Source organism: Zea mays, chromosome 7 (genome assembly GCF_902167145.1).
Source record: "Zea mays cultivar B73 chromosome 7, Zm-B73-REFERENCE-NAM-5.0, whole genome shotgun sequence".
NCBI classification, from domain to species: Eukaryota; Viridiplantae; Streptophyta; class Magnoliopsida; order Poales; family Poaceae; genus Zea; species Zea mays.
Genome location: NC_050102.1, coordinates 47,644,174 through 47,716,262, shown reverse-complemented (window position 1 = coordinate 47,716,262; position 72,089 = coordinate 47,644,174). Strand labels below are relative to the sequence as shown.

Sequence of the window (72,089 nt, the reverse complement as noted above, 5' to 3'; positions counted from 1 at the left end):
GTTGCGTGCGCAGGCCCAAAATCTTGAACCTGCGCAGCAACCAAGGTTCAGCAACATATCCAAAATTCCCTAACTACCCACACCCACTAAGCCACCTGCGAAGACCCAGCCGTCGCGGGATCCTCCGCTGCCGGCTCCACCGCCATCTTCACAGGATCCTCAGCCCTCGGCGCGGCAGTTGGCGACGGGCCTCCGCCGGCCGCAGTGGCTGCGGGGGCATCGAGAACGCCTTCGACGGTTTCTGGGGGCAGCTCCGGGGCGGTCTCGGACGCAGCCACCACCAGGTTCGACTCCGAGTCAGGCTGTGCGCTGTTCAACGCCCCGAAGTCATCCACCTTCTCGCCACGCGCCGCCTGAGACACAACACACAGATTTAGCAAACCCACATATAACCCACATTCAACACCAAACAAAAGCCAAACATTACCTGACCCCTTGCCGTCTCGGCCCGCTCCCTGACCACCTCCCGACCGTGGGGGCCCCACATCCGGTCGTAGAGGGCTCCCGCGGATTCCTTCACAACAGGGTCCTCAACCTTGTAAATATCGCGCTTGAAGTCCTCATCAGCTTGGTCGAAGACCTCATAGTGCCGGCACCCTTCGCGAGAGAGCGCGTTCATCGCTCCCTCGCAAGTGACCAAGGAGGCATAGGACATAAACCCCTCCACGATGGCGGGGAGCGCCAGCAACTCCTCCTGTAGCCACTCGAGGCAGCGAAGTCCGGGCTCTCGGTCCGGCACTTCGAAGTCAATGGTCCGCGCGCCCAGCTCATGGTATGAATCCATAAGTTGTTTGCGTGTCCGCTCAGCCTCCGAGCGCGTCGAAGCCTCAGCCCTCTCCACGCGGGTCTGCAGAGCGTTGAGCCGCTCCTTCAATTCCTCGGCGCGCTGCCTGGCAAGACTGCCCTCCGCCCGCGCCAAATTGGCCTCCGCCTGCGCAGACTGTGCCTTGGCGAGGGCCTCATTAGCCTCCTTCCTCTCCTCCGCCAGCTGGCACCGGAGGTCAGCCCTCTCACCCTCCAGCGCGGCCACCTTATCCGCCAGCTTGCGGCACTTGCTGTCGGCGGCCGACTTTTCCCGGACGGCGTCAGCATGTTGCGCCCGAAGTCTCTCGACTTCGGCAGACACAACTGTCGTAAGGGCCCCCGACGCCGCGCGGTCTGCGAAGTCAGCCGCCTACAAGACACACATAAGACCATAGCCCCAACGAAGCCGGTAAAAAACCGAAGTCTAGCTCAACGTACCTGACTTAATGCCTCCTTCAGCTCCTTCAGCCGGCGGGACACATCGCCCGCCTCGTCCCTCACGGCAGTGAGTGCCAGAATCTCGCCACCGGCACTAAGAGCACTGCCCTTCGCCCTGGGCACCACGGCAGCCGCCGCGGTTGCCACGGCATGCGGAACAACAACAAGTTGGCCTTCGTCCATCCCTGCGACGTATCGACCGATTAAAAAAACTCGAGCCAACGACTTACCAACAAGATAATCTTCCACACTAATGCCGGTGGCGAAGTCAGCAACGCGCTTGCCCGGCGGCGGCAACTCTTGGGCCGCCTTCGCAGCCTCCGGCACCCTGCTGGACACAGGGGCGGCCTTCACAGACTTGGAACCACCGGCGACAGCCACCTTCGCAGCCTCCGGCGCCCTGCTAGATGCAGGGGCGGCCGACTTTGCCGCCAGCGGCGGCTGGCTTCCGCCGGAGGTAGCAGCCTTCGCAGTCCCCCGCTGCCTCTTCGGCCTGGCCTCATGAAGCCTGACGACCGCCTGGTGCTTCTGCGCAGCTCCCTGACGATCCTTGTCCATCACTGCCAACACAACAGCAGCAATATTCCGCCCGTAAGGAAACACTCTCCAATCACGAACCATGCGAGATGTAAAAAAGTCTTCGCCGGACGCGTGGGGGATAGGAACATTCTTAGGCCACCAACCCCCGGTAACCCTCAGCATCCGCGCCGAAGACTCCCGGAGCTCGGGCGAAGACATCCTTCCCCGCGGGGCCGCGCATGTCCTCATCAATTCCCTAGCAAAACCATCAGAAACCCCCAGTCCTCCCATAGCAATACCTAGCTTCCTCTTCTTAGAGGATGGGGTGGCCACCGGCGCGGGGTCGTCTCCAGTCTCTACCACCGGCTTCTTCCTGCGACGATCCACATCGTCTTGGCCGGGATAACCGCCATACGGCAGACGGTTCAACTCGAAAACCCTGTTCAAGCGGTTATTAGACCCGCGAATATCCCAGCTACGCTGGCCCTCTGTCTTCGGCACATACCGACCGACAATCCGTACCGCCCCAGTGCGAAGGCGGGGCTTCGCACCACCATCCCACCACGGGAAGGCATCTGGCGAGGGCATACTTCGCCCAATGCCCAGCCATGCGCCAAAGGCCACACCCCATACGCCACAAACTCTTCAACCAAATCGCGCCCGCTGCTCAGGCCGACGGCGCACCGAAGGGCCCCTTCGTCTGCATCCTCCTCCGCCACTTCAAACGGCGGGTATGCTGAGTAATAATGCGAGCACATCTCGGCCACGGGGAGCCCCGGATGGTCTTCGACTGTGCCCTCCGCAACATAGAACCAAAACTCATGCCAGTTGCCCCACTTATTGCGGGCGCAAGGAACCAACTCAACTACCTCCATCGAGGTCTTGCCGGTCTTCGGCGTAAATGTACAGGACCCAAACTGGGCAACCTTATTTCCGATCATCCTTTTCTGCTAGTGCAGGCAATAGTACTTCGCGAAGACTTCGACTGATGGCTGTCCGCCGTAAGAAGTCGTCGCCCAGACATACTTCGACAGAGCCACCACGGCATTCGGAGTCAGTTGATGGATCTGGACGTTAAATCTGCGCAGGACTTCTCCCACAAATCGGTGTGCAGGCAGGCGAAGACCAGCGGCAAAGAACGCCTCGAACACAACCAACTCGCCTTCCGGCTCGGGGACCTCCTCTGTCCCCGGGACACGAGCGACTCCGCCGCCAAAGTAACCAAGCTGCTGCATATCTTGCACGCGGACCGAGGACATCCGCGACACACTGAAATCCACCGTATCGCCGGCGTGCAACTCCTCCGCCGCCACAGTGCTCAGCGTCTCCTCAGACGACGCGTCGACCGGCGGCGTAGCGGCAGCAGAAGAAGAAGAGATCGGCATCGCTACGTACCGTCGGCGGCGGCGGGCGGTCTGCTTCACTCGGGCCAGATCTCCGGCGAACAAGAGCAAGGAGGGCAGACGAGCAGCAAGAAGGTGGAAAAGGCGGCTAGGGTTTTCACGGAGCGCGGAAAGATAAAGTTCAAAACGCGCCGCCCCCGCCCCCTTTTATACACAGGGCGCGGCGCTTCGGGAAACCTGCAGTCCAACAGTACGGTGTCAATCAACGGTCATGTCAAAAACCCCCGCGGAACCACTTCAAGCGAGGGCAGCGTCTCCGCCATCTAGCGACGTCTTCGGCACCAGATGACTTAGTCGAACTGGTCCCTCGGAGGGCAAATGTTGGGCCGAAGGCGAAGACGCCACCCTTCGCTCGATGCTTTCGCCGTAATCGTTGGACTAACGGAGACAAGACAACGGGCAGGCTCACCCTTCGTCCCATTCGTCACCGGACGAAGACCTGTGACGAGGTCGTCCCATCTTGCGACCTCGTCTAGCATGGAGGCCCATGTGTGATTCGGCCCATTGTAACAGGCCCTGCGTGGCCGCTGCGCATTACGGGCCTAATTTGTAAAGGCATCCCTGTAATTACGGTCTGTAACCCCGCTTTATGGGAATATTCCGGGGATAACCTAGGTGTCTGAGGGCACATGCGTCCTTAACACAGGACGCTGGGCACTCAGATACCTATAAATACCCCCGCACAGTGCCCTTGAGAGGCTAGATTAACAGAGCTATTGTCATCTCGTGCGAGAACCCTGTTTACGTCACCACACACCCCGTTGGATCCCCTTGCACCGAAGGGCAAGTTCCAACATACTTCATCACAAACCAAAACTTAGACAAATTCGTAGGAGCAATGGTCTCACACACCCCTTCTCCTTCCAAAGCCATTGTTTTAGCAACCATGGGTGAACCAAACCCTTCTCCATCGTTCTTTTTGGGGCAAAACTTCGCCCCTGCATCAAGTAACCTGGGATGATAACTTGTCGCTAGCTAACTGGCTAGGTACCACGACCGCCTAGCCCCTTCATAGGTCGCCTGGCCAACCTGGTGGCCACTCGAACACGGCCCAGCTGACTGGCCTTCCTCGAGGGCCTGCTGAGCACCACATTCTTATGACAATGTGGGAAGGCTAGCATGCTGCTTGTCACCAATGCGATGCATTAGGAAACAGGCTCGTCAGCCATCTCCCCTGTGTCCTACCATCGAGGTGCTGAGCTCTAAAAAAGTGGTGGTGCAGAGCCTCTTCCCAACCAAGAAAGAGGAGTCTTCTGAGCACTCGACTAGTATGGGGATCAATGATTATACCGTACAAGGAGTAAAAACTCTAACGCCCCGTTTGGATCACTGGAATTGAATTCCATTCTAATAATATTAATTTAGGTATATATCAATTAAGCTAATTCACTTTTATACAAAATATATTTGTATACTGTTATTAGCAAGATGTCTTAGATATTCATGTGCTACATTTTTACTATAAAGGAGTAGAACGAAGAGTATCATGTAAGTTATAGATTAGAAACAAATTCTAATCATGCATAAAATTATTTCCTATCCTCCACCCTATGAATTTGAGATAGGCTTATATCTGAACTTTAGAAAGTGGTGGAATGCCAAATTCCAAACTAAATAAGTTATTTTATTGAGTGAATTCCAATTCTTTTGAAATGAAGGGATCCAAACGCCCCGTAACATGATTCAGAAAGGTGTTGGTTACCTAACACCAGTAGATGGATGCGTCAGTTGATGAATCCATTGACTCGACGTCGCCCCAAAGGATGGTAAAGAGGGTGTTGCAATCACCCTCTATCAAGGGATCTCTGGGAGAATTAGAAGATTCCAGCAAGGAGGAAGATACAATGGAGCCCCTGAAGGCAGAGCTCAAAATACTCAAAGCAAAATTTAATAATGTTTTGGAGCGTTCTGCAGAAGGAGAGCTTTTGTACATGGCAGCATGGAACTTGAAGATAAATTATATACGCTTAGGAAAGCGTTATGCGCCAAAGCCACCGGTTCGCGAAAGCCAGTGGGCAGTGGAATTATATAATCCATAAATGCCTTGAGTGCACAGTACTTCCAATTAGTACAGAGGCACTTAGTCAGGTCTAGTTTAGTTTTGATTTAGTTTGTAATCAAGTGCCTCACATTTTACCATCATTCATTGAAGTAGTTGAGTTTGATCCTTTCAAATGCAAGATCTTTCAATTTCATAAGAGTTTTTCAACACCTATTACTAACCCTATAGAAAGAACATGTATACAAACTAACATGCAGGGTACAAAAAGAATCCCCTTGTCGAAGTTTGAAAATTTTAAATGGTCACCTAGACAAAAGTTGGCCGCCCAACATGAGTCAACACAGAAGAAATAGCAAGTAGGTCGCCTGGCCCTGTATAGGTCGCCCGGGCGCAACCTAGCCATTGCATGGTCACTTGGTTCTTTTTCACCACTACAATTTCTCTAAACTCATGTGAAAGTTTTATTTCACTAGCTTTTTATGAACTCGAGTAATATGTTATGCATAAACTTGGACTTAACTTACTCCACATGATCCTCGTGTCACTTTATTCTGAAGCTTTCACTAGTTTTATTCCCTATGCTAAGTAAGATTACACTGGATACAATAATGAGTAGGGACCCACTTTATTCTAAGTTGTGGACTCATGAGATATAGAAATCAAAAGACAACTTAAAAAACTCCCATATGAACAAGAGAGTTTTAAGTATGGGGTGTTGACGCTCATAAAAACATATTGTAACCACCAACATTTCATGTTTAAGGAGTATACAGGACCAAATTATGTTATTTAACAGGCTCCAAGAGTTATGTATGATATTTTTGAGCAAGACACCATCAAAGCTATCAGAATAGACTTAGGGGAAGAAGTGGTGGCCACCTGGCCATGTAGGGTGACCCCCGTTACCTTTGTTCCCGTCCTGTGCATTTGACATGGCTCAAAACAACATGACTTGTGCACTGCTGACACACATTAAAGCCGAAAGAATACATGTCATCAATCCATGTGTACTTGAATCCAATGGTTGAGAACAAAACAAATCTTTGATCAAATGGTGGATGATTCTAATGGCAAACTGACTTACAACCGACTTAAAGAGGGGAGGCCAGCCAGCCCACTCCTAGGCCAGCCAGCCACTTGGCTGTCACCCGGCCTGCCACATCACCCTTCTCCAACCGTCTTAACTCACTTATCGACCTAATGAAGCTATAAGTATCCCAAGGCCTTGATTAGGCAATAAATAGTCATCGGTTGTACATTTGGGAAGTGTAGAAATTTAGTGAAGCTACCCTTGGAGTGTAGAGTGAGTGTGTTTCGTTGTATCAAGGAAGAGGAGTGGGGAAGAGAGTGAAGGAATTGGAATTCTCTTGGTATTATATCTCTGAAGCTTGTATTCTCTAAGGATTGATATTGAACTCTATGCTTGAGTAAAGATCCTTGTTGTTCTACTACTTGCATAATATACTAGTCTTGCTTTCATTCTTAGTTATTTGGCTTAGTTGATTATGGGAACCTAAGTGCATGCTTATAATTAAGTTGTGTAAGTGCTTGCGTGTTATTCCGACTTGTAGCCAGAATAGTATAGAAACCTATGCTTAGACATGGTGTTTAGGCTTAGAGTCTTACCAAGTGGTTGATTGTTCTACCCCATGTAGATTTGGTTGTTAGTCCCACATGGTGACGGCGGTTGTGTGTCCTATGTATCCTGGCCCAATTGTACATATAGTTTACATTGACAATATATCTAAGTTTCTATATTACTTGCCTTTCTCGTTTGGGTTATTAGTACTCTGGTGCCCGAAAGTGGTTTTATAGCCTCAATGTCTAAGTAATCTTGACTGGCTTAATGCTAGTATGCTTATTGTTGTAGAAAACCTGCTATACCTTATTCTGCATTCTACAGTCTAGCTTCATTTATCGGTCAACTCTAGTTAGTTTGTGTCACTTTACTTGTCGTTTCCCCATGGGTTTCGATACCACAGAATACTATTGGGTGAAAGGCTACAACAGAATCTATGCACATGCAGATTATATGTAATTGACATAAGAAACACCTACAGCACCGGATGACAAATGTGTGGGAAGAAAGAGGGTAGATGATGAGGACATCACTTCTATACATATAATAAATGGACCGATAACACGATCTCGTGCACGACAGCTAAATCTCTAGGTACGTTCTACCCTAGTCAATTGTGTTTCAAAACATACGCTTGGGGCCATGGATGTTTTGATGATTAGGTACCTTGGAGAGGACCAGCAAGGATTAGGAAAGGCCAAGGTGTTGAGGAGGAGCAGCAAGGGCGGCCACAACAGGAAGGAGATCAAGTCCGACTCGGCTGCGACTCCATATCGGGTTCCAGGACCAGTCTGCACTAAAATGGATGCCCAGGATGCATCCAGACTCCGATTGCGACGGACTTGATATGGTTGGAAAGATAAGGAGATTATCTAACCAACCCAACTGGTTTCACCTTAAAATTTATCTGGAGTCAACGGGAATCGTTGAAACAATGCAGCGTTCAGATTCTGTTTTGGTGCTGCGACACCGTCTGTTGGGCCATTGGGCCGTGTATCGCGTCGAAACCCATTAGGGGCGAGTCCAGGGGTCACACACGCCCTAATACTCTATTTATTCAGCAGCCGCCGCCACATTAGGTTTTGGGGTTTTACTTAGATTAATTCTGTCATCGAACAGTGTCACCGTCATCGGTTTGTGAGACCCCATCCCGTAATCAATACAATTTTGGTTGCGTTTCTTTCCTGTTCTTGCTTGTGTTCTTGATTGCGCTTGCAGGGATAAGCCTTCGTGACGAGGTCATTCGTGTGTCACGGGTGATAACCAACGGAGCCGTGGTGTAGTGATTGCAAGGAACCGTTCGCTCGGAGCCTTGGATCATCAATGTCGAGATCTCCACTCAATCAAGTTATCATATCTCACGGAAGATCGGGCCGCGTCTTCTATCAATTGGTATCATATTTTCAGGTTGCCCGTGAGGTATAATCCTACCTTTAGATTAGTTTTGTTTCGTCCCATAGTCCACAAAAAGCCAAAAAAATATAATTACGATCAGTTTATTCCGACCTAAAACCATCGCCTTAGCCTTTGCACAATTCAGTTTTAGAGTCCACAGTTCTGAGTTCGTGTTCTAGGTTGAGTTTGGTTGCTGGTTTAGATTTGTTTTGGTTCAGTTTGATTCTGTCGGGAACCATAATTAGGGGTACCCTCAAGGCTCCTAAATCTCAGCTGGTAACCCCCATCAGCACAAAGCCGCAAAGGCCTGATGGGTGCGACTAAGTCAAGGATCGGTCCATTCGAGGGACGCGATCACGCCTCGCCCGAGCCCAGCCTCAGGCAAGGGCAGCCGACCCCGGAGGATCTACGTCTCGCCCGAGGCCCCCCTCCAGCAACGGACACACCTTCGGCTCGCCCGAGGCCCAGTCTTCACCAAGAAGCAACCTTGGCCAAATCGCCACGCCAACCGACCAAATCCCAGGGGCATTTAATGCAAAGGTGGCCTGACACCTTTATCCTGACGCATGCCCTCCAGTCGACAGAGCCGAAGTGACCGTAGTCACTTCGCCGCTCCACTGACCGGTCTGACAAGAGGACAGCGCCGCCTGCGCCGCTCCGACTGCTGTGCCACTCGACCGAGTGAGGCTGACAGCAGCCAAGTCCGGCCTCAGGCGCCATAGGAAACTCCGCTTCGCCCGACCCCAGGGCTCGGACTCGGGCTCAGCCCCGGAAGACGACGAACTCCACTTCGCCCGACCCAGGGCTCGGACTCGGGCTCAGCCCCGGAAGACGACGAACTCCGCTTCGCCCAACCCCAGGGCTCGGACTCGGGCTCAGCCCCGGAAGACAACGAACTCCGCTTCGCCCGACCCCAGGGCTCGGACTCGGGCTCAGCCCCGGAAGACGACGAACTCCGCTTCGCCCGACCCCAGGGCTCGGACTCGGGCTCAGCCCAGGAAGACGACGAACTCCGCTTCGCCTGACCCCAGGGCTCGGACTCGGGCTCATCCCCGGAAGACGACGAACTCCGCTTCGCCCGACCCCAAGGCTCGGACTTGGGCTCAGCTCCGAAGGACGACGAACTCCGCTTCGCACGACCCCAGGGCTCGGACTCAGCCCTGGCATCAGCCGACGGTCTCCGCCTCGTCCGACCCGGGGGCTCAGACTCGACCTCGACCTTGGAAGACAGACTCGACCTTGACCTCGGAGGAGCCTCCACCTCGCCCAACCCAGGGCACGGACTGACCACGTCAACAGGAGGCGCCATCATTACCCTACCCCAAGCTGACACAGGCTACGGGGAACAAGACCGGCGTCCCATCTGGCTCGCTCCGCCAGACAAGTAATGATGGCGCCCCGCACGCTCTATGACGACGGCGGCTCTCAGCCCCCTTACGGAAGCAGGAGGACGTCAACAAGGACTCGACAGCCCCGACAGCTGTCCTTCCGCCAGGCTCCAGCGCTCCTCCGACGGCCACGACACCACACGAACCGGGTGCCAAAACCTCTCCGGCTGCCACGATGGCATGTACTTAGGGCGCTAGCTCTCCTTCGCTAAACACGTTAGCACACTGCTACACCCCCCATTGTACACCTGGATCCTTTCCTTGCGCATATAAAAGGAAGGACCGGGGCCCTCTTACAGAAGGTTGGCCGCGCGGGGAAGGACGGGACGGCGCTCGCGTGAGGCCGCTCGCTCCCTCCCGCGTGGACACTTGTAACCCCCTACTGCAAGCGCACCCGACCTAGGCGCGGGACAAACACGAAGGCCGCGGGATTCCACCTCTCATGCCCGTCTCCCTCCGGCTTCTTCCCCCCTTCGCGCTCCGTCTCGCGCCGACCCATCTGGGCTGGGGCACGCGGCGATAATTTACTCGTCTGTCCAGGGACCCCCCGGGTTTGAAACGCCGACAGTTGGCGCGCCAGGTAGGGGCCTGCTGCGTGTTGACGAACAACTTCCCGTCAAGCTCCAGATGGGTAGTCTCCAGCAACCTTTCCAGCCCGGGACGGTGCTCCGTTTTGGGAGTCTTGAGTTCATGTCCCTCGACGGCAGCTACGACATGATACTCCTTCCCCCGCCGTGCGACAACGACAATGGCGGCCGACAGCCCGCCCGCCGGTAGCGGAATCGACGACGTCTTCCCCGCGTGGTGGAAGAACAACATTCGAGCTCGCCCCGTCCCCTCCCCCGCCGACGGAGGAGGAGGCGGGGCAACCAAGGCCAAGCAGGAGGCGGCACCTCGTCGGCTGTCGAGCGAGTCGACGGCGCCGACGCCCCAACAGGGGGCACGTCAGGCATCGACCTCGCGTCTGAGACAAAGACGAGCGCCGTCTCCCCGCAACATGCCAATCCCAAGCAAACGGACGACGCCAGCACGCTCGCGAAGGACTTGCTGGGCGTCACCCTCGTACCTGAGACGACGGTGCAGTCAGTCCCTGACGTGACTTCGTCACCGCCCGTCGACCAAGAGGTACCAACCGATTTCCATCCCACGTCTTTTGGATTTAGCCTTGACCCGCCAAGCGACTTCGCTTTGGTGGGCGCTCCCGTAGAGGCGAGTCCAAATCATCTGGGGTATCATATGCGGTCACCCTGGGACCGGCTGACGGCCGTCTCGACCTACGGGCCCACGGGGTCCGAGGAAGATGACGAGCCCGACTTCTGTTGGGATTTCTCCGGACTTGGTAACCCCAGTGCCATGCGGGACTTCATGACCGCATGCGACTACTGCCTTTCCGACTGTTCTGACGGTAGCCGCAGCCTCGGCGACGAGGACTGCGGCCCAAGTCGTGAATGTTTCCACGTCGATCTAGGGGGTCCCAACGAAGGCAACCATCTTGGTATGCCGGAGAACGGTGATCTCCCTAGGCATGTGCCTCGCGTTGACATCCTACGGGAGCTAGCTGTGGTCCCCGTTCCGGCGGGGGGTCATGACCCACAGCTCGAGCAAATCCGCGAGGTGCAGGCCAGGCTCGACGAGGGGGCAGGAACACTTGAGCCGATCCGCCGGGACATCGGGCAGGAATGGGCGGGCCAACCTCCGGCCGGAGAAGTGCGTCATCTCCCCCAGGGCTTCCAGCACCGCATCGCCGACGATGTCAGGGTGAGGCCGCCACCCACTTCCAGTGGAGTCGGCCAGAACCTGGCTGCAGCGGCAATGCTTCTCCGCGCGATGTCGGAGCCGTCAACCACCAAGGGGCGACGTATCCAGGGAGAGCTCAAGAATCTCCTGGAGGACGCCGCGGTCCGACGGGCCGAAAGCTTCGCCTCCCGAAGGCAGGGGTACCCCTCGGAACATCGCGCTGCGACTTCCCGATTCATGCGGGAAGCCTCGGTCCACACCGGGCGCATGCGCAACACAGCGCCTGCGGCCCCGGGTCGCCTCGGCAACGAGCACCATCACCGCAACCGTCGGGCCCACCTCGACGAGAGGGTGCGCCGAGGCTACCACCCCAGGCGTGGGGGACGCTACGACAGCGGGGAGGATCGGAGTCCCTCGCCCGAACCACCCGGTTCGCAGGCTTTCAGCCGCGCCATACGACGGGCGCCGTTCCCGACCCGGTTCTGAACCCCTACTACTATCACAAAGTACTCGGGGGAGACGAGACCGAAACTGTGGCTCGCGGACTACCGGCTGGCCTGCCAACTGGGTGGAACAGACGATGACAACCTCATCATCCGCAACCTCCCCCTGTTCCTCTCCGACACCGCTCGCGCCTGGCTGGAGCACCTGCCTCCGAGGCAGATCTCCAACTGGGACGACCTGGTCCAAGCCTTCGCCGGCAATTTCCAGGGAACGTACGTGTGCCCTGGAAACTCCTGGGACCTCCTAAGCTGCCGCCAGCAGCCGGGAGAGTCTCTCCGGGACTACATCCGGCGATTCTCGAAGCAGCGCACCGAGCTGCTCAACATCACCGATTCGGATGTCATCGGCGCATTCCTCGCCGGCACCACCTGACGCGACCTGGTGAGCAAGCTGGGTCGAAAGACCCCCACCAGGGCGAGCGAGCTGATGGACATCGCCACCAAGTTCGCCTCTGGCCAGAAGGTGGTTGAGGCTATCTTTCGGAAGGACAAGCAGCCCTAGGGCCGCCCACCGGAAGATGCCCCCGAGGCGTCAACTCAGCGCGGCGCCAAGAAGAAAGGCAAGAAGAAGTCGCAAGCGAAACGCGACGCCGCCGACGCGGATCTTGTCGCCGCCGCCGAGTACAAGAACCCTCGGAAACCTCCTAGAGGTGCCAACCTCTTCGACAAGATGCTCAAGGAGCCGTGCCCCTATCATCAGGGGCCCGTCAAGCACACCCTTGAGGAGTGCGCCATGCTTCGGCGCCACTTCCACAGGGCCGGGCCACCCGCGGAGGGTGGCAGGGCTCGCGACGACGATAAGAAGGAAGATCACCGGGCAGGAGAGTTCCCCGAGGTCCGCGACTGCTTCATGATCTACGGTGGGCAGGCGGCGAACGCCTCGGCTCGGCACCGCAAGCAAGAGCGTCGGGAGGTCTGTTCGGTAAAGGTGGCGGCGCCAGTCTACCTAGACTGGTCCGACAAGCCCATCACCTTTGACCAAGCCGACCACCCCGACCGCGTGCCGAGCCCGGGGAAATACCCGCTCGTTGTCGACCCCGTCATCGGCGACGTCAGGCTCACCAAGGTCCTCATGGAGGGAGGCAGCAGCCTCAACATCATCTACGCCGAGACCCTCGGACTCCTGCATGTTGATCTGTCCTCGGTCCGGGCAGGCGCTGCGCCTTTCCACGGGATCATCCCCGGGAAGCGCGTCCAGCCCCTCGGACAACTCGATCTTCCCGTCTGCTTTGGGACGCCCTCCAACTTCCGAAGGGAGACCCTCACGTTCGAGGTGGTCGGGTTCCGAGGAACCTACCATGCAGTACTGGGGAGGCCATGCTACGCGAAGTTCATGGACGTCCCCAACTACACCTACCTCAAGCTCAAGATGCCGGGCCCCAACGGGTTCATCACCGTCGGCCCCACGTACCGACAGGCGTTCGAATGCGACGTGGAGTGTGTGGAGTACGCCGAGGCCCTCGCCGAATCCGAGGCCCTCATCGCCGACCTGGAGAGCCTCTCTAAGGAGGCGCCAGACGTGAAGCGCCACGCTGGCAACTTTGAGCCAGCGGAGACGGTTAAGTCTGTCCCCCTCGACCCCAGCAGCGACGCCTCCAAGCAGATCCAGATCGGCTCCGAGCTTGATCCCAAATAGGAAGCAGTGCTCGTCGACTTTCTCCGCGTGAACGCCGACGTTTTCGCGTGGAGCCCCTCGGACATGCCCGGCATACCGAGGGATGTCGCCGAGCACTCGCTGGATATCCGAGCTGGAGCCCGACCCATGAAGCAGCCTCTACGCCGATTCGACGAAGAAAAGCGCAGAGCCATAGGCGAGGAAATCCACAAGCTAATGGCGGCAGGGTTCATCAAAGAGGTATTCCATCCCGAATGGCTTGCCAACCCTGTGCTTGTGAGAAAGAAAGGAGGGAAATGGAGGATGTGTGTAGACTACACTGGTCTAAACAAAGCATGTCCGAAGGTTCCCTACCCTCTGCCTCGCATCGACCAAATCGTGGATTCCACTACTGGGTGCGAAACCCTGTCTTTCCTCGATGCCTACTCAGGGTATCACCAAATCAGGATGAAAGAGTCTGACCAGCTCACGACTTCTTTCATCACACCCTTCGGCATGTACTGCTATGTCACCATGTCGTTCGGCTTGAGGAATGCGGGTGCGACGTACCAACGGTGCATGAACCATGTGTTCGGCGAACACATTGGCCGAACGGTCTAGGCCTACGTCGATGACATCGTAGTCAAGATGAGGAAAGCCTCCGACCTCCTTTCCGACCTTGAAGTGACATTCCGATGTCTCAAGGCGAAAGGCGTGAAGCTCAATCCCGAGAAGTGTGTCTTCGGGGTTCCCCGAGGCATGCTCTTGGGGTTCATCGTCTCCGAGCGGGGCATCGAGGCCAACCCGGAGAAGATCGCGGCCGTCACCAGCATGGGGCCTATCAAGGACTTGAAAGGCGTACAGAGAGTCACGGGATGCCTTGCGGCTCTGAGCCGTTTCATCTCGCGCCTCAGCGAAAGAGGCCTGCCTCTGTATCGCCTCTTAAGGAAGGCTGAGTGCTTCACTTGGACCCCTGAGGCCGAGGAAGCCCTCGGGAACCTGAAGGCGCTCCTCATGAACGCGCCCATCTTGGTGCCTCCCGGTGCCGGAGAAGCCCTCTTGATCTACGTCGCCGCGACCACTCAGGTGGTTAGCGCCGCGATTGTGGTTGAGAGACGAGAAGAGGGGCATGCATTGCCCGTCCAGAGGCCAGTCTACTTCATCAGCGAGGTACTGTCTGAGACCAAGACCCGCTACCCACAAATTCAGAAGCTGCTGTACGCGATGATCCTAACGCGGCGGAAGTTGCGACACTACTTCGAGTCTCATCCGGTAATTGTGGTGTCATCCTTCCCCCTTGGGGAGATCATCCAGTGCCGAGAGGCCTCGGGTAGAATTGCAAAGTGGGCGGTGGAAATCATGGGCGAAACAATCTCGTTCGCCCCTCGGAAGGCCATCAAGTCCCAGGTCTTGGCGGAATTCGTGGCTGAATGGGTCGACACCCAGCTCCCAATAGTTCCGATCCAACCGGAACTCTGGACCATGTTCTTCGACGGGTCGCTGATGAAGACAGGAGCAGGCGCAGGCCTGCTCTTCATCTTGCCCCTCGGGAAGCACCTACGCTATGTGCTACGCCTCCATTTCCCGGCGTCCAACAATGTGGCTGAGTACGAGGCTCTGGTCAACGGGTTGCGCATCGCCATCAAGCTAGGGGTCCGACGCCTCGACGCTCACGGTGACTCACAGCTCGTCATCGACCAAGTCATGAAGAACTCCCACTGCCACGACCCGAAGATGGAAGCCTACTGCGATGAGGTTCGGCGCGTGGAAGACAAGTTCTATGGGCTCGAGCTCAACCACATCGCCCGACGCTACAACGAGACTGCGGACGAGCTGGCTAAAATAGCCTCGGGGCGAACAACGGTTCCCCCGGACGTCTTCTCCCGCGACCTGCATCAACCCTCCGTCAGGACCGACGACACGCCCGAGCCCGAGGAGGCCTCGGCCCAGCCTGAGGCACCCTCGGCTCAGTCCGAGATACCCTCGGCTCGGCCCGAGGCACCCTCGGCTCAACCCGAGGCACCCTCGGCTCGGCCCGAGATACCCTCGGCCCCCGAGGGTGAGGCGCTGTGCATCAAGGAGGGGCGAAGCGGGGTCACGCCTAATCGAAATTGGCAGACCCCGTACCTGCAATATCTCCACCGAGGAGAGCTACCCCTCGACTGAGCCGAAGCTCGGCGGTTGGCGCGGCGCGTCAAGTCGTTCGTCTTGCTGGGAGATGGGAAGGAGCTCTACCACCACAGCCCCTCTGGCATCCTCCAGCGATGCATCCCCATCGCCGAAGTTCAGGAGCTCCTACAAGAGATACACTCGGGGGCTTGCGGCCATCACGCAGCACCTCGAGCCCTTGTTGGAAACGCCTTTCGACAAGGTTTCTACTGGCCGACGGCGGTGGCCGACGCCACTAGAATTGTCCGCACCTGCGAAGGGTGTCAGTTCTACGTGAGGCAGATCCACCTGCCCGCTCAGGCCCTACAAACGATACCCATCACCTGGCCTTTTGCTGTGTGGGGTCTGGACCTCGTCGGCCCCTTGCAGAAGGCACCCGGGGGCTACACGCACCTGTTGGTCACCATCGACAAATTCTCCAAGTGGATCGAGGTCCGACCCCTAAACAGCATCAGGTCCGAACAGGCGGTGGCATTCTTCACCAACATCATCCATCGTTTTGGGGTCCCGAACTCCATCATCACCGACAACGGCACCCAGTTCACCGGTAGAAGGTTCCTGGACTTCTGCGAGGATCACCACATCCGGGTGGACTGGGCCGCCGTGGCTCACCCTATGACGAATGGGCAGGTAGAACGTGCCAACGGCATGATTCTACAAGGACTCAAGCCTCGGATCTACAACGACCTCAACAAACTCGGCAAGCGGTGGATGAAGGAACTCCCCTCGGTGGTCTGGAGCCTGAGGACAACGCCGAGCCGAGCCACGGGCTTCACACCGTTCTTTCTAGTCTATGGGGCCGAGGCCATCTTGCCCACAGACTTAGAACACGGTTCCCCGAGGACAAGGACCTACGCCGACCAAAGCAATCAAGCTAATCGAGAAGACTCACTGGACCAGCTGGAAGAGGCTCGGGACATGGCCTTACTACACTCGGCGCGGTACCAGCAGTCCCTACGACACTACCACGCCCGAGGGGTTCGGTCCTGAGACCTCCAGGTGGGCGACCTGGTGCTTCGGGTGCGACAAGACGCTCGAGGGCGGCATAAGCTCACGCCTCCCTGGGAAGGGCCGTTCGTCATCGCCAAAGTTCTGAAGCCCGGAACGTACAAGCTGGCCAACAGTCAAGGCGAGGTCTACAACAACGCTTGGAACATCCAACAGCTACGTCGCTTCTACCCTTAAGATGCTTTCAAGTTGTTAGTATGCCTCATTCCCACGCAAAGTTTAGTCATCAAGGAAGGGTCAGCCTTGCCTCGGCAAAGCCCGACCCTCCCTCGGGGGCTAAAAGGGGGGAACCCCCTCTGCGTCGAAATTTTCCTCGAAAAAAGATCTTTTCTGCCAGAATGTCTTTCGTGCTTTTCGACTACTTCGAAAGTGGATCCTGAAAACGACGGAGTACACGTAAGCAGCCAAGGCTGACCGAGCCGAGGGACTCCTACGCCTCTGGGATACGGATACCTCACTCATCACCTTCTGCGATAAGTAACTCGCGTTCGGATAGGTGATTCCGCGGACCGAACAAGTCTTCACGCTCGAAAGCTCCTCTGCCGAAACGATTCTTAGGGCCTTCTCGACTGCGTCGGTGACAGAACCCTATGGATGGGTAAGAGTGCGCGTAAGCGGCAAAGCCGACCGAGCCGAGGGATTCCTACGCCTCCGGGATACGGATACCTCACTCATCGCCTTCCGTGAAAAGCAACTCTCGCTCGCACAGACAATTCTGTTACCGACAAAAAAGTCCAGATACTCGAAACAAGAGGAAAAGAAACGCAGCTTTACAACACAACGATGGTGTGTTTGGGCCTCGGCGGCCGCAGAAAACACACACTACAAGATAATCCGATCCTGCAGGCTCGGATCTTGACAGTTGAAGGGAGCAGCAGCACCCTCGGTGTCAACTACACCTTCGGCGAGGTCCGACCTAGCCTCGGACGGCGACGCGGTCGGAGGATCTCCACCCCGAAGGACGACATCAGCACCACGCCCGGGCCATCGCCGCCAGGGTCTTCTCCAGGAACCCGGCTCGAGCAGACGGCTCGGCCGGCCACCCCGAGGCCTCGGCCGGCTGTCCCCCGAAGACATGAGCCCGGCCCGTGGCCTCGGCAACTCAATTCCGGCGTCGGTCCCGCCAGTGGACGACCCGACCAGGCTCTGGCCGACCAAGTCTTCTTTTCGAGCCAACTCTGCCTCTGTTCGAGCTGACACCGCTACCCCCGGCTTCGGCTCATCGAAGAGCGGCCGAGGGGTTCTTTTAACTAAGCAAGAGAAGCCTCAGACAGCAAGGCCGACCGAGCCGAGGGACTCCTACACCTCCGGGATACGGATACCTCACTCGTCACCTTTGCACGGGGCGACTCACGCTTGGTGAAGCGGTTCTGTTAGCCGACATGCGAGTCTTAGTGCTCGAAATGAGGAAAAAACACGGCTCCGTGCCGAAAATACATACATGTTTCGGCCCCGACAGCCGCAGTGAACAAAACACCGGCATTCAAGGTGCCATTACAAACGGGACTCCGGTTCCGTCTCCGCAGGTACGAACAACCCCACACGACAGGGGGGCCTGCGGAGCAATAGAAGGCCAACGGATGGCTCGTCGTCGCCCGCTCCAACAGCAGCGACGACGACGACTTCTGCTCCGGAGGGCCGAACAGCAGCAGCGATGACCTCAGGGTGGATGCTGCTGCCATGAGGCCCTCGCCCATGCCCTCACTCGGGAGGCAAGGACGGGCAGAAGGCCGAAGAGTTGGAGGTTAGTCCGTGGGCGGCACCGGCTATCTCGTTGGCAGAGGAACCTCTTCCAGCTGCCGTGGCGGAAGGCGGCGCCGGGAGCGGCTCCGAAGCCACTCGGGTCAGAGAGCCAGGCACGCGACAGCTGCCAGCGCCACGAACGGCGAACGCCCTTCCCCCCGATCACTGAGGGAAGGAGCGGGCCACCGCCCGCGCAGGGACCAACCCCAACTCGGCACACTCCCCTCCCTAGCACTGATGATGAAAATCCTTGAAGCTGAGGGAGGGGCAGAGGCTGCAGCCCGGCTTGCTTTTCCCCGCCATCGAACTGGAGGTCACCGTCTTGGGTGACCGCCGGCGAGGGGGTGCAGCCGGGCTGCATGATGAAAATCCTTGAAGCCGAACGATGGCTGAAAGGTACCAACTTCCACGAAGTTGCGTTCCTCCAACGACAAGGCGGAAGGGTTGTGGGTGTCCCCCATCCGGGGGCTCGGAAGGTGGAAAGACACGGTGCATAAGGGAGCGCGAAGACATGGCCGCCTTTCAAGGGGGTCACCCTCCTTTTAAGGCCGACTCTCCCTACTTGCGTCCCCAGCCGTCGTGGACTGAGTCTTCTCCAACACGCTCCAAGGTCCCCCCCCTACGGCGCGGGGGCTGGGTCCCACGCGTCATGCAAGCTGGCCCAGAGCAGAAGAAGCCAAACCGCCGCGCGCGGTGCATACAACTGCCCAGCGGTTACGAGCATTCCTCCACTTTCGCCCAGACCAGCGGGTGAAAAGGCGGGCAGCCATGCAGGCGGCATGCAACCGCGCTGAGTGGGTGCACCCCTTCGACTTCCAACACACCCAGCATGGAGGCCTAGGCCCACGCGTCATGCAACCGGCGCGCCGGTTGCTACGTACAAGCAACTGCACCGCCACTCGCACCACTACCACGCCTCCTCGACTGCGGAACCAGTACCGCGACTCGAGGCAACCCTGCGTATGGCCCAGCAGTGCGAGCCAGGCGCGACGGTCAATACGACCAAAAATGGGCTGGTAGTAATGGCGGTGGCAGGCGGGCAGGAGCAGCGGTCACGTCGTCAGCCAAGCTTACGTCCCATTCAGGGGCAGCGAGAGAACCCTCTCTCACGGCGTGAAGACGGCGCGCCCGTGTTCCGTTCCTCGAACGGCTCACGCACGCGCAACGGCCGCCTCGCGAACCACTCGCCCCGTCGCATTAACTCTGCGGCGGGACAGGCGGCGCCTCTGGCAGGAGAAGCGAGCGACGCTTCGCCTTCCCCGTAATTACCGCGTCAAAAAAGGTACGCCACGTCATTCGATTTCGTATCCTTTTCCTTTTCCTCTTTCTCTCTCTTACAACAGGGACCGGGAAAGGGGGATACCCCGAAAAGGATCCTTCTCCGTGATGGAAACAGGCCCCGAGCCTCCCTAGTGATCAGAGGTTCAAAGGCTGGCCCCTCGGAGGGGTTTAACAGCCGCCTCAGAGCGCTTGGGTTCCACGCCCACTACTGGTCAGAGGTTCGAAGGCCAGCCCCTCGGAAGGGTTCAACGGCCGCCTCAGGCCACTCGGGCTCCACGCCCACTACTGATCAGGGGTTCGTAGGCTGGCCCTCGAAGGGTTCACAGCCGCCTCAGACACAGAGCGAGGGATGACCCTGGGTACGTTCGATACATAACCAAGGCTCGGGCTACGCTCCCGAGGTACCCTAGGACATTTCCGAGACCAGCGGGAACGATCTTGTAACGGAATCCCATCAGAGGGAGGCATCGAGCCCTCGGACCCCGTCGAAAGGGGACCGGGTCTGGCAGATCACCCGCAGGTACTTTTGGAGCGCGCCTCCGGGCCTCTAGCCGACCCCTAACAAATGGGGCACGGGCGTCCACTCGGATTACCCGCCAGCAGCTCACTGGAGACACCATGTTCGGCGCCCTCCGAGGGCAACATGGCGCTTTCCCCCCCTCCTCCTTGCGGAAAGGCGACGCTGGGGCGTATGTAAAAAAGTCGAGTCTGTCCTTGACCGTCCTCTCGCCCTGTGCAGAGGCTCGGGGGCTGCTCTCGCAAACCCGGCTCCGGCCAAACCGTTGACAGCGTCAACATACCAGCCCGAGAACTTGGGACCCGACCGTGCACCCGGGCTACGGCCAGCTCGCATGAGGGAACAACCAGACCAGCCGAAGTGTTGCGAAACACATTAAGATCTCGAAGGAGTCAAACCACTCCTCCGAGGCCTCGGGGGCTACACCCGGTGGGTGCGCTCGCGCGCACCCACCGGAACAAAACGCAACCGAGAAAGGCTGGTCCCCTTGCAAAAAAGTGCGACAAAAGCCTCCAAGCGAGTATTAACACTCCCTTCGAGGCTCGGGGGCTACTGTCGGGGACCATAATTAGGGGTACCCTCAAGGCTCCTAAATCTCAGCTGGTAACCCCCATCAGCACAAAGCCGCAAAGGCCTGATGGGTGCGACTAAGTCAAGGATCGGTCCATTCGAGGGACGCGATCACGCCTCGCCCGAGCCCAGCCTCGGGCAAGGACAGCCGACCCCGGAGGATCTACGTCTCGTCCGAGGCCCCCCTCCAGCAACGGACACACCTTCGGCTCGCCCGAGGCCCAGTCTTCACCAAGAAGCAACCTTGGCCAAATTGCACAAAAAAATCTGAAACTTGGTGTGTTTTCTTCTTATGTGCTGCTACAAAAGAGAAAAATATAAAAAAATATTTGAAAAAATCACAAAAAAAGAAAAGAAAAGAAAAGAAAAGAGTAGCACATAAACACTAGTGTTCTGTGCACCTCTATGATTATTTTGCCCCAAGCCTGTTTCTTGCTGCACCTAGATACTTGTACCTCCTTTCTTGTGCCTTGGTCTAACTGTTCTATTACATTTTCTAGGCCAGCAACTAGGACGAGTACTTGGAACACTTATTCAACATTACTATCTGTTACTGACTTGTGTGCCACATATATATATATATATAGTCAGCCTTCCTAGAGCTCCAGCTTTCTCTCGAGCAGAACAGGTACTCCTTTGCAATCACACCCACACTCGTTGGACAGTCACACCGGTCACCATTTGCCACCTGCAGTGCTGGTAAGAACCTTGTAAGAGCGGGGTAAGACGCTTCATAATTTGTAATCCACCACCACCACCCTAAGAGATAGTTGTAGGGTTCACATTGTTTGTTGCCTTTTTGTCTCTGTTTTGTGCTAACAATGACAGCACCAAAGAACCAAATGACAAGGAGAAGGGGCTTAAGCTTAATGACGATGAGTGTGTCTCTCAGCTGGAATTGAAGGAGATGATGCGCGCGATGACTGAAGCTTTAAAAAATACCAGGACTCTACGGCGACATCCTATGAGCAGCTTGATCGACGAGTTGCTGAACTTGTTACACGCATGGACGTACTGGAGGCTCGTCCCCCACCACCAACTCCAGCCCCAGCTCACTCTCCTGTGGACGACAATGATGATGACGAAGTTGTTTATGCACCGCTGCGACAACGCCTCGCACGTAATCGACAAGGTATGGGAGGTAATGGTAGACGTCGTCATCATAATCCTGAACCAGACCATGATCCATTTGCTAAGATTAAGTTCTCTATTCCACCGTTCATGGGTTCTTATGATGCTGAAGCTTACTTAGACTAGGAGATGACGGTAGAACAAAAATTTAATTCCCATCTTGTTCCTGAGCAGCATAGGGTTAGACAAGCCACTAGTGAATTTAGAGATTTTGCTATCATTTGGTGGAATGAACTTGTTAACACACGTGCTGCACCGCAAACATGGAATGCGTTAAAAAGAGGAGATGCGAGCTCGCTTTGTTCCCCCTTCTTATAGACGTGATCTTCGAAAAAATTTGCAACACTTAGATCAGGGAGACATGTCGGTACAGGAATACTACCAAGAGCTTCAGAAAGGTATGCTACGATGATCCATTTGCTAAGATTAAGTTCTCTATTCCACCGTTCATGGGTTCTTATGATGCTGAAGCTTACTTAGACTGGGAGATGACGGTAGAACAAAAATTTAATTCCCATCTTGTTCCTGAGCAGCATAGGGTTAGACAAGCCACTAGTGAATTTAGAGATTTTGCTATCATTTGGTGGAATGAACTTGTTAACACACGTGCTGCACCGCAAACATGGAATGCGTTAAAAGAGGAGATGCGAGCTCGCTTTGTTCCCCCTTCTTATAGACGTGATCTTCGAAAAAATTGCAACACTTAGATCAGGGAGACATGTCGGTACATGAATACTACCAAGAGCTTCAGAAAGGTATGCTACGATGTGGGGTAGTTGAGGATCCGGAGGATCAAATGGTTAGGTTTTATGGGGGACTGAGGCGGGAGATTCAGGATATTGTTGATTATAAAGAATATCATTCTATACAATGCTTGTTCCATCTTTCTATGTTGGCAGAAAAAGAATTGCAGGGTCGTCAACAGCGAAGGAGCAGCACTTTCGTGCCATGCCAGCCACCATCCTCTTCGGGCGTACGGACATCCACATCTTCCTCCACCAGCCGCACACGCAGCACCGCACCTTCGGCATCATAGGGACACGACAACAGTAAGTCCTTGGTGCCTTCGGGTGTTGCAGCAAAACCTGCTACAACCACCTCTTCCACAGACCGCTCCTCCAACATCAAGTGCCACCACTGCCAGGGACTTGGCCATATTCAGCGAGATTGCCCTAGCAAACGGGCATACATTGCTACTGGTGATGAGGTTCTTGGTACAACAACAACCGAGACCTATAAGGCCTTGATTGTGCAACGAGCTTTGAGTGCCACGGCTAGTGACAACGACAACAAACAGCGCCACAACCTCTTCAACATGTTCCTCATCGTCAAGGACTGCCGTGTACATACCATCATTGACGGTGGTAGCTGCAACAACTTGGTGAATGTTGAGGTGGTCAAGAAGCTTGGCTTGATCACACGAGAGCATCCCCACCCTTATCACATTCAATGGTTTAACAACAACGGTAAGTTCAAGGTAACAAAAACAGCAAGGGTGCATTTTTCTATTGGCTGTTACCATGACTTTGCTGATTTCGATGTGGTGAGTATGGATTCTTGCTTTCTTTTACTGGGACGTCCTTGGGAGTTTGATACTGATGCTATCCACCATGGTAGATCTAATAAATATACTTTCATGCATAAGGGAAAGAGAATTGTGTTGCTTCCTATGACTCCCACTGAAATTGTCCACTTTGAACATGAGAAAAAGACTAATGCTAAGCAAAAAGGTATTTTGAACTCTGAAAATCAGCAACCTGTTAAGTTAAAAACTTCTACTTTGCTAGCCACTAAATCTGATCTTGATGAGTTACATGCCTCTGTTGGACTTTGCTATGCCTTAGTGTGCAAAAATGTTTTCTATCCCATTGATGATACGTCTATTGCTTTGCCACCGGCTATTGCTAACCTTTTGCAAGAGTATATGGATGTGTTTCCCTCTGAGATACCCCTTGGATTACCACCTGAGTTGCCTCCAGATTTTCGGGTTAGTTCCACCTTTAACATTTCAGATATGAAGCTATATATGGGTGATGAAGATGAGATCGAGTCGAGGACGACTCCAATTCAAGAGGAGGAGGATGATGAGGACATCACTTCTATACATACAATGAATGGACCGATAACACGATCTTGTGCATGACAGCTAAATCTCCAGGTACGTTCTACCCTAGTCAATTGTGTTTTAGAGCTTACACTTGGGGCCATGGATGTTTTGATGATTAGGTACCTTGGAGAGGACCAGCAAGGACTTGGGAAAGGCCAAGGTGTTGAGGAGGAGCAGCAAGGGCGGCCACAACAGGAAGCAGATCAAGTCCGACTCGGCTGCGACTCAATCTCGGGTTCCAGGACCAGTCTGCACTAAAATAGACGCTCAGGATGCATCTGGACTCCGACTACGACGAACTTGATATGGTTGGAAAGATAAGGAGATTATCTAACCAACCCAACTGGTTCCACCTTAAAAGTCATTCGAAATCAACGGGAATCGTCGAAACAATTCAGCGTTCAGATTCTGTTTTGGTGCTGCGACACCGTCTGTTGGGCCGTTGGGCCGTGTATCGCGTCGAAACCCATTAGGGGTGAGTCCAGGGGTCACATACACACACTAATACTCTATTTATTTAGCAGCCGCCGCCATATTAGGTTTTGGGGTTTTGCTTAGATCAGTTCTGTCATCGAACAGTGTCGCCGTCATCGATTTGTGAGACCCCATCCCGTAATCAATACAATTTTGGTTGCGTTTCTTTCCTGTTCTTGCTTGTGTTCTTGATTGCGCTTGCAGGGATAAGCCTTCGTGGCGAGGTCATTCGTGTGTCACGGGTAATAACCAACTGAGCCATGGTGTAGTGATTGCAAGGAACCGTTCGCTCGGAGCCTTGGATCATCAACGTCGAGATCTCCACTCAATCAAGTTATTGTATCTCACGGAAGATCGGGCCGTGTCTTCTATTAGTAGCCCTCTAGGTGTATTTATAACTAGGATGCATATGGCTAGTAGGGTAGTGTTTCGGGTTTATGAGAATAATGGCGAAAAAATCGTCTGACTCAGAATCCGAATGGAGAATTATGGGTGAAATATGGGACAAGGGTATTTTAGAATTTTCTATAATATGAACCATGCTCAGGGGAGGACATGTTTGGGTAGAGGAAAATTTGATAGGAATTTAGAAATAAGAACCATCAAAATTAGAGTTTAGATAGAGGAGTTATAGAATTTATACTCATAAGGATTAGAAAAATAAAAGAGAAAATGAATATTCCAAAATCTAAGTTTGTGGAAAATAAAAAATATGAATGTATTTCTGGGTTGCTCATGAGCAAAGGTTCATGCTGGTGTCAACTGCTCCTACCTACAATGTCAAATGAGACACGAATATCTAGATGGGATCTAGATAAGTGGGACATAGATAGTTCTGAGTAATTACAAAGCTCAGATGGCTAGCATGGCTATGTAGAACTTGACTTTAGATAAATTTGGGGAATAAGTTACAACCATTGAAGTTTGTATGGTTGAGATATTAATTTGACAAGTTTTAGGTGAGCTAAAAAATTATGGTGCCATGATGAACGATGAACGAACAATCGAACGAACAAACAATTGCACATAATTGCAGTGTGCGTGCAGTATGGTTGTAACATGCTTTGTGTGGGAATGGGAGAGAGGGGATGGGTAGACAAGGGGTGAGTTTGAGCTGCCCCTTTGCCCTTCTATTTATAGGCAAGGCTACGCTTAGCACAAGCTAAGCACACGATTAGCTGGCGATGATTGTATTTAGCATTTTAACATAGATACAACTCATTGTATTTTTTAAATGACAGCAGGATTATATGTATGCGCACGGTTTAAGTGGTGCAAGGGAGATTATGAAGAAAATATTTATAGAGATTTTAGAGTAACTTCGAGGATGGTTTGGAAGATCTTTTAGAAGAAACTGATGGTGAAAATTCTTCATATGGTACAATATATGAATGGTGGTATCTGCAAGAAATATTTAAAATGAGAAACTTTGAGAATATTTTCTTTAGATGTTTCTCAGGAGGAAAAATGTTTAGAAAATATTTATGGAATATCTAAGGAATATTTTTTGAAGATTTGAAGAGAATTACTTGGAACGTATTTAAAAAATATTTTGGGAAACTTTTTGGAGAGAAATATGTACCAGTAAATTTTCTTTGTTCAGATTAGCTCACGCATAGACTTTTGGAAACTCAATTTTAAAATTTATTTTAAATTTAGAACAAGTTCAACAAATTTTTTGTGAGCGAATTTTGGGGTGTTACATAGAGCCTGCCCTAACATTTGACTTTTTAGTTGGTGATAATGATGATTTAAAAATTTTCTAATGTACAGAGATGAGAACCTAGAAAGAAAAAAGTGACATGACCTCCTTTAGAGAAAATGAGATATAGTGGTCCTGCTTTTGATGAAAACTAAAAGCAAACCTTATGTTTATTTTTTCTATTTCCTACATTGGTAATTTAATATTTTACCTATTCATTTTTTACATTGGTCATTTAATACTTTTTCTATCCTTTTCTTACATTGATCATTTAATTCTTATTTATTCGATGTTCGAAAATGATGTCGCGTAGCAGTAGGATAACTAGCAGGAGCAACAGGACAACCAACATGAGCAACCAAACTGGGATCCATGGCTAGTAGATGCTAGTGGTAGTGTAGTCCTCGCATGTAGACGTAGTTTTAGGAAAAGCCATGTAATGTCCCTCCTATAGCAGCGACTTGGGAGGAGGATAAGATTGTTGTTAGGTCTTCTGGTGGTGGATGAGTCTCCTAAATATCTCTGTATTGTTATACAAAACATATTTTATCTTATACACTTTTGTTGCAGGTCATGGTGGGATAATGAATCGTACAATGATATTGGACACCATAGATAGCTTAACTCTCTTAGATAGTCTTTTATGTTTGCACTGCCTAATTTCGTGATGCAACTGAACGGCGAGCGAGTACGTGCGACTACTTGGAACCGCTACTATTGGCTCCTAACATGAACCATCAAAATGCTCAGGGTGTAGTGTGGCATGATTTCTAGGTAAGATCTCTTTGTATTCTATAACAAGCAATAATTGGTACATAGTATTACTTTGGCATATTGATTTTTGCAGTTACGTTATCGGTTGTCGCTCTATGGTGATTACAAGGACCACACTTACGCAGTCCATAAAAATGCACAAAAAGATTGTCAATGATTCAATCTACTATTCACCGACTCAGGTAAACAATGCCTATTTTTAGCAAGTAGAATGCAAGCAATGGACAAGATATGGGGATCATCACATGTGTACATGTCCGAGGAGCAATATCGCTAGGTATAGAATGTTATGGTCATTGGTATGCATAATTTTAGTGTTTTAATATACATATTGCATATCTATTGTAGGCTAGAGTTAAATTTATGAAGAACCGTGAAGAGGCATACTGAGTTCTTTCGACACTAGGCTTCAGAAGGATTCAAAACAAGTCCGCTCAACATAGGGAGTGTTGAGGAGCCAATCCAAGACACAACTATGGCGACAATAGACATATTTGAAGGGAAAACACATAGAACTGCAAACATCAATACATACATGTTATGCAATATGTATGCTACTAGCTCATACTTATAAGCAGCTAAGGCTGGTGTTGTGCCAAGTGATATCAAAGTGTACATAACTACCATAAGGGACAAGACCCTTCCAACCTAGAGGAGTTGTGTAGTCAGATTTGCACAGAACGACTAGTGAGCTGTGCAAAGTAGTATTTCTTTGTGTTTGCATCATCTTGGGTTTATGCAAGACAAATTGATAAGTTCCATGGTGTTTGTTATGTGTAGGCACAATATGGAGAGGAAATGGTGAAACATCATGGAGAAGACCATGATTGGAGAAAGGAGCCAATTGATCCAATGGTGATGGGCTAGTGGAGGGGGGAAGATCCATGAACTATAAGATTTCAAAGCCTTTGAAGTTTTATATATGCAAGTACTAATTATGTTTTAAAATATTTTTGATTCATTCTTAAGGTACTCAATGTTTAATGGAGTGTTTGGCTCTAGGGAGGTTAGATCTCAAAGACTAGTCTCGTCTTCGTCTCGATAATTTGGGGCTAGCAATCATCACCAATCAGAGCATGAGGTGGAGGTTGCAAGGCAAAGTGAGGAGCTAAGGCAACACGATGAATTTCAAAGGGAACGACAACAATACTATGCTTCATTCATATCACAGCAGGAAGCCACGATCCACGTAAGGTTGAATTTTCAACTGTTGCAAATATAAGTATTTAAGAATGCTGAGATCACATATTGCACTTGCAGACAATTTTACAGTAATAGGGGATTTACACTGACTTTCTCCAATTTCAACCTCCACCATTACAGCAATCTGGCAGCTATTGTTAGGACCTTATGAGTTCAAGTAAGCTATTCATTCTAACTTTATTGATTCTAGTAAAACCTACACAAACTAGTCAAACATATTATTCTTGCTTGATGAAGTCTAAACATGGTTTGAGGAAACTAAGTTTGGTCAATTGGCCTCTTTCTTGATAAATTCTAGCAAAACCTACTCAAACTAGTAAAACATAGAGCATTATTTTTAAATTTGACCAATTGTAACTAAGTTCTTACATTTGCTCTACTACTAGATGCATTTTAACCAACTTACTCAAACTTGCTAGATATAGTAAACCATGTCTAAATTTACCAATTCAAAATAATTTTTCTCATTTTCCCTTATTTGTACATTTCACACAGGGATCAATGGTACCAGAGCCTTAGATTTACTATACTCCACCTACACAGAATTATGGAGTTCAAGTAAGCGATGCATTCTAAGTACATTGATTATCTCAAAACCTATTGAACCAAGTCAAACATAGTATTCTTACATGATGAAGTCTAAACTTGGTTTTCACAAACTAAGTGCTCAATTGGCCTCTTGTTTGCTAAATGCTAGCAAAACCTACTGAAACTAGTGAAACTTCGAGCATTGTTTTTAAATCTAGCCAATTATAACTAAGTTTTGATATTTGTTCTCTTACTTGATGCATTGTAGCAAAACTTATTCAAACTAGCAAACTATAGTATATTGCATCTAAACTTGACCAATTTAGACTAAGTTTGCTTATTTGGCCTCATTTGCACATTTCATACAGGGATCAATGGCACAAGGGCCTCAGAGTTACCATACTCCACCTGCACAGAGACCAACACCTAGAGATCAGGTGAGTTTAGTGCTTTTTATATTAGTAATTTATCAAAATTTCTATATCAACGTCTAATTATTGTTGATCACACATTTTAGTCTATGTAGTCGGGATCAAAGGATAATGAAAGTTGAATTGCATTTATAAACTTAATCTTCAGTGACCCTTCTAGAGGTAGCAGTCAAAGCTACAATCATTAGGGCAGTGTCTACTGAATATTCAATTTTATGTGATTCATATGACTAGTATTTTCCTAGATGTTTTGATAAGACAATTCCAAGATGTGTGAATGGACATCTGAAATATGGATATATGTCGATTTCTTGATGATGTATGCATGAGTTATGAATTAAATGGTACTAATCATCTTGTATGTTGTGAATTATATGCTGAGAGCCTAAGAATGTGAATTGTATCTTGTGAAATGGTACTGATCATCTTGTATACAGTTAACTTCCATTGCCAAAATAGGAGTTATATCAGTTATAGCCTATCAACGAAAATTAGGCTTCAACTTGCCCGATGAAAGTTATCGTGCGCATAAGTAATTTTTGTCGACCTCCTCTTATCGATAGAAATTAGTAACTTTCGTAGGGAAGGCCCAATTCCTGTCGGCCATTGGCCGACCGGAATTATCATGTTTGCTGTTGTGCGGCTAGATGCTTGCTTTAGGATATTTATACCCTCCACTTCATCCTTTTGAGGTGCATTTCTTATTTTAATAGCTAAATAAACCCTTTGAAATGTGAGGAAGAGCCTTTGCCTATTAAGATACCTAAGGGTTGATAAGCACATGACTAGCGGCCTCATTAGAGCATCGAGAGAAGTTATATGCATCTATGAAATGGAAATGGGCTTTGGTTCATTTCTATATTGTTTTTTGTGTTTGATGACCATCAAAACTTATTAGACTAACTATTTTGCTAAGTGTTTGATTACAGAATCAAGGAATTGATTTCAGAAGTCCAAATGGGGAAATATAGCCTAGACTTTGTGAAAAAGTGCAAACTGAACGGAAAGTGGACTTTGGGCCATTTCTACATTTGGATTGGTGTTTTATGATGATCAAAACTTATTGGACTAACTAGTTTGCTAAGTGTTTTATTACATAATCGAGATTTAGAAGTCCAAATAGAGAAATGCAGTCTAGTCTTTGAGAAAAAGTGCAAAATAAAAGGAATGTGGACTTTGGGCCATTTCTGCATTTGGATAGGTGTTTGATGACCATAACAATTTATTGGAACTCATTGGACTAGTTGGTTTGCTCGGAATTGGATATTAGAGTTATGAAGGTCTATGTAAAGCAAAGACTCAAGTGAAAATGTGCAAATCAATTTAGAAGATCAAATGAGTCAAAAGCAATCGCTTTGAGTACCTAGGTAGACTCAATAAACATTTGTATAAGTCATAGACATTGCCATGTCACAACCTAAATGAGCCAAAGTAAGAAAAAAATTCAAGTTATACCGAGTTGCATCGAACCTATCTGGTGTGACACCAAATGTGTCATCAGACAGGCACAGAGAGAGCCTGTTTCTAAATTTTGGAATTGGGGCACACTGGTGGTGACTGGTGTGACACATGACATGCCACTATACAACGCACACAGAGATCATGTTTTTGAAGCAACTTGAACTTGGCACAATGGACGCACAGTAAACCCAATGGTCACTAATGGGAAGCCAAATAGACGACTAACATGGTGCATTCGGTGGTGCACCGAACGTGACTGGTGCCTTGTGTGGTAGTTTGACGATTGACAACTTTACAGAATGACCACTAAATAGGCATTGCACCGAACACGTTCGGTACACACATAGTTTTCTCAGTGGAGTTCAAACGGCCAATTTGAGTTGGGGAGCCTATATAAACCACTACAATCAGACATTACAACATCCAGAAGCTGAGAAACATTGTGAACAAGTTAGAGCAACATCTCATAGCCATCCAAGTGATTGAAGTGCTCCAAATTGAGTTATGTGCTTAGAGATAGCCATCCATTTGATAGCTTGTTGTTAGAGCACTTGTGTGAGTTGAGCTTAGTGTAAAGAGAGAAGTATGTTGTGATCATTATGATTAAAGTTGCAGCTCACCATTGAGCAAGGGAAAGTCTCAATTTTGATCTTGTTGATCACTTGAGTGAGTAAAATGTTGAAAGAGACTGATCTTTTGTGGACTCCTCAATGGAGACGTAGGTTTTTTCTGAAACTGAACTCCGGTAAATAATTTTTTGTTAATGTTCCATAGTTAAAAATAATGCAAAAAATAATTATAGCTCAGACCTATAAGATCAGACAATATAATACACATATCTCTTTATATCTTATGTTTTTAGTCCTATATAGATCAAAAATACCTTTCTTATATACACACACAAATAGAGGTCCAAAATACGGGTGTCTCCACATTAGACTGTCCACAGCGGTTCTCCCTAAATTTTTCCCTCTATATCTCATTTTTGCGCCATGTCATCAAGATTCTACCCCCTTCTCTTCTCCTTCCCGCAACGGTTTCCTCTAAATTCTCTCCCTATACCCCACTACAACAATAAAATATTATTTTCGATATCTATTCATCACCCTTTACCAATTTTCCCTCTACTGAAAATCACTATCGTGCACAACGTTCGAGGGCAGGGGGCCGGCTACCGCTCCCCCAAATCTGGTGTAGCACTGTGCAATCCTCTTTGACTGTAGCTAGTAGGGGAGGTTTTAGGGGCAGGGGCTGCAGCACTTGGCAGACAAATGTAGCCCATAGGGGAGCTACTGTGTAAGGGGAGGGGGCTGTGATGCAGTCAGACTTACTAGTTATGGTTCTCTACTCCTTTAAATGCTTTGTGCGTCGTGTGTCACACGTGAAGTGCATAGGTCTGTTCCTCTTCCCCGCTTCTCACCTAACAATGGTTGTTACTGAGAGCACCTAGAGGGGGGGTGAATAGGTGATCCTGTAAAATCAAACACTAAATATCCACAAGACTTAGTTTATTAGAGAGTTAGTGCGACTAAGTAGCTTTGAAGCGAGTTCTTGTGAACACAACAATCACAGAGAAAGCAACACAAGAGACACGTGATTTTTATCCCGTGGTTCGGCCAAGTAACACTTGCCTACTTCCACGTTGTGGTGTCCCAATGGACGAGGGTTGCACTCAACCCCTTTCAAGTGATTCGATGATCAACTTGAATACCACGATCTTTTCCTTTAGAGTCTTTTCCCGTGTGCGAGGAATCTCCACAGTTTGGAGTCTCTCGCCCTTACAATAGAGATCACAAAGAAAGCACAAAGTAAGGTTGGGGAGAGCAACACACGCAATACTCAAATCCGCAGCACAACCACGCACACAAGTTACGACTTGAGCTTGAAACACAACACGCGGAGTTCGCAACTCAAATGGAGCTCAAATCACTAGCACAGAGAATCAAATGTGTGGAGTCGGAGTCTGGGAGTCTTAGAATGTTTCTTGAAAGCTTGGTATCCTCCTCCATGCGCCTAGGGGTCTCTTTTATAGCCCCAAGGCAGCTAGGAGCCATTGGAGACCAACTTGGAAGGCAATTCCTGCCTTCTGTCGAGTGGTGCACCGGATAGTCCGGTGCACCACCGGACAGCCACTGTTCATGTACGGTGCACGATCTCCTTCCAAATCAGGCGCATTCGACCGTTGCTCCTCCGGGCCCGTCGGCGCACCGGACAGTCCGGTGCACCAGCTGACCGTTGGAGCAGTCCATGTGTCGCCCGCAGATTGCAAGGCCGAGCGTTGGCGCTAGCGACCGTTGGCTCACCGGACAGTCCGGTGCACCACCGGACAGTTTGGTGAATTATAGCCATGTCGCCTTTTCCGTTTCCCGAGAGCGGCAAGTTCGTCGCGGATGACTCACCGGACAGTCCGATGCACCACCGGATAGTCCGGTGAATTATAGTCGTAAAACTCCATCGATTCCCGAGACCGGCTACTTCACCGTTGACCAACCTGGCGCACCGGACACTGTCCGGTGCACCACCAGACAGTCCGATGTGACAGGCTAGAGCAGATACTTGGTTGTTCATAGCCAAGTCTTTTCCAATGTATTCCTTCTTTTGTTGGCCCTGTTTCTAGCACTTAGGCAAACACATTAGTGTACAAAATAATATACTAAGTCTAGAAACATACCTTGTACATTGATTTGCACTTTTCACCCATTTAGCACATAAGTGCTCAATTAGTGTGTTGGGCATCTAATCACCAAAATACTTATAGAAATTGCCCAGGGGCACATTTCCCTTTCAATCTCCCCCTTTTTGGTGATTTATGTCAACACATCCAAAAGCAACAAAAGAAGTGCAACATCAATGCAATTGAAGACCAAATTGTTTTGCTTATAATTTGGCATATTTGGATCACTCTTTGCCACCACTTGGTTTGTTTTTGCAATTTGAATTCTTTTTCCTATCTCTAAGTCAAACACACTTGTTTGGGCAAACCGAGAGATATTTCAAGAGTAAAATTTATCAAGTGCCAAAAACTCCCCCTTTTTCCCATAATCAAAATTCTCCCACACAAGGGATCAATTTTTGCAATAAGAGTATTTTGACGAAAACAAATTTCTAGCTTTTCTAAAATTAAAAGTCACAAGTGGTTGGCTGATCCATTTGATTTGGCCTTAATTTCTCCCCCTTTGGCATTAAGCACCAAAACGAGATTATTCTTGGCCCTTTAACCCCATTGCCTCACCAAAAATGTCAATTAAGAGCAAAAAGGCAATGAGAGCATAAGTATGAACTTGGAATTAAATACACTAATACCGGAGTGCAGTGGAAGTCTTTGCGTCGTCCAAGTTCATTTTCCCTTTCAATGTACCTTTGAGACTACATCAGGTGTACTTAAACAAACATGTTAGTCTCAAAGGGTCAAGTCGTAGCACATTGCATATGGACTTGTGAGGTCCGGGAAGGACTTGTACAACTTGAACACCATAAATGTACAACGAATAATGTAAATGCTCAAGGTAACATGATCAAGGGCATAGAACACATGTATGCTATAGATCAATCCAAGTTACACGAATCTAAGACATTTAGATCACTACGCAGCCTGCAAAATATTTTCTCATCCAACGGCTTGGTGAAGATATCGGCTAGCTAGTTCTCGGTGCTAATATGATAAATATCAATATCTCCCTTTTGCTGGTGATCCCTCAGGAAGTGATGCCGGATGTCTATGTGCTTAGTGCGGCTGTGTTCAATAGGATTATCCGCTAAGCGGATTGCACTCTCATTGTCACATAGGAGTGGGACTTTGCTCAGATTGTAGCCAAAGTCCCAGAGGGTTTGCCTCATCCAAAGTAGTTGCGCGCAACATTGTCCTGTGGCAACATACTCGGCCTCAGTGGTGGATAGGGCAACGGATGTCTGTTTCTTGGAACTCCAGGACACCAGGGACCTTCCTAGAAATTGGCACGTCCCTGATGTACTCTTCCTATCAACCTTGCACCCAGCATAGTCGGAGTCTGCGTATCCAATTAAGTCAAAGGTAGACCCCTTTGGATACCAAATTCCGAAGCAAGGTGTAGCAACTAAATATCGAAGAATTCGCTTAATGGCCACAAGGTGACATTCCTTGGGGTCAGATTGATATCTAGTACACATGCATACACTAAGCTTAATGTCCGGTCTACTAGCACAAAGATAAAGTAATGAACCTATCATGGACCGGTATGCCTTTTGATCAACAGACTTACCTCTGTTGAGGTCGACATGCCCGTCGGTTCCCATCGGTGTCTTCGCGGGCTTGGTGTCCTTCATCCCAAACCTCTTGAGAAGATCTTGAGTGTACTTCGTTTGGGAGATGAAAGTGCCGTCCTTGAGTTGCTTCACTTGGAATCCAAGGAAGTAGGTCAACTTGCCCATCATCGACATTTCAAATTTTTGCATCATCACCCTACTGAACTCCTCACAAGACTTTTGGTTAGTATAACCAAATATTATGTCGTCGACATAAATTTGGCATACAAATAGATCACCATCACAAGTCTTGGTAAAAAGAGTGGGATCAGCTTTCCCAACCTTGAAAGCATTAGCAATTAAGAAATCTCTAAGGCATTCATACCATGCTCTTGGGGCTTGCTTAAGTCCATAGAGCGCCTTAGAGAGCTTATACACGTGATTGGGATACCTGTCATCCTCCAAGCCAGGGGGTTGTTCCATGTATACCTCCTCCTTGATTGGCCCATTGAGGAAAGCGCTCTTAACGTCCATTTGGTACAACCTAAAAGAATGGTGAGCAGCATAGGCTAACAAAATTCGAATTGACTCTAGCCTAGCCACAGGAGCAAAAGTCTCCTCGAAATCCAAACCTGTGACTTGGGCATAACCTTTTTCCACAAGTCGAGCCTTGTTTCTCGTCACCACTCCGTGCTCGTCTTGCTTGTTGCGGAACACCCACTTGGTTCCCATAACGTTTTGCTTTGGACGTGGCACCAGGCTCTAGACTTCATTTCTTTTGAAGTTGTTGAGCTCTTCCTGCATGGCCAACACCTAGTCCGGATCTTGCAAGGCCTCTTCTACCCTGAAAGGCTCAATAGAAGAGACAAACGAGTAAAGCTCACAAAAGTTAGCTAGTCGTGAGCGAGTAGTTACTCCCTTGCTAATGTCACCCAGAATCTGATCGACGGGGTGATGTCTTTGGATTGTCGCTCGGACTTGAGTTGGAGGAGCCTGCGGTGCTTTTTCCTTCATAGCATGTTCTTCCTGTGCTCCCCTTGATCACGCTCCTCTTCTTGATGTACCTGTCCATCATCTTGAGTTGGGGGATACACCAGTGTCGAGGAGGAAGGCTGATCTTGTTCTTGTAGTTCTTGTGGTCGCACATCACCTATCGCCATCATGCGCATTGCGGTCGTCGGAACTTCATCTTCATCTATGTCATCAAGATCAACTTGCTCCCTTGGAGAGCCATTAGTCTCATCAAATACAACGTCGCTAGAGACTTCAACTAATCCCAATGATTTGTTGAAGACCCTATACGCCTTTGTATTTGAGTCATATCCTAGTAAAAACCCTTCTACAGCCTTGGGAGCAAATTTAGAGTGTCTACCTTTCTTCACCGGAATGTAGCATTTGCTCCCAAATACACGAAAGTAAGAGACATTGGGTTTGTTACCAGTAAGAAGTTCGTAGGAGGTCTTCTTGAGGAGGCGATGCATATAGAGTCGGTTTATGGCGTGGCAGGCTATGTTCACTGCTTCCGACCAAAACCGTTCGGGCGACTTAAACTCTCTAAGCATCGTTCTCGCCATGTCGATAAGCGTCCTGTTCTTCCTCTCTACCACACCGTTTTGCTGTGGTGTGTAGGGAGCGGAGAACTCGTGCTTGATGCCTTCCTCCTCAAGAAACTATTCAACTTATAGATTCTTGAACTCGGACCCATTGTCGCTCCTTATCTTTTTCACTTTAATCTCAAACTCATTTTGAGCTCTCCTTAAGAACTGCTTTAGGGTCCCTTGGGTTTCGGACTTATCCTGTAGAAAGAACACCCAAGTGAAGCGGGAAAAATCATCAACAATTACAAGACCATACTTACTTCCTCGGATGCTTAGATAGGCAACAGGTCCAAAAAGATCCATGTGAAGGAGCTCCAGTGGTCTTGATGTTGTCATCACATTCTTGTCGTGATGTGTGTTTCCCACCTGTTTTCCTGCCTGACATGCTGCACAGGGTCTGTCTTTCTCAAAACAGACATCGGTTAGTCCTAACACATGATCTCCCTTTAGAAGTTTATGAAGGTTCTTCATCCCAACATGTGCTAGACGGCGATGCCAAAGCTAGCCCATATTAGTCTTAGCTATTAAGCATGCATCTAGATCGGCCTCCTCTTTCGAAAAATCAACTAAGTAGAGTTTGCCGTCTAATACACCCTTAAAAGCTAATGAACCATCACTCCTTCTAAAGATAGATACATCAACATTTGTAAATAGACAATTGTAACCCATGTGACACAATTGACTTACAGACAGAAGGTTGTACCCAAGCGACTCTACTAGAAATACATTCGATATTGAGTGCTCGTTAGTGATGGCAATCTTGCCTAAGCCTTTGACCTTGCCTTGGTTCCCATCTCCAAAGATGATAGTATCCTGGGAATCCTTGTTCTTGATGTAGGAGGTGAACATCTTCTTCTCCCCCGTCATGTGGTTTGTGCATCCGCTGTCGATTATCCAGCTAGAGCCCCTAGATGCATAAACCTGCAAGGCAATTTTAAGCTTGGGTTTTAGGTACCCAACTCTTGTTGGGTCCTGCAAGGTTAGTCACAATAATTTTTGGAACCCAAATACAAGTCTTGTCTCCCTTGCATTTGGATCCCAACTTCCTAGCAACTACTTTTTCATTCTTACATGAAAGTACAAAAGAAGTGTTGCAAGCATGAAAAACAGTAGTGGGTTCATTGCACATTTTCCTAGGCACATGATGCACAACATGATTTCTCCTAGGCCTACTTCTACCATGAACAAAAGTAGAGCTAGAGGCAAACATATCATGCGAATTATTATAAGTAGTATGAACATAACTCTTATTATAATGAGAACGACTAGCAATTTTCCTATCACAAATAAAGGCATGGTTCCTTTGAGGACTACTCGCCATAGGGGCCTTCCCTTTCTCCTTGTTGAGAACGGGAATCCTTTGGCTTGTTAAGTTCTTGGTTTCCTTTCGAAAACCAAGTTCATCCTTAATTGAGTGGTGTCTACCAATAGTGTAGGCATCCCTAGCAAATTTTAATTTATCAAAATCAATTTTGCAAGTCTTAAGTTGAGCATTAAGACTTGCCACCTCATCATTTAATTTAGTAATAGAAATAAGATGTTTATCACAGGCATCAACATCAAAGTCCTTACATCTATTACAAATACTAACATGCTCTACACATGAACTTGTTTTACTAACTTCCTCTAGCTTAGCATTTAATTCATCATTTAAATTCTTTAAACTAGAGATAGATTCATGGCAAACAGATAACTCAGAAGATAGCATTTCATTTCTCTTAGTTTCTAAAGCAAAAGATTTTTGTACACTAACAAATTTGTCATGTTCCTCATACAAAATGTCCTCTTGCTTTTCTAGCAGTCTATCTTTTTCATTTAGAGCATTAATTAATTCATTAATTTTCTCTACTTTGGCTCTATCTAGACCTTTAAATAAACCAGAGTAATCTACTTCATCATTGGAGGATTCCTCATCACTAGAAGAAGAGTACTTAGGGGAATCTCGAATACGTACCTTCTTCTCCTTGGCCATGAGGCAAGTGTGGCATTCGTTGGGGAAGAGCGAAGACTTGTCGAAGGCCGAGGCAGCCAATCCTTCATCGTCGGAGTCAGATGAGGAGCAGTCAGAATCCCACTCCTTTCCAAGGTGTGCCTCGCCCTTTGCCTTCCTGTAGTTCTTCTTCTTTTCCCTCTTCCCGCTCTTTTCTTGTCCCTGGTCATTATCATTATCGGGGCATTGTGCAATGAAATGACTAGTCTTACCGCATTTAAAGCAGGAGCGCTTTCCCCTTGTTTTGTTCTTGTTGGAGTACTCTTTGCGTCCTTTAAGCGCGGTCTTGAAGCGCTTGATGATAAGCGCCATTTCATCTTCATTAAGCCTGGCAGCCTCCACTTGTGCCACCTTGCTTGGTAGCGCCTCCCTGCTGCTGGTTGCTTTGAGAGCAACAGGCTGTGGCTCATAGACGGGTAGTGGACCGTTTAGTGCATCATCCACGTATCGAGCCTCCTTCACCATCATGCGCCCGCTCACAAATTTTCCGAGGATCTCCTCGGGCGTCATTTTGGTGTACCTGGGTTTTTCACAAATAAGATTCACAAGATGGGGGTCAATTATAGTAAATGGCCTTAGCATGAGTCGAACGACATCATGATCCCTCCATCTTGTGCTTCCGTAGCTTTGGATCTTGTTGACCAGGGTCTTGAGCCTGTTGTAGGTCTGAGTTGGCTCCTCTCCCCTGATCATTGCGAACCTCCCCAGCTCGCCTTCCACTAGTTCCATCTTTGTGATCATAGTGGCATCATTTCCCTCATGTGATATCTTGAGGGTATCCCAGATTTGTTTGGCATTGTCCAAGCCACTCACTTTATTATACTCGTCCCTGCAAAGAGATGGTAACAACACAGTAGTGGCTTGGGCATTTTTATAAATTTGCTCATTAATAATCACAGGATTACCAGTGCTATCAAAATGCATCCCATTTTCTACAATTTCCCATATGCCAGGATGGAGAGAGAATAAATGACTACGCATTTTATGACTCCAAAACGAATAGTCCTCTCCATCAAAGTGTGGAGGTTTTCCAAGGGGAATTGAAAGTAGATGCGCATTTGAATTATTGGGAATGCGAGAGTAATCAAAAGAATAATTTTGATTAACCGTCTTTTTCTTTGACGAAGAGTCGTCATTGTCGTCCCTTGGTGAAGAAGATGATGCATCACTGTCATAGTAGAAGATCTTCTTGATACGTCTCTTCTTCTTCCCGTCCCTCTTCTTGTGACTTGAGCCTGAGTCTGTGGGCTTGTCGTCTCTTGGCTCGTTGAAGAGGGACTCCTTCTCCTTATCGTTGACCACCATCCCCTTACCCTTAGGATCCATCTCTTCGGGCGGTTAGTCCCTTAGATGAAGAGTACGGCTCTGATACCAATTGAGAGCACCTAGAGGGGGGTGAATAGGTGATCCTGTAAAATCAAACACTAATAGCCACAAGACATAGTTTATTTGAGAGTTAGTGCGACTAAGTAGCTTTGAAGCGAGTTCTTGTGAACATAACAATCACAGAGAAAGCAACACACGAGACACGCGATTTTTATCCCGTGGTTCGGCCAAGTAACACTTGCCTACTTCCACATTGTGGCGTCCCAATGGGCGAGGGTCGCACTCAACCCCTTTCAAGTGATCCGATGATCAACTTGAATACCACGGTCTTTTCCTTTAGAGTCTTTTCCCGTGTGTGAGGAATCTCCATAGTTTGGAGTCTCTCGCCCTTACAATAGAGATCACAAAGAAAGCACAAAGTAAGGTTGGGGAGAGCAACACACGCAATACTCAAATCCGCAGCACAACCACGCACACAAGTTATGACTTGAGCTCGAAACACAACACACAGAGTTCGCAACTCAAATGGAGCTCAAATCACTAGCACAGAGAATCAAATGCATGGAGTCGGAGTCTGGGAGTCTTAGAATGTTTCTTGAAAGCTTGGTATCCTCCTCCATGCGCCTAGGCATCTCTTTTATAGCCCCAAGACAACTAGGAGTCGTTGGAGACCAACTTGGAAGGCAATTTCTGCCTTCTGTCGAGTGGTGCACCGGACAGTCCGGTGCACCACCGGACAGCCACTGTTCATGTCTGGTGCATGATCTCCTTCCAAATCAGGCGCATCCGACCGTTGCTCCTCTGGGCCCGTTGGCGCACAGGACACTGTTCGGTGCACCAGCTGACCGTTGGAGCAGTCCACGTGTCGCCCGCAGATTGCGTGACCGACCATTGGCGCTAGCGACCGTTGGCTCACCGGACAGTCCAGTGCATCACCGGACAGTCCGGTGAATTATAGCCACATCGCCTTTTCCGTTTCCCAAGAGCGGCGAGTTCATCGCGGATGACCCACCGGACAGTCCGGTGAATTATAGTCGTACAACTCCGTCGATTCCCGAGACCGGCTACTTCACCGTTGACCAACCTGGCGCACCGGACAGTCCGGTGTGCCAGGCCCGAGCAGATACTTGGCCGTTCACAGCCAAGTATTTTCCAATGTATTCCTTCTTTTGTTGGCCCTGTTTCTAGCACTTAGGCAAACACATTAGTGTACAAAATAATATACTAAGTCTAGAAACATACCTTGTACATTGATTTGCACTTTTCACCCATTTAGCACATAAGTGCTCAATTAGTGTGTTGGGCATCTAATCACCAAAATACTTATAGAAATTGCCCAGGGGCACATTTCCCTTTTAGTTACACCATAGATGGACCTTGAGAAACCATCTCAGCACAACACGACAGAAAGCCGCACGCAGCGTAACACTTGCATATAGCAGCACCTCGCTAAATGAAAGAGGACAAACGAGCGAGCTACCTATAAAAAAAAGGTCGACTCTATTTCAACTCATACCCTTTTGGCCTTTTGGCTAAGGTAAGGTGTAATATTTGTTATTCTCAGTTTAATATATGATATGTGGACCATATGTTCACTCTGATATTAAATTTATTTTTTTATGAGTATTAAATATGATTGTGTGCCGTCGCAACGTACAGATATTACACTAGTCAGATATATCTATACCATTATATCATCCACCACTTCAAATAAATCTAGAGCCACCCTAACAAATGCACCCAGGAAACCAACACATTAAAATTAAACGAACAAGATCCAACCTAAACTTCTACTTACTCTTACTCACATCCAACGAACGATATTCTTTGAACCATCACTCGTTCCACGCTCCCACCCCACAAGCATCGTATGGGCAGGACATTTTCTTTCCTTATTTATTTTATGTTTCTTTCCTTTATTTTATTTATTTCCTTTACATCTTTATTTTCTTTCTTCTCTTCCTTTAATCATGTACGCTACGTCAATCATATACAATTTCATTTCTTTATTTTCTCTTTCTTTTCTTTACTTTTTATGGTTTGTTCTTCTTTAATTTTTTACCTTTTAAAAATTGTAACTAATTCTCTTGTTTTATTTTTTCATTGCCATGTTGTTGTTGCCTACCATGCTGCATAGAGATGTAAATGGTATGGATATTATCTGTACGTATTCAAATTTGATCCATCTTAAAGGGTTAAGATCCAATCTGTATCCGAGTCCTGGTATTCATTAACCGATTTGTATTTGGTTTATATCTGTCTCCGTATAATCAAAGTTGGGTATTCAAGATGTTGATATCCATTCAAATCTTATCTTCTTATTTGACAAAACTCAATAATATTTGTATCCGATCTGAATCTATTCGGGGCCTTCCTCTTCCGAAGGTTCTCAAAAACATGACTAACCATTTGTTTCTAGCATAATATTGATTATTACAGGGAGCTTCGGTTCGTGATGGAAGTCTTCCCTTCTGTAGAAGGTCTTCAAGATGAAGATATAGCCCGAGGGTGATAACAATGAACACCGAAGCTATAGCCGAAGAATAACATCTTTGTCTTAAAATGATGACGAAGACCAAACATGATGCTGAGCTGAAGAGGAAAAGACTAGCTAGTCCCTAATAATTTATATTACAGTTATGAACAAATGTTAAGGTCATAAGTGTATTTTTACCCGGGCTGCGTCCCGTGCCTATAAATAGATGAACAATATCACCGTATTGTTCATGCTGAATTGTAATCGCTTTCGCATCAACACCTTCGAACAAGCCGAAGGTATCGGCTGAGATGGGAGGAAGTCCAAATATAGCTACTGAACCGCAAGTCTAATCAGCAGATGCATTGAAGCATAGAGCGGGGTGATGTCCAGCCGAGAGCCATCTGCCTCCACCACCCAGACGTCCAATCTGTCACCGATCAAATTAATTTCAGACCTAACAAAGCATGGACAGATAACGTTGTTTGAATTCGCAAGAACATAAGAGGAAGACAAAATGCTGATTTCAAGATCATAAGATGATGACAAAATGTTGATTTCTAAAGCATAAGATGATGACAGAATGCTAATTTCTAAAGCATAAGACGTAGACCTTTGAATGGATTATTTTCAAAAATCCACTCAAAGCTCGGGGGCTACACCTACTAGATTTTTAGTCCCAGGAAGACAAGATGCTGATTTCTAAAGCATAAGATGATGACAAAATGCTAATTTCTAAAGCATAAGATGATGACAAAACGCTGATTTCCAAAGCATAAGATGAAGACCTTTGAGCGGATTATTTTAAGAATCCACTCAAAGCTCGGGAGGTACACCCAATGGGTGCACCTTCGGTGCACCCATCGGCAGAATGGAAACCGTGCCACATAACAAACATACGAGCCGGACCTAGAATCTTTGGGCTGATTATTTCAAAATCAACTCAAAGATTGGGGGCTTGTGGGGGAGAGATATCCCCCGGGTCCACTAGAAGGCAAGAAGGCCTCGCGAGAGGCTATGGGCCAGTTACCTCGCAAGGCCATCCCTTCGTGGGCCGGGACAGAACTACTAGAGGAGTGGGCCGACACGAGAAAGAAGCAGACTCAGGCCCAAGCAACCCGTCAGACTCGAGCGCTATCCGTAGCGCCCACCCAACTTCCCGCCACTACTAGAAAACCCCCCTTGTAGCTATGCTTTTTTGGACAATAGGCACGCTTTAATTCGTCTCTATATGAATGTACGCACGCTTTCCAAAAACGTGTCAGAAGCGTCTTCGTATGGACCGTATCAGACTTTGTAGAAACGATTATCGTAAGCGTATATATTAGATGAATAGACGTTTCATAGACACGTTAGATGCATGTTTAGACACATTGATACGCTTTTATAGATGCGCATATAACATGTGTCTATTATTGTTGTTACGTCATATAGTAACGTTTTATTATGTGTGAAAAAATATAGATACGATATTATAGATACATTCATAATTCATGTGTATTACTATAGTCACGTTTTATAGTGACGCTTTATTGCGCATTAAGGAGTATAGAGACGATATAGTAGGTGACACGAATGATGACATGGCAGGTGATGTGGATAGGTGACATGGCAGGTGATGTGGAAAAATGACGTGGCAGGTGATGTGGAAAGGTGACGTGTCAGCTGAACTGGCGAGTGACACATTTTATAGTAATGCCAAAACGCGTGTTAACAAAAGTAGAAACAATAATATAGCCACGTTTGTATTGTGTGCCTACGCATATCAATACGTTATATAGTAATGTCAAAGTGTGTATTAAGACCTGTAGAAACGATTCTGTACATACATCTATATTTGTTTGTAATAATATAGACACGTTATACTGTAACACTTTATTACGTGCCAAAAAAAGATGTTTTCATTTATACATTTATATATATAAATGTGCATCGAGATGAATGTTAAAAAAATCAAATTATAAACCCTCAATAATATTGCTTTTGGCCTTGGCAAAATATCAAGAAGCTAACTAACTCGATAGCAAACATGTTCAGTAACTGCCAATTGTGTTCACAAAGAAGCAAAGCCAAAGTGGCAATATCATACAAATATCACTTAAAAATTTTAGTAACTACTAGAATCTAACTGATTCACTTTGCAATTATACTAGGCTTCCCATCTAGCTTTGTCCACGCCATCTAGCTTTGTCCACGTGCTGCAGGTACCAACTTGTTGCGGGTACAAGATGAGCTTCTAGCTTGCTTCACCTATGAAACATGTGTTAGATCAATAACTCAAGTTGTTATGGGGACACATGTACTATTTCAAATAAAAAAGAAACTTACATGTGTAATTGGCCAAGGAATAACATAGCCAATAGCATCAATTAGTGTACGAATCTGATTAGATGGTCTAGGTACCTCCTCATATATAATATTGCCAAGTTCAATATTTTCAAGGCCTTCAACAAGAACCCCACAATATTCTGGTCCAAGCTTTGCTCCTAATATTTCTCTTTGGCTATCTGTAGTCACTAACTTCCCTTTGGCCACAACTCTGCCTTTGTTTATCAGTGAAATAAGGTAGACTTGCTTTTGTCTCTACAAATTACAAAACATGAACATATGATCTTTTGGTAAAAACAACGTCATAATTGGAAAGAAATAAGGCAAATAAAACCACATACTGATTCTGATATGCCCATGCTGGCAGCTTGAACCCTTCGAGTTCTCTATAATAAACATCAAATCATAGCATCACTTAATCAAATTATGCTTTATATTTTAATTGAAACAATAATACAATTAGCTTAGACATACCATGTTGTGCAATATAGGATCACTTGGCAAATCTTTGACTACATTGCCATCAAGTTGTGCCTCCTACAGGTATAGTTTCACTCAATTATTATAGAAAAAGAAAATTATAAATATTAGATTTTAACAGGGAATGTAGACGAATAGGAACCAATTACTGAACCCTAGAGTTGCAAAAGAAAGCTAATCCTTCCAAAAGCTAGCAGACCAGTTCTGAACATCTTATAACAGTAGAGTTGCTTTAGGATTCTAGATGATTCAGCACACGTTAGTATATATGAGAATTCAGCATCTAACTTGAAAATAGTTCTAACTTTACAGGCACTACATGGAGCCCTTAATTAATGTATCACATATTCTACCTGCGGATTGCCTTTTGTAGGCTAGCCTTTGTGTAAGGGGAAAGGAAATGCTCTACAAGTACTGTGAAAAATGGGGTTGTTGAGAGGAGGAACCAGTCTGTGGTTGAAATGGCCAGGTGCCTGCTGAAATCGATGAGAGTTCCATCAATATTTTGGGGTGAGGCAGTGAGAACTGCAGTGTATATCCTCAACAGATCACCCACAAAAGCTCTGAACAAAAAGACTCCCTATGAAGCTTGGCATGGAAAAAAGCCCAAAGTGAGTCACCTGAGAATCTTTGGTTGTGTAGCACATGTGAAGCGTGTTGGTCCTGGAATAAATAAGCTTGCTGACAGATCCAGCAAAATGGTATTTATTGGCTATGAGTCAGGAACTAAAGGATACAGGTTCTTTGATCCAGCCACAAATAAGCTGGTAGTTAGCAGAGATGTGGTATTTGAAGAAGGGAAACCTTGGGACTGGGACAGTTCAAAGTGCAGCACAAATCAACAAGAGAATGACACTTTTATTGTTCACTATGATCTAACTGACCAAAACATGGCAACAGCTGTCTTCAAGCAACAGATGATGAAAAGGTTCAATATGTGTGATCTAGGCCTATTGAGTTACTACCTAGGCTTACAAGTAAAGCAGAAACCAGGGGAGATCACTATCTGTCAGAGTGCATACGCTGAAAAGATACTGGAGAATTGTGGTATGCAGGGTTGTAATCCTGTGGATACACCAATGGAGCAGCACCTAAAATTGTTACCTGGGAAACCTGAGCTGATTCTAGATGCAACAAAATACAGAAGTCTTGTTGGTAGTTTGAGGTACTTGGTTAACACAAGACCTGATCTTGCCTTCTCAGTAGGAATGGTGAGTAGATTTATGGAAACACCAAATGCTGAGCACTGGACAGCCATCAAGCGAATTATCAGGTTTGTTGCAGGAACCATCCAATATGGCTGCAAATATTCAAAGGGAGCAGATGCAGCATTAGTTGGCTACTCAGACAGTGACCATGCAGGTGATCTTGAGAGAAGAAAGAGCACAAGTGGGATTGTATTTTTCTTGGGCAACAATGTCATCACGTGGTGTTCACAGAAGCAAAGAGTGGTGTCACTGTCAAATTTGGCCTGTCAGCACCTGTGTGTTTGCTGTCAAATACCGAACACAAGTCATGGCAGTGGCATGCTAGATTTGGTCACCTAAATTTCAGAGCTCTACATGATCTTAGTAGCAAAAAAATGGTTGATGGCATGCAAACTGTGAAAAAGGCTGAGCAGGTATGTGATGGTTGTGTTCTTGGGAAACAGCATAGGAAACCTTTTCCAACTGTGTCAAGTTTCAGAGCTGAGAAAGGGTTAGAACTGGTTCATGCAGATTTGTGTGGTCAGATTACTCCTAAAAGTATAGGTGGTGCCTCATTTTTTATTTTAGTAGTAGATGACCATAGTAGATATATGTGGGTCGAGATGCTTAATACTAAAGATCAAGCACTAGACTGTTTCAAAAAAATCAAGCAAAGGGCAGAAGTTGAACTGGGTGGTAGTCTGAAGGCATTGAGAACAGACAGAGGGGGAGAATTCACATCAAACCTGTTTTCAGTGTTCTGCAGTCAGTTTGGAATCAAACACTACACCACAACTCCATATTCCCCTCAGCAAAATGGGGTTGTTGAGAGGAGGAACCAAGTGTTGGTCATCTAAAAGTCTTTGGATGTGTAGCACATGCAAAGCTAGCTGGTCCTGGTTTGAATAAGTTAGCTGACAGATCAAGAAGGATGATGTTCATTGGCTATGAATCAGGTTCAAAAGGCTATAGATTTTTTGATCCTGTCACAAATAAACTGGTTGTTAGCAGAGATGTTGTTTTCGAAGAAAACACACCATGGGACTGGGAGAGTTTAGTGCTTAACACAGGTGATAAGGTGACTGAAACATTTGTTGTAGACCATCAGTTCTGTGACCAAACTCCGACAATATCAACTGAAAGCAATATTGAAGCATCCTCTGAACCAACTGCTGAAGGGGATCTCTCAGCAAGCCAGGGGAGTGCAGTGGGACATGATGCAGTTCCCAGCTCACCACACACTCCATTGACAAGTACATCTCAGACTACAGGTATGGTGTCTCCTCCTGTACAGAGTCCTCAATTTTCAGAAGGAGTACCATTGAGGTACAGAACACTAGCGAATTTGTTTGACTCAACTGAAGAAATCCAAGATTTCGAGTACAGTGGGCTGTGCATGTTGGCTGCCGATGAACCAAAAAATTTTGAGCAAGCTATTGAACAAGACTGCTGGAGGAATGCCATGGAAGAAGAGATAAAGTCAATTCATCAGAATGAGACCTGGGAAGTTACAGAACTGCCAAAAGATCACAAGGCTATCGGTCTGAAGTGGGTGTTCAAGGTAAAAAGGGATGCAACCGGAAAGGTGGTAAAATACAAAGCCAGGCTAGTGGCAAAAGGGTATGCACAAATCCATGGAGTTGATTATGATGAGGTTTTTGCTCCTGCTGCAAGGCTAGAGACAGTGAGGTTACTCCTGGCTTTGGCAGCTCAAGGTGAGTGGGAGGTACACCACATGGATGTTAAGTCTGCATTTTTAAATGGAGATCTTACTGAAGAAGTGTATGTGCATCAGCCACCAGGGTTTACTGATCCCAGTTCTCCCAAGAAAGTACTAAAACTGAACAAGGCATTGTATGGTCTGAAGCAGGCACCTAGAGCCTGGAATGCTAGACTTGACAAAGAGCTAGTAAAACTTGGGTTCAGAAGAAGTAGAGAAGAACATGCTGTCTACAAAAGGGGAAAGGATGTCACTTTATTACTGATAGGAGTATATGTGGATGATCTTATCATTTGTGGGCCAGACAAAAGGGAGATACACATCTTCAAACAGCAGATGATGAAGAGTTTCAGTATGAGTGATCTTGGGTTGCTGAGCTATTACCTTGGCATTGAAGTTAAACAGAGACCTGGGGAGATTACCATTTGCCAGAGTGCCTATGCTGCCAAAATCATTGAGAGTTGTGGTATGAAGGGGTGTAATCCTGCCGATACTCCAATGGAACAACATGTTAAGCTGTTGCCTGGGAAGCCTGATCAGGTACTAGATGTAACCAGGTACAGAAGCATAGTTGGTAGTCTGAGATACTTGGTGAACACCAGGCCTGACTTAGCTTATTCAGTGGGAATAGTAAGCAGGTTTATGGAGACTCCAAACGCTGAACATTCTGAACAAGATTGAAGCATAGTGGAAATTATGATTCAGACGAAAGTGGTCAGTTCTGTTCTATTTGAATCTGAGCCGCGGAATCAGCATCTACCCAATCCTCAGTCGTACAATGAAGGCTTTAAACCAAATAAGTTAGAGGCAGCAGTGAAACAAGAAATTACCGAGCGCTTGGGAATATGTTGAAAGATGGAAATGCAGAGAAGAGGTAAGAGGAAATTATACAGGCTTGCCTACAATCCCTTTCCTTGTCAGAAAAGCAATTTCACCCCTAACTTAAGATGCTTACCTACCACTACTACTGGCTGGAGGCAATGGCTTTAGGATATGCCCTGACCGAGCTACGTATCTTTCCTATGGGTGGGTGAAAAATAAAAGTACTAGGAAGAAATGTGCTTTTTGTGCGTGCTTTTTTTCTAGCAAAAGTGCTGCAATAGAATTTTGAAAAAGCTTTATTTAAAAGAAAAAGTATCATTCGCAAAGCTAAACAAAGTAAAGTAGAGAAAAGGGGGTCATCCCCTTGGCCAGACTGAGCATCAAGCCAGCCAAGAAGTCAAAGCTGAGAAGGAGTGACTCGCATGAGTCAACACTTACTACTCAGGTCCGGTAGAGCAATCTCAAATTATCATATAGAAAGACGGGAGGAGTAGTTTCAAATAGAAGTGAAGTAAACAGATTCAAGTTAGCCCAGTGTAGATCCTTGGAAAAGCAGGCAGTTCAAAGCAAAGGTTTTGTTATTGAAAGCACTACTTTTACATATACATATACATATATATGAAGATGAGTTTTATCAAATCCTGTCTTCCCAAGGTAAAAATGTGAAGTAAGGATTTCCCATATATATGAAACTAAAATGAACCCTCCTCGGCTAAGGTTGAATCAGATATAGAAGAAGCGGAAGCAGGAAGCTGAAGGATATCCGTAGCGAATGAGGAATAGGACATGCATGTGAGCTAGCGAAAAGGGAATAGCACATTCTCTAGGGTTCGTATCAAGCGCTAGCAAATGGAGAGGGTCAATCGAATCCGTATCCTCGAGCGCTGGGTCTGTCCTCTAATGAGGAGCTCCTTGCTTTTTTGATCCGTGAATCCCCTTCATCTGAAAACTATTCGCCGGTTGTCCGCATTCCTCTCCTCGAGCGAAAGGTGTTCAGAACTTAGGATGGTAGATGTGGCTCATGTGAGTTTTGAAGGTCAGTTAGCCGACGCTCTGACAAAGCCACTTGGCCGGATGAAATTCTCAGAACTTAGGAGGCAATTGGGCGTCGTCAAGATAGAAGGTTGACAAGATTAAGGGGGTGAATGTTGCATTTAGCCATTCTGTAATCATGTCAATATGTTATCAGTGCATTTAGCTGCATTAGCTCGGGTAGTTAAATTATAAATCTGTTTGTGTACAACTTTGAAGCAGGTAACAAAATACAAAAAAATACAAGATACATGTGCATTGGTAATTGAGTAGGCCTTTCTAACATACCTTTGAAGGTGTTTGCTCATGTGGTGCAGATGTATGGACTTGAGTTCGTCCAAGACTTCTATGGCCAGATTGTTGTTGCTGCTGCTCGACATGAACCATGTTCTACAAGCCATTAGCAAGAGCTTGAATATTATTATATAGTAGCTAATGATATTTAATAATTGAAATAAAGGAAGTATACATGCACTTCATTTGTTCGAGAGGTCACGTCATCATTTGAATCTTCTTGGATGCTACTCGTATCTTTGGCAGCATAATTTTCAGATTTGTCATCTTCATTGCATTGGTCATAACTATCACCACCCTGAAATATTTGAACCAACATACTGTTAAAAATATGCTCTTATTCTAGAGAGGGAGGGGGCCATTGTTGAATGCAAGCTTACTACATTTTGTAAAGCTTCTCTCATTTCTGGGGTTAAATCTTCTGGATACTTTTTTGACATAAAAGTAAGCCAATGCTTCATGAGACCACTCACGGATTCCATTTTATTGTCAATTTCATTTACTTTCTCTTGGTACATTCTTTCTTCCTCCGTTTGATTAACAAACGGTAAACCTTGAAAAGCTTGTACTTGACTCCAGTACTTATCATCATAGTACCCACGTGCTTTGAAATCCTTGGCAACAATATCATTGAACACTTCATTGTAATCTTTAGATGAAAGACGATTACCATCATTGTTCCCTCTCCTTTTTTTAAATTCCTCATAAGATGCAGCCTATTGAAACAAAGTATATATGAAGGTTAAGGAACTATAAGCTGATTTTTAGATCAAGCATAAATCATTTATACCAGAAAATGTACGTACCATCAGTGTCTCTGCCTTTTCTGTTGTGTATCTACCATTCTTCTTTTTATGAGCTGCCTCCCATAGTTCTATCCTATGAACCTTTCGTTTAGTTCTGGTTTCCTGCATAATTTAGTTATTTGGCTATCATTTCAATCCTCAGATAGATGATAGTGAAATTTAACAAATATGGATGAATATTTATCACCATCTCTTTTTTTAATCTAGCAAGGCTTTTCCTCCCACATGTGTGTGCAGTCTTCTGTTCTTTTGCACAACGAGAGTTTGTGGAACATAATTTCTACAAAGACAGGCAATGATTAAGCAATAATGTAACATTCCTTGATTAAAAATTGATATAAACGTGTTGAGTAAATAGATGGCACCTTATGTTGCTCTTGGCACCAAATTCCAACTAGAGATCTCCATTGATGTTCATTAGTCGTTAGTGGCTTCTCTCTTAGGATTTCTTCTAGAGTTCTCTCGTCACGATTGAAGTATTGTTTCTTCAACTTAGATTTGTATGCTCGCCACCTATTATTAACTGTCCTTAGGATCCAGTCCCTTGTAAGATGTATGGTTTGCCTTGGGAAGGCAAACTTTAGCTACATACAGGAAGGTAAATGTTAGTACATATATAAAAAATGAAGGTACATGCTTGCACCGATAACAAAAAATTACCTCAACATCCCTTATTATTTGTTCCTTGTGTGAATTAAACCTGCTATTGTCAAATCTTGGGATGTCTAAAGGGGCTAAGGTTGGGCTTTCTGCTACATGGCCAAGGTGCTGCCCAAGAATGGAGGCTGACCTTTCATTTGGGACACCATTTTCATCTGTCTCTACAATTACCTTTCCTCCTTGTAATGCTAGTAAATTTGAAAGTGTGAATTCCCCTATAATCTGTCTAACCTCTCCATTTGGCCCTGCATATATGAAAATGTAAGATTTCACATTGTACCAAGATATACAAGAACAAACCTGAAACTTACATATGATCTTAATTGGACTTCGAGGTTGGTGTGGCAGGCGGACTAATAAACCATCAACATCAGGAGGGGACAGTAAACTTTCATTGTTCTCATTATCTACCACATTTTCGTGCTCCTCCTGAGCAGCTTCTGCACCATCTCCATCAATGTTCAAATTCTTTAATCTTCGAAGTCCTCTGGTCATGATTGATTCTGCTTATTACATATAGGAGATCAAGAAAATAAAAGATGAGCATGTTAGTTGCCTTGTGAAATTGCATTCTCAGTTAAGAGCTAAGATTAGAAATTAGGAATTTCATTATCCAAAATGTAGGCAAGAAACAAACATTTCATTCTATAATTTTCATAAACAAAATAGGCAAACACATATCAGATTATGGACAGGTTCAATACAGCCTTCAGAACAAGCAGAAATTGCAGGTGGAGGAGCAACTTGTATTAATACTTGGTACTGACTTCAAAACACTTTGGAAGGTCCATATATATCCAGAGTTTCTCTTTAAATAATTGGTTTATTTAATCCTAATGTTTTTTAGCTTCTTGGCTCAATCTCAACCTATAGTAACTAAAAGGTCAACAACAACAGTTTCAAAATAACTGTTGTATAAAGAAGCTACTATAAGGCCATGATGCATAAGGTGAAGTCTCTTAACTTAATAAAATGTTGTATGTAGAAATCTGCTTAAACTGAATATAGTGAGGTATGTAAACTGAATATGGGTGTATGTCAGGGAGTGTGGCTGAGTATGCTACTAGCGGATATATTAAAGGAAAATATGCAGAAATTCAGTTTATTTATTGACAATCAGTCAGCAATATAACTGAGCAAGAACCCGGTGTTTCACGATAGAAGCAAGCACATTGATACTCGTTACCATTACATTCGAGATTGCATCGAACAAGGTATGGTAAGTGTAGATCATGTGGGGAATGATGATCAACTTGCCGATATACTGACCATGTAATCCCCACTTCTTTAATAAAAGAATAGAGTGCAGAAATAGCTGCGGCAGTTGCACAGCAGCAAAGTGCTTTTTCCCCAAATCTGAGAATCCATACCTGAGGGTTTTTCAGGAGCACAACACGCCCTTCGCCGCCGCTGCTTTCTGAGAAGTCGGTCGCCGGGATCGGGGACCCAACACAGCAACCCTAGCAATCAGCAAATATTTATAAATGGTATGTACATTAAAGGAATAGAGTGCCGAAATAGAGCGTCGCGGAGGAAGACGGCTCGTGCGGGATGAAGAAATCTGTGTGTCGCGGAGGTCCTAGGCAGCGACGGGGAGGACGATGGCTCGTGCGGCGGCTGCAAGACCGTGTGGCGAGGCACAGGGGCCTCCTGCACGGGAGCGTGGAGCCGCCGGTGTCCAGGGGGGAGCACTACCGCGGGTGAGGCAGCGGCCGTGGGGGAAGTTCGCGGCGGGGAGGACGATGGCTTGTGCGGCGGCTGCAAGACCATGTGGCGAGGCACAGGGGCCTCCTGCACGGGAGCATGGAGCCGCCGGTGTCCAGGGGGGAGCACTACCGCGGGTGAGGCAGCGGCCGTGGGGGAAGTTCGCGGCGGAGACCATACAGGGAAACACGGCACCCTCCCCGACGGCACCATACACGGAAACACGGAACTAATTAGGGAAGAGGAAGGAGGAGGCATCACCTTGCTATGGCGCCGCCGGCGAATCGAGGGAAACCGCTGGCGAATCGGACCTATGCGAGGGAAACCGCTGGCGCTGGCGAATCGGACCTATGCGAATCGAGGGAAACACGGAACTAATTAGGGAAGAGGAAGGACTCGGAAACCGCTGTCTCCTCCCCACATAGACCACCGGTTGGTTATAAAATGGAGCATATCCTTGCGCAATTGAGCGTATCCTTGTCTGTTGGGCAAACCGCGGAACAGGTACCGCTGAACACGCAATTGAGGCTTGCTGAACCGCGGAACAGGATTAGGTGTTGTCACGGTTTAGGCCCACCAGCAGCTGAGGCTTGCTGAGGCCCGAGCGTCGCTTGCTGAGGTCCGACTGTCCAAGGCTCTGAACGGCTAACCGGCTGACCAGTGACCGCTGAGGTGCTGCTGACTGCCTTCTCTGTCCCTCTGGTAAATTTGTGTTTCGATTGGAGTTGTTGACAGATTGCTAGTAAGGATTTGGACAGATAAATTAAACTGGTTTGGATAAATGCTTATGGGTTTTATTCAACTTTAATAGGTCATAATATAAAGATTGATGGATCGAAGTTGGATGAAAGAATCAAGATTGGACACTGCATACAAAAATGGTGTTGAGGAGTTTTTAGCATTTGCTTACCGGGACCTTCCACAAGGTAGCGAGATACTTTGTCCATGCATAAACTGCAAAAATAGATACAACCACAGCTGTGATGAGGTCAGGACACATCTGAGATGTGATGGTATTATTAAAGGTTATACTATCTGGGTTCATCATGGTGAAAAATATGACAGTCCATCTATAGAACTTGCTGATGTACCAAATATCAGTGCAAATTTGACTAATTCAGGTCCAATACGACACCGCCAGGATGGAAGATTGGATGACATGCAAGAACTCTTGCAGGCTGCATTTGGAAGGGCTGCAAGTATAATTGGTGCTGAAGCAGATGATATTCAGTCTGGATCTGTAGATGTGGAACATAATGCCACTGAGGATAATGTGAATCTAGCGGAAGGAGATACTTTGGGGAGGCAACAGAATATATATTCAAGCTTATTGAAGGATGCAGATGCAAGAATATTTTCTTCTGGGTGTAAATATTCTAGGCTGTCATTTTTAGTCCACTTATATCACTTGAAGTGCTTACATGGTTGGTCACAAGAATCATTTACAGGACTAATGGATCTGCTATCTGGTATTCCTGGAGCTAATCTACCCAAGACATACTATGAAGCAAAGAAAATCATCTGTGACTTAGGTCTTGATTATGAGAGAATCCATTCTTGCCCCAAAGATTGCATTCTTTTTCGAGGTGATTTTGCTAAACAAGATTTTTGTCACGTGTGTGAGAGCTCTCGTTGGAAAGTTGATAAGAAGGATTCAAATGCCTCTGTAGTGAAATCTAAGGGGAAAAGGAAACCAGCCAAAGTGTTGCGTTACTTTCCATTGATTCCTAGGATCCAAAGGTTATTTTCATCTACCAAAACTTCAGATGACATGCGTTGGCATGATGAGGGGCGAACAAAGGATGGAAAACTACGCCACCCAGCAGATGGTGATGCTTGGAAAGACTTTGATCGTAGATATCCTGACTTTAAAGAAGATGCTCGTAATGTACGCCTTGGTCTAGCTAGTGATGGATTTAACCCTTTTGGGAACAAGAATTTAAAGCACAGTACATGGCCAGTAATGCTTGTTCCCTACAACCTTCCACCTTGGATCTGCATGAAGCAAACATCTTTAATTTTGTCAATGATCATACCTGGACCAAATTCTCCAGGTAATGATGTAGATGTATATTTGCAGCCCCTTATCGATGAACTATTACTTTTGTGGGCGGGAATAGATAGAACACCAGATGCCTCCTCAGAAAAGAATTTTACTCTTCGAGCTGCATTATTGTGGACTATAAATGATTTTCCTGCACTAGCTTACCTATATGGATGGACCACGAGCGGTAGATATGCATGTCCTTCTTGTGGTCCAGCTACAAAATCATTTCACCTGAAGAAAGGTAAAAAGATGTGCTATATGGGACATCGTCGTTGGCTGCCAATAAATCACAAATACCGAAGGCAAAGGATGCAATTTGATGGCTTGGTAGAGACTGGACTTTCACCTGAAAAAATGAGTGGAACTACAGTTTTGAAAATGTTGGAAGGCAAAGAGTTCGTGTTAGGGAAAGGGGAGAGAACATCCAAGGTGGGTAAGAAGAAAGGCAAGAATAAGAAAGTCGAAGATAAAAGTGGTCAGAAACGCAAGCGTACAAGACTAGGAGAAAAGAAGGAATTAGATGGGGGTTGTGGTAAAGTGGAGAAGAAACCAGAAGATTGGCTGAAAAAGAGGTCAATTTTCTTTCAACTACCATATTGGGAACACAACAAACTAAGACACAATCTAGATGTAATGCACTTAGAAAAAAATGTGTGTGACAACTTTATCGCCACTCTATTGAATATTTGTCATAAAACAAAGGATGATCTGAATGCCCGACTAGATTTAGTTGAACTTGGAATTCGAGAGGATCTTCATCCTGTTGTAGATGCTCAAGGAAAGCAAACAACTCCTGATGCACCTTTTACTATGTCTAAAGACCAAAAAGAGATTTTTTGCTCAGTAATTCAGAACCTCAGGACTCCAGATGGGTATGCATCAAATATATCTAGGTGTGTAAATATGAAAGATTGTACATTGACTGGATTAAAGAGTCATGACAATCATATTTTACTGCATGACATTCTTCCAGTGGCACTGCAGTCTTGTTACCCTAGCAAGGATGTCATGAAAGTAGTTGTTCAGTTATCTAACTTCTTCAAGAAGTTGTGCTCCAAGGTCATAGATGTTGCTGAGCTGGAGCAGCTTCAAGACAGTATTGTGATGACACTTTGTGATATGGAGAGAATTTTCCTGCCATCATTCTTTACTGTAAGTGTGCATTTGATGGTGCACTTGGTGGAAGAAGTTAAACTAGGAGGTCCGGTTCAGTACCGGTGGATGTACCCCATGGAGAGGTATGTAGTCAACTTTAATTAATTTGCACAATGATAATCAATAATTCAGTTTTAACTTACATGTGTCAATTATTGCATTTAGATTTTTTGTTAAGCTGAAGGCACTTGTGAAGAATAAAGCTCAACCAGAAGGATCAATAGCTGAAGGATATTGCATGGAGGAGTGCTTGACCTTTTGTTCCAGATTTATAGAAGGAACTACACGTTTTACAAGGCCATCTAGAAATCCTGGACCATCTGATGAAATAGCAAACATGTATTTGTTTGATACTGCTGGTGAACCTATTGGAAAGAGTACTGTCGTCAACCTTGATAAGCAGCTTCTTGTTCAGGCTCATCGATATGTGTTGCGGCATTGTGATGAACTTGAAGATTTCCGCAGGTGCGTTCAGTATTTCTAAAACACACAACATCACATTTATTATAACCAGTAACCTGTATTTATTTTTTACTGCTATTTGCTGACATGACACTGATACTATTGTTGTAGAGAATTCTTGGATGAGGAGAAAAGAAAATTACATCCCTCAATTAATCTAACACCTTCCTCCATTCAGAATTTGATGGATCAACACTTTCCTGACTGGTTGGAGCAAAAGGTATGTACATCTAAAATTATTGCAAATTTGGCATAGAACTAATAAAAGAAATGTACGTGAGCGTTTTTCCTTATATACAGGTTATATTAGGCGATGGAACAGGGATCACGACAAAGGTCCGAGCTTTGGCTGCAAAACCAAACAGATATGGAGTGACATACAATGGTTACATTATTAATGGTTTGAGGTTCCACACTTTGAGTCGTGAGGCTGCACGGTTGACACAAAACAGTGGTGTGGTCAACATTGCTGATGATGGGGTTAATTATTTTGGCAGATTATTAGATATAGTTGAATTGTCATATGCAAACTACAAGGTAGTGCTTTTCAAGTGTGAATGGTATGATGTTCATCATAAAGCTGGGTTGCGACGAGATGAGTTCGGATACAGTCATGTGAATTTTTCTCGGAAAATACACACTGGTGATAAACTAGATGATGATCCTTTTGTATTTTCATCACAAATTCAGCAAGTCTTTTATGTCCAAAACCCAAAAGCTGAACCATGGAACACTGTGGTGAGAGTTAGCCCAAGAGATAATTTTGACATGGGTGTATAACTCGATGAAGAAAGTTAGACAAGGCTTAGGTTTTCTGGTCATCTAATGCTATAAAAGAATATTGTGGGTTTTTTACTTGCACTGTGAATCAGAATGAACTAATATGTGTTACTTTAGATAGGAGGTGCCAACTTGTTGGGTTAATGTTGTTTAGTGTACAAATTTTTCTATTTGATTAAATACTACGTACAATCCATGAGACTTGTAACATGGCTTATTTAATTATTCTTAGCTTTGATGTTTTCTGGTTATGAGTGTGCCCAAATCAGGCGCTTTTTCTATTTATTATTATCGAGTGAGTGACCATACTTTTTCCCATTTCAAGTGGGCATGACCATATTTTTTTCTAATTTTTATTATTATTATTATTATTATTATGCCTTTATTAGACCTATACAACATACACTAGCTAAACACAATTAATGTTAACATTATATTGTTTTAGCCTCCTATAATATATGTCACGTTAGCTCTAGTGGAAGATATACCACACAACAACTATGGTGACTAATATACCTCGGTCGTAGGTTACATGTTTTAAATTTTACACCAAAAACATCTCTACATGGTTAAGGATAAATTGCTAATACACATTAAAACGTGTCTTCAAGTAGTAACGGTTAAAAGCGTATCTAATTTCATATCAACTAGAGATATTTCGTTATCACATAAAAAACATCTCTATGTGGCTAATAACGGTTATTCGATGCGCTTTATGACGTATCTTCATGTTAGTCACGTATTGAAAGCATGTCTAACTATGCCATTTTTATACGTTTTAATTGCATATCAAAAAGCGTCTTAAGGTTCCTATAGACGATTTTAATACGTGTTTTGCAACGTGTCTATAGGTTACTGACGATTGAAAGCGTGTCTAATTTCGTGTCATTCTAATACGATTTTAATAGCGTGTTAAAAATTGTGTTTAGGTATCTCTTCACGTTGAAAGCGTGTCAAATACCGTAACATTTTGATGCGTTCTTAAAATTGTTTCAAATAACGTCTTTATGTACCGCCGTAGAGACGCTTTTGTGTGCGCTACAACTAAAACGTACATACAAGGGGGGTTTTCTAGTAGTGCGCGTGCAGCGCCCTTGAATATCGGGGCGGATTAGGGATAAGTCGACAAGATTATAGGAAGATCAGTTCAGTCGGTTCACTATTATTTAGGGTATACATAATCGTCACACACGCATGTAGTGCCCCACGGTCGAGTATATAAGGCCTAGAGGTACCCCATCATTTCCATCGACCATCTACCTACCTCATTAGCTTTTTCTCCATTCTGGAGATCTCACTTGTAACCTACCACATAAAGATCCACACCAGGAAGTAGGATATTACGCCTCTCCAAGCGGCCCGAACCTGCAAAAATTGTTTGTCATCTCTCGTGCGTCCAGCATGAACCATTGAGTTACAGTTGACAGCACCGTACTACCCAAAAGCACCACGAGGGGTAACCCCGGGTGTGCGGTCGGACTCTAAACACCGACACGAAGGCCTCAACAGAGAGAGCTTCGTCAAGAAAGTCAAATCAATGATGATGAATGGTATGATGACTTTCATCATGGTAACTTTGCTTTTGATGATGCTTCTCATCTAGCAGCAGAATTGCAGGCTACCCCATGGCCACCATCCTACAAGCCACTGCAGCTTCCCATGTACGATGGGCATTCTGATCTGAAGCAGTTTCTTATGAGTTACGAAGCAACCATATCTTCATATGGTGGCAACACGGCTATCATGGCGAAATCCTTCGTCGTGACAGTCAGGAGCGTGGCTCAGACGTGGTATTCTTCGCTTCGCCCGGGAACAATCACATCATGGCAAAAGCTGAAAGATATGCTGGTAACCAGCTTTCAGGGTCCCCAGACGAAGCCAGTAACTACCCAAGCTCTGTTCCAGTGCATGCAAGACCATGAGGAATACCTGTAGGCATATGTCCGAAGGTTTTTGCGTCTCAGGGCTTAGGCACCAACGGTGCCAAACGAGATTGTCATCGAAGTTATGATCAAGGGGCTCCGACAAGGACCAATGGCATAGTATTTTGCCAGGAAGCCACCGCAAACCTTGGAAAAGCTCCTCCAGAAGATGGACGAATACATCAAGGCCGACAATGACTTCCGGCCGAGAAGGGAAGAGGCCTACAGATACTCAGAGTTGACTAGGGGCTTCGGAGGGAGACTCCACCCTAGACATGTCAGAACAATTCATAATCCCAGCTCAAGTGACGACAGAGGAAACTGTAACACCTCAAAACCATCAACCAAAAATAATACATTTAGAATATTAGTAGTAACAATAGTAAAGATTTTTTTTCTTTAAGTGTTTTATTGTATTTGCCTTTAGAAAAATTTTTGTTTGCTCATATTTGATTTATGGTTGTTTCGTATAATTTCTTTTATATTGAAAGCCCAATTATTTAATATAAAAACATTGGTAAAAATTAAGTAATAGTTATAAATTATTTTGGTATAATTATTATGATTTTTAGAGATATTTAAAAATATATTTATTTATATTTTTAATGGAAAATAAAAAGAAAAATATATAAAACAAATTGGTCGAAACCCTAACCCTAGCCGTTTTCGGCCCACCACAGGCCCAGCCGCCTCCACTCCCTCTCTCCCTCGCTTACAGGCGGGGCCCACCCCGGCCCCCTTCTTCCTCCCCTGGACCCGTCGCCACCGTGCCCAGGAGCGCGCCCGCGCCGCCGGTCGAGCTGACCCCTCACCCCCGACCGAGCCCAACCCAGCGCCCTGGCCGCACCCTCTCCTCTCCCAACGACAAAAACTGCCGCCGCCACCTCCTCCTCTCCCTCCCCCACTTACTCTCTCCATTAGTGAAGAAACCGCCGCCATCAATGGCATCAATGGAGTTAAGCCACCGGTGTCCCTTTACCTGCTCCCCAGCTCTTCTCCTCCTCCCCTCCCCCTATAAATGGAACCGGCCGACCCCTGCTTCTCTCCCCTAACAACGCTCAAGCTCTCTCTCTCTCTCCTCTCTTCCCTACATGCGCCCTCACCGTTCGCCAGGCTGGAGCTCGCCACCGCATCGGAGCTCGCCGCCACGCCGAAGCCCCGCCCGACACCGAGACCCCATTGTCCCGCTCCCTTGCTCTGCCGACCACTCCCCCTTGCCGAGCTCTTCCCTACACATGAGCACGAGTTCAAGGGAGAAGAAAACAATTTTGCATTTTGGTCCTCCGATTTTCTGTAATTATTCCTATATTTTCTACAGTACAAATGTATGTAAAAGAAGTTCAAAAATCTTACGTGCTACTCCCCGAAGTATACGTGTAATGGTGAAACAATCTCAACAATAGTATTTTGAATATGGACCTTATTTTAATAATTTGAAAAATAAATAGGTTATGTCACGATTCTTTAATTTTGTGATGTAGAACTAGAATCGTTTTACGACTAACTTCATTTTAGCGCCTAAAACGATATTATGTTAATAGTGGTTTAAGTATAGTTTTACTAATATAATAAAAATGAAAGAGGTACTAGGCCACATCTTGTTGTCGGGTCAAAATATAGATTTTCACTAATCACGATATAAATGTTCGTACGTATATCGCTTAATCACGTAGAATTAGTAAAATATCTATTCATGATGAAATAATCACGATTATGTTACTAAAGTCTGAAATTAATAATTTACATTAATCCTTAGAATATTAATGTTATGTGATTTATAAATAAACACTTTAGCAATACATATAATTTCTATTTAGAAAGGAAAGGATAAAACTCAAAAGATTATTATTAGTCATAAAGAAATTAATTAGTTAATAATTGTTTTCCGTAAAATTTATTAAGTCATTTTATCTACGCTATATTAGATAAAATAGCTTCATAGTCACATGCCCATATAATTTTCACCAATGATAACTCAAAGTGGAAAATTTAGTGGATTAACAAAATAGTTATGATTTAGACATTATTTATAAGTATAGTTGCGTGATATGTGATTGTTTAGATGATGGTGAATGTTACCCATGTAATGGTGTGTGTTTATTTATTTGGCGTATGTATTCTTTTGTGTGTACGATATGTGAATCGATGTTAGAAGTTGGCTATGAGGTAGACGAACCAAACTCATTCGAGAACAACCCACAGGACACGTTCAAGCAAGGCAAGTGGATTCTCCCTCTACATTTCTATTTGTACCCAAGTAATGCATATAATAATGTTTACTTTGCGGATATTGCATAATTTGATGGGATTTGCCTAAATAGAATTTTCCTAGAATTACCAACCCTATTCCTTCATTACCCTGGAATAAATACTATGCTTAGCAATTTGTGCTACCGCTCAACTCGATAATTATGATGTGACTCGTTATTGATACTAATGTTTCAGAAATGGAGATTTTTTATGATGTTAACTCGATGGTTAAACAAGATCATTTTGTATTAAATGGAACATGGAGTGACCACCCAGGATAACAGTGCAACCACGAGTGCTATAATGGCTCTGGCTTTGGTAGTTAGCTCTATAGACTTAGTGCTTAGCAACCCTACTGTTGGGGGCCTTCGTCTTCCGAAGGTCCTCAAAAACATGATTTAACAATGTTCCCCAAGTATAATATACAGGTACCTTCGAATTCAGAATAAAACTGTACACGATATGGAAAGCATGGTCGAGACGAAGGTCGATGCAGTTCTGAAGCTACGCGCAAGGGAGCTTCGGCTCAACGGCAGAAAGAGGAACCGACTTAAAGGGGAAAAGGCTATCTAGTCCTCGATGGATTGTCCTTAAGTCAATAGTAAGCATAAATGGCATGAATGTAATTTTACACAGGCTGCGCCCTGTGCCTATAAATAAATGAACAGTACCCCCGTACTGTTCACGCTGAATTGTACTCGCTCGTGCGTCACACTTGTACTTTTGCCTTTTGTCAAGCCGAAGGTACAAATGTAATTCAATATTGTTCCTATTCATCCATGATTATATAATAAGGACATATAAATGATGTTATATGATTATTCATGTTATTTCTCATGTTTCATATGCTTCTTCTTTCATCAATGTAAACTGTGATGATGAAGGTATGTCCTTCATGACCTTCGTCCGAAGATCGTTATATCCTAAGGGAAATAATGCTTCAAAGGACGAAGGGCATTAACCATTAACTTCTTTCTGTGTTGCCTTGTTCTTAATTCATAGCATTTGAGAACAAGTCCCCAACATTGGCGCCCACCTCCGGTGTACTGACTTCCACAACCTTCGGCAAAGCATCGACCTTCGTCATGCCACCGAAGAAGATAACAGTGCTAGGGGCTGCACTGCAGCCACTAGAAACAAACCAAGACACTCTCTCTCTCTCCGAGAGGCCATAAGCCAAAAGAGGAAGGCCACCAGTCCAACACTTCAGGAGGAGGAGTTGGACCAGAAGATCAGGGACCTAGAAATCATTCACCAGCAGGTGCAAAGGAAAAAAAGGAGAAGATGGCTCGGCTAGCCGACCTTTAGAAGAAGATCGACGAAGCTAATGAGGAAGTGCGTCATCTTACTCAAGATGATCACGGCCGAAGGCCCCAACACCGGGAGCTTCGTCAAGAGGGCTCATTCAACGAAGATGAATGGTACGATGATTTTAATCATGGTACCTTTGCTTTTGATGATGCTTCTCCTCTGGCAGTAGAATTGCAAGCTATCCCATGTCCACAATCCTACAAGCCACCTCAGCTACCCATGTACGATGGGCATTCGGCCCCAAAGCAATTTTTGATAAGCTATGAGGCAACAATATCCTCATATGGAGGCAACGCAGCTATTATGGCAAAGTCCTTCGTCATGGCGGTCCGAAACGTGGTCCAGACATGGTACTCTTCTCTTCGGCCAGGGACAATCACGTCATGGCAGAAGCTCAAGGACATGTTGGTTACCAGTTTTCAGGGCTTTCAGACGAAGCCAGTCACAGCTCAAGCCTTGTTCCAGTGAACACAAGACTATGAGGAATACCTGCAGGTGTATGTCCGAAGGTTCTTGCGACTGAGAGCACAAGCTCCCATAGTGCCCAATGAAATTGTCATTGAGGCCATGATCAAGGGTCTTCGGCCAGGACCTACAGCCCAATACTTCACCAGGAAACCTCCCCAAACTCTAGAGAAGTTGCTTTAGAAAATGGATGAGTTCATCCGGCCTGACAATGACTTCTGACAAAGAAGGGAGGAAGCCTATAGATTTTTTGAGATGACTAGGGGCTTCGGAGGGAGAGTCCACCCTAGGCATGTCAGATCAATCCATAGCTCCAGTCAGAATGATGACAAAGGAAGCCAGCTTCAGAGGCCACAGCACACCTCACATTCTTCGGGACAGCAGCAAAGCTCCTTCAGGCCGCCAGCTCCAAGGGGTAGAGGTGCTAGGGGCTTCGGAGGAAGATATGGGGATTAGCCTAGGAAAATCTATTGCTTATTATGTGGAGAGGACAAAGGTCACACTACAAGAACCTGCCAGATCACCATCCTAAAGCAAAAGGAGATTGCCGAAGCAGAAGCTCGGCAGAATCAGCCGAAGCAAGTCCTACATACTGCTTCGTGCCATTCTCCTTACATACCAGAATATGTGGGCAACCAACCTGCAGCTTCTGTTGCTCCGGCGAGCCATTCACAGGCTTCTTGGCCTCAGCTCCCACCGCCACCACTATTGCAACCTACTTACACTCGAAGCCAGCAGCCAGAAGGGCGCCAGCACTCTCAACAACAACGTGAATTCAGGGAGGAATCCGAAGCTTGTGCAGTCAATAGTACTGTACCAGAATCGAAGCACATATACTGAACGATATCCTACTTCTGAGATACTTTTATGTTCTATGTCATTTTGCTTTTTTAATAAGGAACAGACAATGTAAATTTAGATTTAATTTCTTGTAATGATTTTGCTTCTATTAGAATGAAATATATCTTCTTCATAGATTTACAAAGCTCAAAAGTCGTTCCTAAGGGAATGCAAAGCTAAATTTGCTGAAGCTACAAAAAAGTCGTTCCTAAGGGAGCGCAGCGTAAGTTATGAATCTCAAAAGTCGTTCCTAAGGGAGAGCAGAGCCAAAATTGCCGAAGCTACAAAAAAGTCATTCCTAAGGGAGTGCAGTTTAAGTTTTCTGCTCAAACGTCGTTCCAAAGGGAATGCAGAGCCAAATACCGCCGAAATATAAGGCGAAGAAGTTCAAAAGTCGTTCCTAAGGGGATGCAGAACTTATACCGCCAAAATAGAAGGCGAAGAAGTTCAAAAGACGTTCCTAAGGGGATGTAGAACTTATATCACTGAAATAGAAGGTGAAGAAGCTCAAAAGTTGTTCCTAAGGGGATGCAGAGCTTATGTGTTCCAGTGTGGGCGTGTGGGTGTGTGTCTTCGGCATCCTCATCATTTTGCATCATATCGTCACATCATTTCGTATAACATAACATCATACATCATATTGCATCAATGACACAAGGATTGCATACGAAGCTCATCTTCGGAATATGCTTCGTCAAAATAAAAAGGTGCTAAGGCACGAAGTAAGTTTTGGGAGATACAGTTTTATCAGACTTGTCACAAGAAGGGATCTCTCTTTACAAAGCATGGATATCTTTCTTTACGAAGCATAGATCTTTTTCTTTACGAAGCATGAAAAGAAGGGAATGTGTTTTTTCGCTGAAGGCTCAAAAACGGTATGTGTGCAAATTTCATACATCGCAAAGAAATAAACTGCAATAATTTACATATTCAATTCAACATTGCACACTCCAAATATTGCATAGTTTTGTTATAGTAGAAATCTAATCTTCCTTCATTTGTTATACACATCAAGCTTTTCAAAAAATTTATTACAATAAAATATATTCCTCTTTAAGAACTTTCTCTGCAACTTCATTCAGCAATTTGTTGACGACTTCATCGACGTTGGATTCAGCCATGTTTATGATGTCTAGCGCTTCATTTCTGGATCAGCTAGAGGATCGAACGGTTCCGGCGATGGAGATAATTCAGCTAAAATAGAAAAAATTAATCAGTCTGAAGCCACAAAAACAAATGTCGAAGCTAAAAACCAAAAAATAATACATATACGCTTTTCGCGCTCAGCAGCTTCTTTAGCTCGCCTTGCTTCTTCTCGGGTGTCATGGGTGTCTTTTTCACTTTTCTTTATAATTTCATGGGCCATCTCTTGGCCACCATTCACCCAGACATCATTGTAAAATTTCCCGCCCATCAAGGTTGCTTCAGCTGAAGGATCCTTCGTATCATCTATGGAGAAGGCAGCTTCGGCCTGGGCCATGGTCTTAATGTGATCACATCCCGCCTTCTCCAAGATGGCTGAAATTCCCCACGCACCAGAAAACGCACAAACATCCCCACGATCACTCAAAATTTCTTCGAAGGTCTCAGCTTCTCCACTTATCCATTCAATAACGCCTTCGGGGTCGCCTCGTATGGAATTTTCTTCAGCAGAATAGGCACCCACTTTGGCGAAGCTAGCTTTTATTTTATTCATGCAATCCAAGGATTTTTCAAAGCACCTTTCCTTGGATGTGTCAAGTTCTTCAACATTTTTCTCTAGATGGTTTTTCCAATATTCGCTAATTTCTTGGTTAGCTTGTGCGAGTGCACATTTTTCCTTAGCTTCGGCCAGTTATCTCCGAAGGTCTTCAATTTCAGTCTTTTGGGCTTCGGCCTGAACTTTGAAACTAGCTTCGTCTTCCTTCACTTTGTTTACCACTGAAATTAAGATTTTGTCTTTTTCAAGACCCTCGTTTCTCAATTCAATCACCTCTGAACGAAGGTTGTTCAGAGCCATTGTATAGCTTTCGTCTTCAATATTCTTCTGTGCCCTCAGGGCATTACTGAGAATCAAGCCCTGTAGCAAAAGAGAAGAAAGAATTGAGCATGACAAATAAAGTACGTCATTCTCAAATTCAAAGCTAACTTCTATACCTTTATACTGTTGTATGCTAGGCTGTCAGCAAGATAAGATCATCCTTCGACAAAATCGAAAGACCATCTTCTAGCTTCGAAATCCCATACTCTTGCCTATCTCCCGGCAAACAGAAATTTCTTTATTATCCGGGAGACAATACAAGAAGTCATCATCATCACTGCCATTAAACACTAAAGCTCCCTTCGGATATTTCAACTTTTGTGCATAGTGTCTGGCTTCTAGAGTTTCTTCTTCAGACAATTTCTTTCCCGAAGCGTGCCGAATGATGTAGTCAACATTTTCAATTAGAGCATCGGGAGCAGGAGTCTCGATCTTTTCAGGTGCAATCCGCTCTGCCATCTTTTCCTTAGGCGCGGCAGGCTTCACCGCGGCGGGCGCTGAAGGCCCAGCTTCGGCCTCAGCCTGAGTTTTTGTAGCTTCGGCTTCTGCTTGCCTAGTTTCAGCTTCGGCTTGCGCTATGGCAGCTTCAGCAATTTTCTTTGTAGGAGCAGGGCTCAAGGACTTTGTACTCTCCAGCACAACATCCAGCATGTTAGCCATCCTTCTCCTCTTGGGAGTTGCGACAGAAGCCTTTTGCACCTTCGACAGTTTTGTCTTTGTCGGAGGGCTCAGAATTTTTGGCACTTTTATTATTTCTTTAATCTTTGACTCTTCAGCCTTATCAGCCTTAGCCTCGACTGGCTCGGCTATGGGTACCTTCGGCACTACGATCGCCTCTTCAGTGCTCTGTGCAATCGGAGCAGTTTGTGTTGCTTCGGCTGCTGAGGAGGACCCTGCGTCGAATTCAGGCACTACGACCAGTTCAATATAACACGGCCAGTGGGTCAGAACTTTCACCTTTATGCTCTTCGGCACAGGCTCAGCTAGGATGACCGAAGCAGCAATCTTCCTCTTTTTCTCTTGCCCTCGCAGCGGGTAGTGATAATCGAGGTATATGAAGCCGATCGCATCAAAAACCCAGTTCAGTCTTTTCTTCCCCCAACCTCCGAAGGCTGCGGACAGAGCATTATCTTCGGCCTTGGAGTAAGCTCCAAGCAGCTCATCGTTGGTAGCTTCAATACACTTCAGCCAATCGTCGTTTGGCTCATCAAACTTCTCCCTAAATCTGAAGGTATATTTCAGTCGGACCAGACCACCATCACTAGAATTAGTGGTGGTCCCCTTCGGCATTTCCCAGCTTTCCACAAGCGGCCATACCATGAAGGATATATGTTCTTGAATCGAATCTCTTATGCCAATGAAGGAGCAAACAGTGCTGAAAGCCCTCCGGCACGCTTCGACAGCGTCATCAATTTCCACCTTCGGCCTTCGAAGGCTGAAGCGTGACCAGATAGGGCGCTGGATGATCTCTTTAATGTCTTCCCTTGCCTTTAAATCATTCTTCACATAAAACCATTCCTTCATCCAGGCTCCGGGCCATCTCTTCCGAAATGTTGGCACCGGGTGGCTTGCGTTGGGGCGAGCGATAAATCCATAACAACTGAAATTATTGAGGTACTGTTCTTTGCCAGTAGCCTTCATCTCATACAAGAGCTCGTGCATGCTGCAGAAGCACTTCGCGCTTGGCTCCAGCCCTTGACTTCTTACAGCCCACACAAAAATCCCCATCCTCATCACAGCTTCGGGGGTGATCTGATGAAGAAAAATCTGGTATGTCTTCAATATTCAACTACAAACTTGCTAAAAGGAAACCGAAGTCCAGCCTTAAAAAAGCTTCGGTAGATAACAACTTCATTTTCCTTAGGGGCAGGGACAATGTTGTCTCCGCCAACTCTCACGATAGACATGTCATGAAAGTACCTTCCTCTCATGTTGTCAAGATGACTCTGTTTAATAGTTGATTTTCCGAAGACAGCATGGCTTGGTCGCCAGGGCCGATCTTCGGAATCTTCATCCCCACTTTCCACATCATAACTATCACTGTCATTAGTATCTTCAAACAAACCCTCCAGTATCTCTTTAGTAATCTTCTCGGTGTTTGTTTTTGACATAGACTCAATAAACACAGCGATAAAAGGATCCGCAGCTTTCTTTTCTTCGAACAGCTTCGTCTCCTTAGCCAGCTTCGTCTCCACAGTCATCCTTTTTTCCTCAGTCATCTTCTTTTCCTCAGTCATTTTTTCCCATACATGGTGGAAGCACGTCTTTAAACCGAAGCTCGAAAAGCTTGAAAACCAAGCGAGAGCTAGTGAGCAAGAGTTAAAAAGTTTGAGAAAATAACGCGAATGCTAGAAGTGGCGTATCAAATGTTGCCAGTGTGGGTTCATATTTATATGCTCAGTGCCTTGCAATTTGGTAGACCCCATCTGTCAGTAACTATTGCTATTCTAGCGAAAGGGAAGGTGTTTTTTGGACCTTCGGCTTAAGGCCTTTGTTCATGTCGCAGTCTAAATCCGTTGATTATAACAAATTAATACTGCGAGGGGCTACTGTTGGGGGCCTTCGTCTTCCGAAGGTCCTCAAAAACATGATTTAACAATGTTCCCCAAGTATAATATACAGGTACCTTCGGATTCAGAATAAGACTGTACACGATATGGAAAGCTTGGTCAAGACGAAGGTCGATGCAGTTTCGAAGCTACGCGCAAGGGAGCTTCGGCTCAACGGCAGAAAGAGGAACCGACTTAAAGGGGAAAAGGTTTTCTAGTCCTCGATGGATTGTCCTTAAGTCAATAGTAAGCATAAAGGGCATGAATGTAATTTTACACAGGCCATGCCCTGTGCCTATAAATAGATGAACAGTACCCCCATACTGTTCACTCTGGCTTGTACTCGCTCTGCGTCACACTTGTACTTTTGCCTTCTGTCAAGCCGAAGGTACAAATGTAATTCAATATTGTTCCTATTCATCCATGATTATATAATAAGGACATGTAAATGATGTTATATGATCATTCATGTTATTTCTCATGTTTCTTATGCTTCTTCTTTCATCAATGTAAACTGTGATGATGAAGGTATGTCCTTCATGACCTTCGTCCAAAGATCGTTATATCCTAAGGGAAATAATGCTTCGAAGGACGAAGGGAATTAACCATTAACTTCTTTCTGTGTTGCCTTGTTCTTAATTCATAGTATTTGAGAACAAGTCCCCAACACCTACCTAAAAGATGGGCAAGAGGGGGCGGCAGTGGTTTGGTGGCAGCTCATGTTAATATGGGGTGGTAGTCTTGGCTAAGTTACCTCGCCTAGAGGGCCATCAATACTAACGTGGAAACCTTAGCGGGTGGCTTTGTACTAAGGATATTTTGTGAAAGCCTCATAGTGGATCCCTAGACATTCAACTATGAAGTGTTTACGGGTCTAATCAACCCAAGCTAGATGGGATACATGACTTTTGGATGAAGTTGTACCACCTCTACAGAGTGTAAAACTGATATGTTAGTTGTGCTCATGGTTAAGAGCAACCTGAACCCTCACATGATAATTGAACTTAAAGATGGAAAATAAATTGTGATCCGATGATCCATAAGTGGTTTGCTTAAGTGGTTTCACTTAAGTGTTTTGAGATATAATTATGTACTTATGTTTATTTGGGAATTTTGGGATACACTTACAACTAGTAAGTCAGGTGTTGCTAATAAAATATTGACCAACTAAAATGCTTACCGCTTATCCATAGCCTACCTTGTCAACTTTGTATTGTTCCTCCTACTTGTTGAGCCCTGACCATAAGTGAGCTCACCCTTGCTAATATTTTGATTAGAGGGTGATGATGAAGACATTGCAGATGATGTCGACGAGTACTAAGTTTAACGATGCACCAATCACCTTCATGTGGAAGAGTGTCCATGTTTAATTCCCTCGTACTTTGATAATGATACTTGTTAAGACACTGTGATCTAGATGATGTAATAAAGCTACTCTACTCTCTTTACACCTTTATTGCATTGTCTTTTGATATATACACTTGTGACATCAACATATGTGTGGAAAATGGATTCCTGGCACACATATGCTATGCATTCGGTTTTGCCCCCAAAACCGGGTGTGACAGAAATGATATCAAAGCTATGCTGACTCTAGGTCGTTAGACTAGTTAGAAATAGAAAGCCTAGTCTGTTAAAAACATGCTTATTTTTGCTCTTACAAAATTATTTTATTAATCTTACCTCTTTAAAATTCAACTAAGTTGACATTTTCTCTTGTAGATGGTGCGTACAATCCAAACCACCCGAGTCAACACCAACTACATCCCTCCGCCACGGTAGGCTCCTGTCTACCCAGTGGTAGTCGAGGAAATCCCTGTGGATCTCCCTCGCCTTCATGTGGAGAATAGAGTTTCTATCGACGCCCACCCCGTTGGCAGAATCACTAGCCTTCGTGGCTGGATCGTCATCTTCAGCACCGCCAGCACCTGCATCCCAAGCCCCTGCTCCGGGAGGAGATGATCCGGATGACTCTGGTGACAATGATGAAGACGACGAAGAAGAAGAAGAGGAGAACGTCAGTGAGGAAGCCAACAGTGAACAACAGGACCACTTCGTGCGGATATGGACTATCACCGAACATTATACATCAATGTTTGAGACGGGGCACTTCCCTAACCTGTTATAGGATGTTTTGCATGTGTTGGGAACCTACGTCCGACCCCTGTATGAGACCAAGCGAGTGTACGAGCCCCCTCGGGCTTGCTACTACATCACTCGCATTCATGTCAGGGTGATGGATTTAGAGGATAGAGGGTTCAGGACTATATCAGCTCATGAGTCTTTGACACCACTATCCACCTATGGTACTTCTGTCAGCAATGCTGCTAGGCGAACTCTATGGTCCCTCAGCCACACTTACCGGTAGCAGCTGCACAACACGAAGTACAGACATCTTCCTCTACGTCTTCGTGGAGAAAGCCAGACCAGCATTATTCCAGGCGGAGCCAGAGAAGATTGCCTCAACACCCTAGTTGGTGTGGTGGTAGATCTTAACACCGACCTGGACAGTGCTACCCTGGACCTCTCCAGATTACATTTGGAGCTGGAGGATGCACACGCAAGGATTGCAGCCTTGGAAGCTCAACTAGAAGGAAGGGATCCCCCTGAAGCCCAAGTCCCTGCTATGGCATTGTCCCCTCCCCACAAGAGGATCTGCTATGGAGAACCAGAATCCATCACCAGGTTGCTATAAATTTTTAAGTTATATTTTAATAAGATAGTTTTTGCATTACACGATGAACATTTCCTTTTTTATAATATTATGCTTTTAATAATAACAACCACGTGATGGTGTTGTTTGCAATGTTTGATTTGAATTTTTGCTTGAGTGCAATGGTCTTATAGAATGATGACCATAAGAACAAAAAAATATATAAACTCAACTTTAATAATAAGCTATTCCCCCTAGAATCTTTCTCTACTTCTCACTTACCTAAGAATTGCACTTTCTAACCAGCCAGATGGTGAACGCTCGCTCAAGTCCCAGGAACAACAAAAACCAGCGTGTTGGTCAGCAGTTGCCACCACCGCCACCAAATCCAAACATGGAGCAATTTATCGCAGCACAAATGCAGCTTCTGCAAGGACTCACTTCTTCTGTACAACAAATTCAGCAAAATCAGTAGAACAAGCAGAACCAGCATCAATAGCAGAATGCACCCAAGCTAGAGACAAGCATCG

General features: G+C 46.2%; 2 protein-coding genes and 1 pseudogene across 2 annotated transcripts; 1 reads left to right on the top strand and 2 right to left on the bottom strand.

Annotated features, from left to right (window-relative positions):
* Nucleotides 1–41,108: 41,108 nt before the first annotated feature.
* LOC111589876 (uncharacterized) lies at nucleotides 41,109–41,253 on the top strand (annotated as a pseudogene).
* Nucleotides 41,254–44,030: 2,777 nt separating this feature from the next.
* Nucleotides 44,031–44,955, bottom strand: LOC103633862 (uncharacterized). Its single transcript, XM_020541108.3, has 4 exons — nucleotides 44,875–44,955; nucleotides 44,742–44,786; nucleotides 44,401–44,655; nucleotides 44,031–44,322 (listed from the first exon to the last, which is right to left on the bottom strand). Exons 1-4 carry the CDS (start codon nucleotides 44,875–44,877, stop codon nucleotides 44,254–44,256), a joined length of 372 nt encoding a protein of 123 aa, XP_020396697.1. The 5' UTR covers nucleotides 44,878–44,955; the 3' UTR covers nucleotides 44,031–44,253.
* Nucleotides 44,956–50,258: 5,303 nt separating this feature from the next.
* On the bottom strand, nucleotides 50,259–51,015 carry LOC109941052 (uncharacterized). The gene is made up of 3 exons (XM_020541530.2): nucleotides 50,929–51,015; nucleotides 50,742–50,843; nucleotides 50,259–50,651 (listed from the first exon to the last, which is right to left on the bottom strand). Exons 1-3 carry the CDS (start codon nucleotides 50,929–50,931, stop codon nucleotides 50,259–50,261), a joined length of 498 nt encoding a protein of 165 aa, XP_020397119.1. The 5' UTR covers nucleotides 50,932–51,015.
* Nucleotides 51,016–72,089: the final 21,074 nt, after the last annotated feature.

Bases quoted from the DNA above. Each gene is read 5' to 3' on its own strand.
- LOC109941052 (XM_020541530.2), bottom strand. The intron at 50,652-50,741 runs GTACGTACATTT...TTGTTTCAATAG, and splicing joins AAAAGGCAGAGACACTGATG to GCTGCATCTTATGAGGAATT.
- LOC103633862 (XM_020541108.3), bottom strand. The intron at 44,656-44,741 runs GTATGTGGTTTT...TGTAATTTGTAG, and splicing joins GCATGGGCATATCAGAATCA to AGACAAAAGCAAGTCTACCT. The intron at 44,323-44,400 runs GTAAGTTTCTTT...CATGTTTCATAG, and splicing joins TTCCTTGGCCAATTACACAT to GTGAAGCAAGCTAGAAGCTC.